This window comes from Lontra canadensis, unplaced genomic scaffold, assembly GCF_010015895.1.
Source record: "Lontra canadensis isolate GAN:19392208 unplaced genomic scaffold, GSC_riverotter_1.0 scaffold31, whole genome shotgun sequence".
Classification (NCBI taxonomy): Eukaryota; Metazoa; Chordata; class Mammalia; order Carnivora; family Mustelidae; genus Lontra; species Lontra canadensis.
In genome coordinates, this window is record NW_022631025.1 from 8,210,009 (window position 1) to 8,282,097 (window position 72,089).

Below are 72,089 nucleotides of genomic sequence, written 5' to 3' on the forward strand. Positions count from 1 at the left end.
CCTTCACCTCTTGTCAAGAGTTCCTTACAAGTTTTTTACACATGAAACTTAACTCCAGCCTGTTTAGTTAATTATGAAAAATCAACATGGAAACCATTATTTCGGTGTGTAAATTTATTCACCAGGTGTTGTCCACCCACTGCCCTCCTGTTCTCAAGCTGACAGGAGTAGCCTGAGGCGCCCAATGAGGGGGATCCACGGGGAGCTGTCACATTATCCCACAAGATGCCAGGGGAGAAAGGACGGCTCCCCTTTCCCACCTTACTGGCTCTCATTTTAAGAAGATAACTGTGTGGTGAGGGCAGGGCTGTATCCCACGGAGTGACCTGGCTTAAAGCCTGACTACGGGTTCCACAGAGGAACCCTTGCCTCAGGGGCCAGGCTCCTGGGGGCCTGCATGGTACCACTTGAGCTCACTGGAAAGGGTCACCTGCCCCCTCCCCCACATTAAAAAAAAAAAAAATCTCTTCTATGGCCTGCCCTAGGTGGGGTTCCCTAAACACAGAAGGCAGAGAGGGAGTGTTAAGAATTCTCTGGAGTGGGTGCCTGGGTGGCTCAGTGGGTTAAGCCTCTGCCTTCAGCTCAGGTCATGATCTCGGGGTCCTGGGATCGAGTCCCGCATCGGGCTCTCTGCTCAGCAGAGAGCCTGCTTCCCCCTCTCTCTCTGCCTGCCTCTCTGACTACTTGTGATTTCTCTGTGTGTCAAATAAATAAACAAAATCTTTAAAAATATAAATAAATAAATAAATAAATAAGTCTCTGGAGTGATCTCTAAGGGAGGTGGAAAAGCAGGAAAGGACAGGGAAAGAAGTTCAACGAAGATGTGTTCTCGGCTGATGTCAGGTTTCTTTGTCATGCCACTGGCACCCCTGGAACATGAGTTGTGATTCAGAATGAACCCGGGCTGGACGCCACCAACCACTCCCACCATACACGCAGTCCCTCCTCATGGGCCAGCCCCGCAGGAGAGGAGAGAGGCATGAGCTCCCAACTCATGGGGCGATTCTCTGGACACGATGCCGCTGGGAGCCCTTCGCAGCCACCACCCGAGCGGCTGCAGACCAGTGCACCGCCCAGCAAAGAGGACGGGGCAGGGCGCCACCAGCTCCCCGTGGGGGCTGCCTCTGGCCCTGCTCGGAGCCCTGTGTTTGCCATAGGACCTGCATCCTTCCAGACACAGCTTCCCCAGGAGTCAGCATGTCCAGGGAAACTCCTAAGAGGCAGACTTGTGACAGGAATCCCAGTCTTGGCCGCTCGGTTCACGCTGAGCCTGAAATGATATTCCTCAATTCACCCCCCCGCTCCTGCCAGGGTTCTAGATCCCATCCCTGCAGCTGGCGCTTCTGCTGGTCTAGGGAATGCAACTGACGGACAGTTCGGACCTCACCCCTGAAGAATCTGCGCCCCCTGCTCATCATGTCTTTGTCAGATAAGAGCTGCTACCATTGCCCTTTCACAGCAGGAACCCGATGTGGAAGGGGCTGCCACGGCAAATCATCCGAATGCAAAATGTCCTCATCATCATCAGGGTCAATTACCCCTAATTTCTGCTCTTGCCTCTTCTCCTGGCGTAAGGAATCCCAGATGACTAGTCGCAGCTCTAGCTTTAAATGAAACATGGTTCCTGGGACCCTCGTAGAAGAATCCCCCTCTGGGAATCCTGCAGTTACACGGATTCTAAAATCGCAGAGACAGGAAACGTCAGTTCCCCCAAGTGGGTCACTGGAAGTGATGGGGACCAGGGCCATTCCTAGCGCCATCCTCAGGCAGCCAGACTTCTGCATTCTACTCAAAGGCCATGGCTCAAGATGCGGATCATCGAAGCCTGAAGGGTAGCACCGAGCCCCGCAGGTCACCACCTACAAGTTGCCGTTATGAGGTCATCATCTCTTCCTCACATCAGACCTGCAGTCTCTAGATGCTACGGCATCAGGTAGGACCAGTGGATTCCATGGCGCTGTGCTCGCTGGCATGGCTCCTTGGCCAAGCAGTGTGTCCTATAGGTCAAGGTGATGTTACGCAGGACTTCTTGCCAGTGTTTTGGAGACTCTGTGAGCCCTCCAAGAGCCGTGCCAATGAAGTCAGTGTGGAAAGGAAAGGAGAATCCAAACCCAGAATATGTGTTCATCTTGTGCAGGATGGTTTTTCTTCTTTCTCCAGATGGAAAAGACCCAGTGTCACCTACCTGCCAGTGGGCTGGCCAAGGACAGAAGTGGCTAACATCCTGTCCTCTTGGTTAATGAACCTTCTCGGTGCATAGTCGCTGTTGGGCATCACTACACAGCACAGAGTTCCTCATACTTTGTTCCTGCTCACAGAGGACTACCCACATGTTCTTCCCCAGACCTCTTCATCCCCAGTCTTTCATCCACGCTCCTCTAGGACCCTGACAACCCACTAAGCCATGTACCACTAAACAACAGTCTGCGTTTAAACTTAACCTTGAACCACTTCTCCCTCCACACAAAAGGAATGACTTGATTCTCTGCCTCACGTTCTGCCCTCCAGAGCTCTTCCCCTCAGCACTGTGCATTCCGGGTGTGGCTGTACCACAATGGCTATGTATCTTTGGTTGTACCGACCCATCTGTGAACCAAGCTCAGGGTCTTTCCTTTTCTATCCATTGGTCACAGGGAAGCCCCATGAAACCACAAGGGGACCTGAGGACAGGCATGGGTGCGACAGTGGAAAGGTAGGCTGGGATCTGGGTCATATGCTTGTTCAGCTATCTCTAAGCTCACTCAAGTCAACCCTAGATGGGACTCTTCCTTCTTACTGTGAGTCACTGCCCTACTGGGTCTGATAAGTGAAGCTCATAATGGACAGTTCTGACTACATAGTCACTTGCTGTTTCATAATTAGACTCTCAATTCTCTTGTGAGACCCCATCGCTTGTCAACAGCTGGTTTACAACTAATGAATAGTTCTGATGATACGGCCTCGCTCAAGAGTCCAGGTGCTGTGCTGTGACTCTCCACCTGGGGCTGGTCCACATCCTCCCAGAACTTCCCTACCTACCACGGATTGCTACTCTCAGGGGATCTGCCGGGCCACACGGCTAATACAGCAGCCTGGGCAGTGCAGAGCTCTCTTGCTTTCTCTGAGCTCCCCTAGCCCAACAGCCTTGTGTCCCCTTGATACAGTCAGATCGGAACTCCCAGGTGGGTCTTGTGTCCCCGTCTTCTCCTCCCACACTGTCTCTCCCATGCTTGTGAGGAGGTTAGAAGATGGAGCTGGCTCTTAAAAGCACTCAGGGCTCAACCCATGAGGGTGTCCCGCCTCCAGCTGGTGCCTTAATGCTCCAGTCCTACTCATTTCTCAGAGTAATCACGGACTTCCCCTTGAAGTTCACTATGGGCCTCACGGTCGACGTGGTCCAGAGGAAACATAGTCAACCCCAGGCCCAAAAGAGAACCCCAATTATACAGACCCCCCACCGGGGGCATTCAGAGGTACCCATAGGAGTAATTCCGATGGTGTCCTCACAGAGTGGCTTCACCCCATTCTGTGGCTCCGCATGCTTTCCTGGGGACATTCAGGGTCCTGCCTGATCTACCCCTGCCCACCCCTTCCAGCCTTACCCCCACGGCTCCACCTACTCTGACCATACCCCCTTGTTCGATAACGCAGTGCATTTGCATGGCAGTATCCACTCCCTAAAGTGGCCTCATCAACAGTGTCACCGGGAGGGCTGGTCCCCCGACCCACGCAAACACCCTCTTCCAAAGAGTAGGGCCCAGTGCTCCTGAGCTCTGCTCGCATCGCCCCTTCCTTACAGCCCTGATTGTATCTTATGGGGTCATTGTTTGGGAAGCCTGCCTTGGTCCTTCCCTAGGCTGTGTGCCACTTAAGGTCAGCCACTAAGACTGTTTCAGGTCAAGCGTTTTATCCCCATCATCTACTCCAGAGCCTGAGTATACAAAATTTATACTCAGTGGATATCAAATCAACAAATGAATGAATGCATGCAGGCAAAGGACGTGGGTCTCACATAAGAGAAAAATCCGTGCTGCAACAACGTAATTGATAAACATATATAACTAAAACCCTCTGTGTACTCCCACCGCCTCACCCTCCCATCTGAGAATCTAAGATATTCGCAGAAACGGAGGACTATGAGGCATCCCTGATTATTTTTCTATGTTGTCTGAGTCACGCCCCCAACCTTCCAGATTTCCTAACTGTGCTTATTTGATAATTTATTCCCACTTTATTTTCACTGATGACCATGGCCCATCTCACCCCACCAGCACCACCACAAAACCCACAAAATATTCTCCTTTGTTCTCAAAATCCCTTCTCCAGCTGGAAAAGAGGAATAGGCTGGTGATCTCTGGGTTCTCTGGGGCACTCCTGCTGCCTCACTGGCCACGTCAGCCCCTGAGCTGTTGATTCCAGGCCACAGAGTACAGCTTAAACCACTCCTGAGAGATGGGAAATTTCTCAGCCATGTTACTCCTGAGCCCTTCGCTAAGGGGGAGAGTCCCTGCTCAATCACTAGAGGCAGCCGTCCTAAGTTGTTTTAAGAAAAGGCTGTCGAAAACTTTGTGAACCACACAAAATCATATTCCTAACTGACCACTGAGGCAGGACGAAGGTTCTGTGTTCTCTCCTGGCCAGAGGAGTGAGTCTACCCGTTCTCAGGAAGCTTGCACGATGGAGAGCACGTGGGTGTCACTCCGGTCCGGGATGCTCAGCTCCACATCCTTCACGCGTCTCTCCGTAAAGTCACATAAACAATGGAAAGTCACGTACACAGACTGGACCTCACCAACAGCCTCGGGTCTCCCCTAAGGTAACTAGACACCTCGGTTACTTACGTGGACCAGGTTTGTTGTTGACCAAGGGCTTCGTGTTTTAAAATAGTAACAATCGTTCCTAATCCTATCAACACGGATTAGGTCTTCATCTGGTTTTGAGAAATCCCAATGGTTCTACTCACAAAGACTATTTCAGGGTAAAATATTTCCAATTGAAATTGATGTAATTAATTTTGATTTTAAAAAAGAACTCAGCTATGGATCACTTTTATGAGGCTGGATCCATCTGGAGACCCAGCCAATTGCCATCCCTCCAGCACACACTGGGCAGACCACACTGGGGTCTGGCTCTAGTCTGACTCACCACCTAGAAGGATAGAATGTACCAGGGAAGTCCAGTCACAAGGAACCAGTGTCACCATGAATTGGGTTTGAACCCAGGTTTCAAGGGAAAGGGAGACATCATGAACTCAGATAAATAAACAACAATATGGGTCATGCCCCTGACAGGCAGTAAATCCCTAGTCTAAAATCAGTCTCAGCTTCTGTACGGATTCCTTTCTGAGCTCTACATTTGCTGAAGAAAATCAGGATTCTCAACAGGGGACAATCTGACTGATTTGTTTCTCAAAGGTTTCAAAGGCTTACAAAGGAAATGTGATTTTAATTTACAGCTTTTAAAACTCTCTCTGCTTGAAGTGGTTTGCACATTAAGGTTGTGGCTACATGTCAACACAGCTTGCTGAAAAGATTAAAATATCAGACTTTAAACTTTGTTGTTGATGGCTGTTACTCTGTTGGTTGGTTATACATAAGTCAAATAACCAGTCCGACTAGTTTTCCCCGACTGATTTGACAGCTGGCCTTAGCATTTTTGTTGAAACCACCTGAGAGCTCCTTGGGCTTCCAACTCCCTAAAAGTTAAACACAGAGGGCAAAGATCATCACTGCCCAAGTCACCTTTAGGTTTATCCCTTGGACACATCAAGTTTTCCCAGCTCTCAGGACGGACTTATGAGAGGAGAACTATATGGTAACGTGCCTTTTCCTTGGTTGCCACTACTCAGCAGCAGACTTACCCTGTCTGTATCTCCCTTATCTGTGAGAGGAATTCATGAGATGGGACATGGAACGTGCTACCCATGGTCAAACTTTAGCCCAACATTGGACGTAATCTATTTGTAGTAGAACCACTTCAGTTCTTACCGCCCCCCAAGGTCGCTCCACCCGAGGTCAACCAAGTGTACTCTTCCACTGTCCACTTCCCAGGCTGTAGTCTCTCCTCGCTATATTGATTTTCATCTTGGCAAAGAACATGAATGTAGAAGTGAATAAGAGTTCCCATTCTGTCTTCTGTTGGCCTCTCCCTTGTTCTTCTCTCCACACGCAAAAGAAAGAACCTTCTCATGATGGACATCTGCCTCCCTGATACCTTGTTTCATCCTTTTCAAGGCCCATGTGCCATCAGTGCTGTGTCTAGGGTGGACGGACTGCCTTGTGGGAGAGGTGAGGTGTTCACACAGCTGTTGAATGACACGTAGCTGTGGTATGACAAAGTAGGGGGCTGTGTTACATGGATTGAAGGTCCTCTTTGACTGAAATTCTCCATCCATGTCTCCCCAGGCCCATGTAGGCCTCCTGGGATATCCGGAGCTGCATTAACATCAGTTAACCACCTCTGACTACTAGCCTCCTGCTGAATCTCTACTACACTAAACTTCTTGTACCATTAAACTTGCCAGTCACTGCCATAACCTCCACCAGGAGCTGCCTCTAATGCATGGAAGACTTCCAGTGACAACATAGCTCTGGATTCTCTGGGCTTCTCAATGTGTAGAAGTTGTCCTGTAGTCCAAGCAGAGGAGAAGAGAATGTCACCCTCCCAACTGGTCACGGCACTGTGCCTCTCGGGGACTACGGGAGACTGAATTATTGGCCTCACTTTCCCACTCTCCTGTGATGGTCGCATATATCCCACATCCTTACCAAAACCTCATGCAGGGCACAGTGTACTTCCCTGTCCTTTGACTTTTGCCCTGGCCCTTCAACTTGCTTTGACCAATGAGATGTAAGGAGGGAAGACACGAACAGATGTTTTAAGTATGCCGACACCTTTGGTCTGGATCCCGTGCTTCTGTCATCTCCTACTCTGGGCAGCCGGATCCCCAGCATGAATAAAAGAAGAAGAATCATCCTCAAAGACCTGCCAACCTATGGTCTAGAGCAGAGTCACCACCACACCCATGCAACCATGAGCAGGAGAGTAAACCATGGCTGAACTGGGCAGGGAGCTTTGGGGTGGCTGGTTATGCAGCGTTATGGTGACAGGAAGTAACTAGTACAGGAATTAATGTAACACTGTTTATAAAATTGTGCTGTCATAAAAGCTTCGATAGCCACATGACTGTTAGATTTTCTTTGCCTTTTTCCACTTCCATAAAACTCAGATAAAGGTGTATGGTAGACTTGGACAGTTCACAAATTGGCATATCAAATATGATGCTAGATCGAAAGTTCCTTTTCTGCTTGGATGACTGAGGCTTTGTTACTGAGAAGCACGTCTTAACAATGGATTCCTAACTGGATTCCTCAGACCTCTACAGATTCTACTAAGGAACCAGAAAGATGTTCACAGGAGATCCTTACTCCCATGTGCTAGAAATTCAGATCAGTGTATGGGATACCCTCTCCTTTCTTCCCAATACTCCAGACCAACCATAATGCCTTGGACATATGCCATATTTCTTCGTTTTACTCAGAACAGCTGACCTCACTTCCATCTCCAGCATTAAACACCTTACACCCCTCACCAGTTCCTTCAGGCCCTTCTTTGTTCAGCAAAGCTTTGAGCACCTACTACATGCCAAGCTATGAGCTGGGTACTGGCAACACAGGAGTGGTAAAAACCGAACCATCCCTGAACTCCCACATTCAATTACAGAGCCATGGCTATGGCTGCCCCAGACAGGGCTTTCCTTGGTGGTAGAAAAGTCTTTTATGCCTTCTTTAGCCTAGCTTGTGGATTCCTGATCAACAAAATCATCTTGCTGCCCTAATATGCAAGTAAGTCACCATTCCATATCCTAATGCCATCCTTTTCATTCTCCTATTTGGGCCCCCTCCCTAGACTCCCAACTCCCAGATGGCTAGAAAGAGTACCTACCTGCCATTTTCAGAGTGTTCTGTCCAGTCATACCTATGACACTCACAGCAGTACTTCCAAATACAGACCGCAAATTTCTCCACTGAATGCCTTCTCTAGGTTGCCAAAGGGCTTAAGTATTCACTGGGCTATATTCACACACTCCTTTCACTGGCAGCTCCCCTAGATTTTTTTTATTACTTCTTCTGTACTTCCATATTCCAATTTCTTTTACCCAAACCTTCTCATTCAAGAGCATCTCCTAACACCTCCAAGGCATAACACAGCTTCTGAACTACTGGCAATGGCACCACCTTGGTTTTGTTCCACCAAAAAGTAACTGTCTTCAAGGACATTAACAAAATTATTTCTGATTTCCAGAGTCTCAGGGATTTCCCTAGAAGGATTTCTTTCTCAATGTCTTCTGATTTGCAGGTGAGAGGTCATTGCCCTGATGCTATTTTAAAGAGATAGATCCCTAACTCTACTCACAGTTACAGCCCTATGAGGTTTCCAAATCCAGCCCACTGTAAACTTGGTTTCCTTAGTGCCAGAAAGTGGTTTCCTTGCCAAACAAAGATGACCTACTCTGCCTACCCATTTTTCTTATAGTGGGAGCGCAGATGTGGAAACCATAAGGACCTGTTACCAGGACCTCTCTGAGTCTGGTACTCCCAAGCATCTTTCCCAGACATGTAACAGCAGGTCTCACTGTCCCACTCTCGATGCTGTCCACATATATTCAAGTTCCTAATGCAAGGATGGCACTAAAAAACCATCTCAGTATCCAGTTTATTAGTACTGGTAATTTGTACTGTCTTGAAATTTTATCTGAGACCACATCCTCTGTCAGCAGGAAAGCAATCCACAACCAATGAATTATGTCTGCTGTGGAGCCAAGATAAATAATGGCACCATCCTGATATTGAACTTCATATGTGAATGATTGGGCTAGGGTTTCAGCTGCTGTTCCTTTCCGTGCTACATTTTCTTATGTAAGCCTCTAATTTTATTGAATATAAATATACCCTTTATATTCAAAGGGTACCAACATCTTTCATAAATTTATTATGCATCTATTTCTGGCAGGTCCACTCCACAGTCATTCAAAGATACAGGGACATGTCTAAACCCTGGCAGTGGATTCTTCTGGGGGCAACACCCCAACAATACATTTAAAATTTCCACAGAAGTCAATGCCAGGGTCTGTGCTCTGTTAATGCAGAGACAAAAAAGGAAGAAGCTCTAGCAAACCACGATGGGGGTAAATTAGATTATTATCCAGCTAATAACACCTCCATCCTCCACCTCTGTGGCCAGGATCTCCCAGATCCACTGACGTTGGGTTTGGTCTAGGACTTCCTCTGGATGACAGAGTGTGGGGGGAAATGAAGGTGTGCCAGGCCCGAGCCTAAGCCCCGAGAGCCATCATATGTCTTCATAGTTCCAGCTGGTGCTATCCCTGCAGGCTGACAGCCAGAAGAAACACATGGAGCAGAGCCATCCTAGGCACCCCTCAGAGAACTTTGCAAAAACAACTGCTTAGGGTTGCAGTAATGCTGCGTGTTAGGGGGGTTATTTGGGAAGCAGTGAACATTGACTGGCCAGGTCACAAGCCCAACAAAGGTGGGGCACAACTTGGCAAGCAGTTACCCAGAGGGTGGGTTGGTCCAGTCAGAGGTAGGAGCTCTCAAGGAAGAAATTTGCAGACAATAAGGTGGGGCTGGGCTTGGTGAAAAGGTCAGGAAGAATCCTATGAGGAAGGATGGGCAGTGGAGGGGGGTACAGCAGGCTTGCCAGTATCCAGAGACCACTCCCTGTGCTCTGCAGGAACATGCTGCTCCCCCCTTTTTAGGAAGGGCAGGATTTCTGCCCACGCATCACTGCTGCACACCATGCGTTGACAGGATCCTTGAATTGCCAGTGACCTGGTAGAATGCCCCAAAGACCTCGTCAGTATGAAACTCACACTTGCTCTTCTCTCCACCCCCCAAACCCCGCCATGCCCCACCACCTCCCTGCTTGGGGGAATCCCACACCTGCTGCCACAGTGAGAACTAGCAGCATTTACCTGAGCCCCACCCCACCCCACCCAGAATCCGAACAGTAAGACCTTCTCAGAGGAAAATATGAAGAGACAAGACTTCCTCATTTGGATCTTCTATTCCCAACTCTCTCAAAGCCAAAGCCAACCATACAATACAAAAGAGGATGTTTCTGAAAGAGATGGAGAGAAAAGAAAAAATGAGCAAAGTCACAGAAGCTTCTCCGTGCAGGTTCATGCCCTTGAAGTCCTCATAGGACCCACTGGAGCCTACGCGAGAGGAATCTCATAAGCAGCCAGGTCGGAAGGGCAGAGCTTCTCGTTAGATCTCGGGAAGACTCATCTGTCTCCGTCCAAGGAGAAGAGGATTTCTCCCACAGTGACAGGGGAAAGTCTTTATGATTTTAGAGAGTGAATCCCGAGGCCAGCCCAGGCCAGAGTGGGTGAGAAACTTCTCTAAGGGGACAGATGAGGGCTCGGCAGGTGAGAATCCAGCTCCTGTCTGGCTGTGGCAGGCACAGGTAAGAGTGGAAGGAGCTGATGTTTCTGTGGCCTGCCTATCCTCAAGACCCAGGGGCCCCTCTCATTGCCTTGTTCAACACCCTGCAGTAAGCTCCAGTACCGAATTACAAATGATCGGACTCGAAGATTACAGGAGCAGGTGTCTTCAGCACTTCTCCGTGAGGAATCCTGAGGGGAGGGGCGCAGGTATGGGGACGTAAGAGCTGCACCTTCGTAAGGATTACCTGGGAACTTGTTATAATGTACCTTCCTATGCCCTCTCCAGCAGAGTCTCCAGATAGGGGTGGGCAGGGGCTCCTGGCAGGTAGTTTCAATTTTTAATTTTTTAAGCTTTTATTTATACTTTTAATTCTCATTTTTTAAAAATTTATTTTAATTTTTAAATAAAAAATTTTAATTTTTAAAAGATTAGTTCATTTTATTTTTTTTAATTTTTTTTCTTTTCAGCATAACAGTATTCATTGTTTTTGCACCACACCCAGTGCTCCATGCAATCCGTGCCCTCTCCAATACCCACCACCTGGTTCCCCCAACCTCCCACCCCCCGCCCCTTCAAAACCCTCAGGTTGTTTTTCAGAGTCCATAGTCTCTCATGGTTCACCTCCCCTTCCAATTTCCCTCAACTCCCTTCTCCTCTCCATCTCCCCTTGTCCTCCATGTTATGTTATGCTCCACAAATAAGTGAAACCATATGATAATGGACTCTCTCTGCTTGACTTATTTCACTCAGCATAATCTCTTCCAGTCCCGTCCATGTTGCTACAAAAGTTGGGTATTCATCCTTTCTGATGGAGGCATCATACTCCATAGTGTATATGGACTACATCTTCCTTATCCATTCGTCCGTTGAAGGGCATCTTGGTTCTTTCCACAGTTTGGCGACCGTGGCCATTGCTGCTATAAACATTGGGGTACAGATGGCCCTTCTTTTCACTACATCTGTATCTTTGGGGTAAATACTCAGTAGTGCAATTGCAGGGTCATAGGGTAGCTCTATTTTTCATTTCTTGAGGAATCTCCACACTGTTTTCCAAAGTGGCTGCACCAACTTGCATTCCAACAGTGTAAGAGGGTTCCCCTTTCTCCACATCCTCTCCAACACATGTTGTTTCCTGTCTTGCTAATTTTGGCCATTCTTAATAAGCATCCAGTGATCGTGATTCAGGAGTGTCCTGCTCAGGCTTTAAGGGACCAAAGCATGTGTAACAAACAACTCAAAACTCAAAGCTGGAGATACAGCACCAGGCCTGTCATACACCGTACAGGGCCTCCAGCCCCTGATGTCTCCTAGCCTCAAGTTCCCAATCTGTAAAATGGGCAGAGTTGGGCTAGATGGGTATTTCCCTGCACATCCACACCCCACCCTGCTTTGAACAGGGCATCTGCACTTCATTGGTCTAAGTTTCTAAAAGGATGTCCAAGATTCTGTACTCAGGAGAAGAGGCTGCTCTCTGCGAAACAAACTTTAAAAACCACTGGATTAGATGATCCCTTACATCGCAAAACAATCCAGAAGCTGGAGGGATCTCATAAATCTTTTTCATTAATCCCAAGTCCCTGGCTTGCCAAGACTGTCCTAGTTTTAGCAGTGAAAGTCCCAGGCCCATGGAAAACCCTTCTGGGCCTAACAAGGCAGCTTCATGTCATGCAACCCCACTACGTTTGTTTTTCTAAGGAAAACATATCAACATTATCTGGCTTTCTCCTCTGCCTTCCTGTCTTCTCTCTGGTGGCTGTCAAGTGCTAGAGAGTCTCGTGAGGTTGTTTCTTCAGGTCTGTGCATCCTGAAGGGGAAAACAGGGCTACTAGTTTCCAACTCTAGTCTCCCCAGATCTTCCACTTATTTCCAAGTGCATTACCCCACAAGTTGTGCCAGCAGCACTGACTGTGATGAGCAGGGCAGGATAGGCTCAAGTTGTTGGAGAGCAAGGCATGCCCTCTCCCATATACTTTGGGGGGAAAGGGCTTCTTGACTTCCGCCTGATGTTACATGAGCAAGACATGGAATCCTGGAGCTCCTGCGTGTAGCAACAGAGCTGGCTCCAAACAACTATCCTGTACTCCTCTCCTCAGGATGAATATGGTTGAGAAGCCTTCACTAGTTAGAACAAAACCTTACTGTCCTATATACACTGGTGTGGAAATACAAATCTTTTGCTGTCGTGGCATTTTTCATCTTTCACTGGAGCTGGACCATTTGAGTCACAGAATCACTCGGGGGTTTTGCAAACATGGTGAGTCTCACCTGACCGTCACTCATTAGTGCTTAGCTAGCTATCAGTATTAATGAAGATGGTGGGCATGGACCCAAGTCATGATAATTAAACCCTTCTTTAAGAGACAGTATGATTTAGGCAGTTGGGACCCAAAAAAAGAAACAAACAAAAAGGGCTTAGATGACATAAACACTTTCTGAATTCAACTCAACTCAACTGTGACAAGAAGAAAAGTTAGTACAGACATCAGTACAAAATTAAATCATTGATAGAGGATAGTATTAAATGTTTTTTTTTACAAGTAATGGTCAAGGTTTATTTCTAGTATCCAAAAACTGAAAACTTACCAACAGTAGAATGTGCAAATTAATTGTGTTATATTCATACAGTGAAATAATACACAAGAAGGAAAAAAATAATCTAGTGATTTATGCAAAAACATGCGTGAATCTGAAACTTGTTACTGAATGAAATGCCAGACACAGAATATGATCCCATGCACATGAAGTTTAAGAAGAGGACAAATGAATTCAAGGTGCTACAGGAAAGTCCATCCTTTTTATATGCCCCGGATGGAGAGATTTGAGGAAGAGCGTGTCCCTCTATCCTATGAGGCAGAAGGGAGGGATGGCCTCACAGAGCCATAAGGATTCCATGACCCTAGAAGGTCATGGTGCCTCTTCCCAAATTTCTTCCTCTCATAATGGTGCTCTTGAACATCAATGTAGTTGGTCTCTATTCTCTTCTCCAATAAAGGGTTGCGGTTTCTTTTGAAGAACCCAGCCTGGATCACTCCAGCCCACAAAGATCAATGTTGTTGCACTCTTTAATAATGTAAGTGACAATAAGAGAATAATTCATACTGCAAGTCATGGGCCATTGTAGCAAAAGGTATCAGCAAACACACAGCTCAGAGGAGGTTCAAGCCCTATTGTAAGTACTCATGTTATCTTTTCAGTAACCTGGGAGGTAGATACTGTTATTATCCCCATTTTCCAGGAGGGGAACCTGACACTCGTAAGTAGCATAAATGAGGTTTGGAAGAGGGAGTCTGATGTCAGGGTCTATAATCTTAAGGAGTATTTATATCACACTGCCTTGAACTTGGTTGAGACTCCTTTACATTTTCCGCCAAGGTAATCATCTATTTTCTCAAATATAACAAATCAGATTGTTCCGTTGTGTTTTTTCATTAGACGAATTTTATCACTTTGTTCTGAATGCTATTAGGGTCATGACACACCTGGATTTCTGAAGGTCAGGATCTCTTTTCATTCCTCCCAGAACCTCTTTTTCCTTTTGCTCTTAGTGGGAGAAATGGAAAATAGCCTTTTACTTTCCATCCTCCCATACCACTTAGATGAAGGCCAAACTTCCCCAGTCAGCCAAGTCCGGCAGTTCCAGCAGTAATCTGACATACCATAAAAATGTTTCAGAAAGATATTCTTTTACTCCTTGGAGTGCTGATCAAATTCTCCCGAACAGAATCAGAACGCATTTTATACCAAACTGAAACCAAACAGAAAAGAATTGGAGGGTCTCTGGTTCAATGTAGAGTTATCTGAACCCTTTTTGTTTCCCCTTTGCAGTAAGGAAAAGAGTGCTTTAAATCACAAACATCATCGTCAATGAGTACTAGAAAACTTAATGCACCAGAGGGCAGGAAGATCAAAGCTTAGCACCTGGAGAGTTCCACATGGTATAGATTAATAAAACAATGCCCTCCATTACATAAATCTTGACCAAGGTTGCACACAGACACACACACCCCCAAAAAAAAATTACTGTAGGGGTCAGATAACTGATATACAATACACGTAGTCTCCCAATCAGGAAGCGTTCCCTCACCCTAGCTCAGCTGTTGACACAAAGCAGGGAGACTATTTTGTTTTAAGCTTCTTTTGTCTAAAATTGACATTGCAGATTTTGGACCTGGACACAGCACATCTGCAAACCAGCGGAAATACCAAGATCCTGCACACTCCTTTGATTGTTACATTTAAGATATCGTGTGTGCTACCAGCTCAGCTGCTGCAAAGCATTATAAGCCATTACTCCGGGCTTGTAAAGTACTTTGGAAATACTATAGACCAGGATTAGGGAAGATGAGTATTCCACATGGTTTCAGGAGGGAGGATGACCACGGGCAAGGCTGCACCGTTCAACTGATCTGTGATCCACACGTGGGAAGCAACAGCTTAAGAATCCCGCCAAAGGTGTGGATGGGAGTGTGCGTGTTAGTGGTTGTGAAATAAACATGTTGGGCACGCTTGGGAGAAAGAAAAAAGAGTGGTGAATGTGGGGGGACGCATGTGTTCAGCCTCTCTGTAGGTTGTGTGTGTGTGTGTGTGTGTGTGTGTGTGTGTGAGAGAGAGAGAGACAGTCTGAAAGCAAAACCAAAATTGAATCCAACCATCCACTGCTGAATGTCACTTAGGAATTTGGCTGACAAGGCCTGTGGCGTTTTCATAAGCGAGAGGCCGATCATATGGAAGCCGTGAGTCCAAGTGCAAGGTAGCCGAGGTTTTGGTATTATGTTCTTCGGAGGAAACTTTAGCATGTGTTGATAATGTCCTGGAAACTTTCCCGGTGATAAAAAATAAGATAACTTTCATTTGTGTGGGCTATTTAAGGCTGCTAGATCCCGACCAGTCATAAAAGTCCACGCAGGTGGATGGAAGAATTACTGACCATTGATTCACTATGCTCGTATGCCTTAAGCACGCGTGAGTTGTTTATCTGTGATGCTCACACGGTCGAGAGCCGCTGGCACAGAGCATACACACTATCTATGCAACCTAGTCATGTCTCACCTGGGGGGGCACGGTCTCCCGGAGTCTCCCCCATTTGAACCTCACAACCAGTCTGTGAGCTCAGAAAGAGATATTCATTACCGTACCCAACTTACAGGTGAGGAAACTGCATCCCAGAGAAATTCAGTGATTTATGTAAGCTTTGATGATGATTAAGGAACAACGTAACACAACCCGAGCTGTGCTTCTGAGGGTCCAGTGTAAATTACACACCACCGCTTTGGGGGCGGAGAAGGGAGATCTGTTCTACTCCAAGCCATTTCTCAGGGAACTCTGGGACTTACAGATAGAAGGAGAAATGGAAAAATGAGAGAGTCTCCCAGAATTATCTAACCATCCCTTCCTCTCTTGGAAAATATACATAGACATCATCCCTTCCGGAAGGAGTTTAGCCAGACTTGGAGGGTTGGCACATGCCCCGTAGTCTCAGTATCCACCTCCACATTATTTTTGTGGAGTCCCACAACAAATCCTTCAGCTTGTACAATGTGTTAATTTTGAGGTGTTTGGTGAGGAGGAAACAGCGAATTAAGAAGAGCCTATTCTGAATTTATATTTTCATTGTCCATTTTTATGGTGCCATATGAGTAAATAAAAAAATACATGGTCACTCCGTTACATTTGGAATATACAGAATACAACCGTACTATATTTGATTTCACATATAAGAACTTCATAATTATCAACTATAACCCAGTTGATTTAATCTCAAAACCATCGTTCCTATTCTCCCAGAATGAAAAAATCCAAAATGGCCCCATGGAAAAGGGTTGGATGTTGGGTAAGGAGCACGGAGGCAGCACCCAATTTCACAGGGCACGCTGCTGGTGGGCCAAAGGGCTACTCTACAAGGCACACCCAGAGCCTCTCTATCAGAGAGAAGGGGATGCAGTGGAAAAGGAAGAAGATTTAGGTTCTAGCAGATAACTTGGAAACTGGTTTAGAAAAATAGCAAAGCCGACTAACAGGCAACTCACACACAACAGTGTAACTTTCTTGAGACCTTTTATGTCTCAAGATCTGTATTAAATGCTCTGTTTTGTTGTTTTTTTAATAACCTTTGAGGTAGGACCTATTAGCATCTGCCTTTTACTGATGAGCTAAATGAGGAGCAGAGAGATCAAAGAGCCTTGCCAACACCATGCACGCTGACCACGGAATATACAGTAGAACGTGCAGCTAACTCTGAAGCCAGAGACAGACCTATTAAGAAAAACCAATGTATATGTAATTTAATGATTACTAAGGCACACTCATCACCCCTTCGCTTTTCCCTCCTAAGTCCTTTCTGTCACTTAATCCTCACCTGACTTCCTGAGGTAGCTATTATTAGCCTGACTTTAGCGAGAATATTTTTTTAAAGATTTTATTTTATTATTTATTTGACAGACAGAGATCACAAGTAGGCAGAGAGGTAGGCAGAGAGAGAGGGAGGAGGAAGCAGGCTTCCTGCGAAGCAGAGAGCCCGATGCGGGGCTCAACCCCAGGACCCTGGGATCATGAGCTGAGCTGAAGGTAGAGGCTTTAACCCACTGAGCCACCCAGGCACCCCTAGTGAGAATACTGAACCCCAAAGAGAGTAGGTGACTTATCTAAGCTCATCGTGCTGTGAATGGTGCACAGCTGGATTCACACACAGACCTGATAGGCCCCAAGGCTCATTTGCCTTCTTCACCATCACACCCATTCTCCAGCTCACTCTGTGAGCATAGAGGGGCCAAGACAACATCTTGTCCTAAGAAGCACCTTCTTTACACTATCCAGCCAAGAAATAGTCATTTTTATGTTGCTTCCCTCTCTTCCATCAATCCAAAATCTGTGATCACTACTCAATCCATTCAGACCTCATTCAAGTATAAATATGGAAGGAACCTAACAAAGTATTTTAGACCAAACCCAGCCATTCAGGCTGGCGCTGTAATTGTCCGGCAACCACCTTTTTGGAAAGGGCAGGCATAACTGCAGAAGGCCATAGAACTTTCCGCACAGCTGGCCTATCGAAGGCAGACTGAGATGCTTTAAGCTGATTGCTTTGATCACCATTTCTTCAGTGCCTGGCCTCCCTCCTGTGAGTAACCCTCTCATTGAAGTCTATAAGAGCCTGGAACCCCTGGGAAAATAGGTAACATAGAATCCAGCCCTTTGTTCTTGGGCTGGCCTGTCAAAATTCTTTAATTTAAAATAAATCCCTTTTCTTTCTTGCATTCAGTTATTCCTTTTTGGCTAAAATGTCTCTGTGAGCCTGTGTTATTTCCTGCTTAGTCTTTTAAGGTTTTTGTTTGGAAAAAAAAAAAATGGAGGGCGGTACTTCTATCTTGGAGAATAAGTGTGTCTTACACAGTTTGAAGCAGAAACCATACTGACAAAAAGCTTTTTATTTTTTCAAATACATTAGCTGCGGTTATAACTTCAAACCCTGGTAGGGTTTCAATCACATTGGGATACATGCAATTTATGGCAAAATAAAATAATACCAGGTCATTTGCAATATAAGAATATTCCTAATTTACCTTTTTTGCGATACTGTAAAAATATACCTTTGTGCATAAGTGAACATATCAAGTTTTAAAAGTTATTTTCTCCACAATCATAATAAGGGTTCAGGAGTTAGGGCTCAGAATGGCTTTTCCATGAGTTTTCAGGAAACTTGAGTTTCTGTCCAACAGTCGGCTGTAGAGAGATTTTGCTGAACATGCTATATTTTCATCTGCCTCCTACCTCTAAATTCTGAAGGACACAAATTACTAACCATAAATCTGCCTTCTCTACTAAGACCAAATCCATCAAGTGAAGTCGTATCATTTTGGTGATTTTTTTTTGTCGTCACTGGGTATGCAGTAGGCATTTCTTTCACTCGCCTATTTGAAAAAAATATTTCCTATTCCTCTAACGATTTCAGGGATGTATACATTGCTTTACAATGCCATGTGATCTTTCCCTCCTGATTTCACTTCGGTGCTCTTATAAAGAATGCCAACAACAAAGGGGTCTGTGTTGACCACACAGGTGGACGTGCAACACTCCATACTCTCCAAATGATGATGTCAGTTAATCAGGGTTATCATCTGATTTGGAATCTACAGATTTAGAGTTTACTATTGAGCAATAAATCCTACCAAGTGATTTTTAATCCAAACTCAGTCTTCTTCCTTTTTTTAAACAAGATTTTATTTATTTATTTATTTATTTATTTATTTGACAGAGAGAGAGAGCGATCACAAGCAAGCAGGCAGAGACAGAGAGGGGGAAGCAGGCTCCCCGCTGAGCAGAGAGCCCGATGTGGTGCTCGATCCCAGGTCCCTGAGATATGACCTGAGCCGAAGGCAGAGGCTTAACCCACTAAGCCACCCAGGTGCCTCAGTCTTCTTCTTTTTTAATATGGCCAAAGCACAGAGGAGAAAAAAGTTATGCAAGTGAATGTGTGTCTGTGTCTCTTTGTGTGTGTGTGAATGTATATAAGGATACACACACACACAGGTACATATTGTATAATTATATATATTATGATTACTAATATATATTATAGATATATTACATGCTTATACATACATAAAAGCTTATTTCAAATCCTCAGCCAAAACTGGCCTTACTCTTTACCCTTTTTAGAGCATGGACAGAGAGCTGCGTCCCACCATGGGGCTGTGTCCCCCTTGCCTCTGCCACCCGATCTCAGTCTCTGTTGAATCTATGGACCCACCAAGTTGTCAAAATCCACTCCCTTCTGCAGCCTGTGAGGCACATCAAGCCACAAGCTCCGGTGATGTCGTGAAAACAGAGAAGTAGTGAAAAAGGCAGAAGTCTTGGCAACCATTTGTAAGGTGTGTAAAAAGCCCCTAATAGAACCTCATCGAATATCAACTCTGGTGTTGGCGGGTGGGGAGGGGGGGCTTGAAACCTGCCCAACATCATAATTTATTTTGCCAGGAGGTAAGAAATTGACCAGGGTTCAGAATGTAATCCTTCTTCAAATATTATTTCTGAGAACACTTTTCTCACCAAGCATGACCCCGCAAATTGAATCTTGCCTTCCCATCTCAGATCTACATTCCCTAAGTTCTGCTCTAAAAGTAAATTATTTATATAGGCAAGAAGAAAGTTGGGTCTTATTATGCAGCAGAGAAAGGTTTAGGATTTTTCTATCTGATAGTTTTTCACTCATTTCCCCTCTGCACCACCCCCCACCCATCCCACAGATTACCAAAACAACTTTTGCAGCTCATGTTTCAAGTAGATCTTGTGAAAAGCTGTCACCATACCAAATTCAGAGCTCTTTTAAACTAATCATGAATATGAAGAGTCAGAAAAGAACGCAAAATCTCAAACCTTAGATAATACAAAGGCCTCATGTAAGTGAATAATTTCCTTTGCTTTCCTTCTTCAAATTTCCTGTCTTTTGACCAGCAGAGCATCTGTCCAAAAGTGAGTGTCAGCACAAGTATTTCAATCAAAATAATAAACAGCATCAACACTTACTGTTTCCTATTTGCCAAAGACCATGTGTTTTATCCATTAACTGTAAGAGCCACCTTATGAGAGACTCCGTTATCCCCATTCTACATGTAAGCAAACTGAGGCAGAGAGATGTAGCTAACTTGCTAAGTCACACAGCTGTACACAGAATCCTTTGATCTAGTAATCCTATTGCTGGGAAAAGAATAACTCAAAAGGAAGAAAAAACTAGACACACAAATACATGAATGGCTTTAAGGTATTAAATTACATGTCTCAGATCATAGAACTAGGTAGTAGAAGAACTGAGCTTTGAACCCAAGCAGGGTCCACTAGAACCATACACTGAATTGCAATGCTCTACTACCTGCTCCAAGCTACGGGGTCTATAAAACTTGGCATCCATGTTTTAGTACTTGTAGTACAGCACAAGGGATAATGTCAACACCAGGATGTAATCAGAAGACAAGTAAAGGATGCAACGCATGGCAGATGCTGTAGTGGGATTGGGTTGGACTATCCAGAGAAGTGTGAGGGCAATGGCAGACATGCAGGCAGGAAACTGATGAGTAACGACTGGGTAGTATTGCCTTTGGCTGGGCAGTGACTGTGTGCCAGGGCCATCTCCAGTTTCTCTCTCTTTCCCCAAACTAATTTAACCTAACAAGATACAGTCCATCTGCTCACAGATGTGCCACATCTAAGGATTCACGGCACTAGCTCAAAGAACCAGCTCCCAACTTGAAGATTAAACCAAAGAAAAAGACCATTACTAGAATCATACTGTATTTTTCTAGTGAAAAAAAGTGGTTTTTTTAGTAATCCCCCACTGAACACATAGGATTTTGGAGATGGCATGGCAGGGCTGAGGAGAAAAAAAAAAGGTATTCCCATTTTCTAGACTCAACCCAATCAGCCTTCCAAAGAAACCCATCTGTGATCTTCATTGCCCACTGATTTTATATGTACCTTTCTGGCTTCTCCTTTTTATAACCACATCTACCCATATAGTTGAATTCATGGTAGATTGTTGGTTTTATGAATTTTTTCACAATCAAGGGATATATAAATAGTTTTGACATTAAGAAAGGTCCTGGGGCACCTGGGTGGCTCAGTGGGTTAAAGCCTCTGCATTCAGCTAGGGTCATGATCTCAGGGTCCTGGGATCGAGCCCCTCATCAGGCTCTCTGCTCAGCGGGGAGCCTGCCTCTCTGTCTACTTGTGATCTCTGTCAAATAAATAAAATCTTTAAAAAAAAAAAAAAAGAAAAAGAAAGGTCCTCACTGGCCTGGTATGCTTCATAGATACTTAAAAAGTAAATGCATTTTATCTGTGTAAACATGAGTGTTCAATATAGTCCTATTATTTCATTTTATTAAAATATTCTCTAAACATATTTGTTGCTATTTTATCTGTCAGATAAAGTTCTGTTAAAAGACCAATGATGACCCTACCAGTTTCTCCTCATGGTTCCAATTTTTCTATTCAACTAATTTTAGCCTACATTATTCCATACACAAAGATTCATAATTTCTATACTTGCATTGTAACTTCTACATTTATAAGTATAAAAACAATACTCTGCCAAGTTTGACTATGACTCGGACGTTCAAAATTTGCATTTGACAGCAAACCCAAGTAAGAATGTTGCTGACTATAGTGATACAGAGGGCAGAAGACTGACATCAGCCATTGCAATGGAAAACGTAAGTCCCTGTATTGACCTAGAGCCCACTGACGGGAGGAGAGATGAGGCGTTGTTGAGGAAGGATCTTGCAAGGTGGCTATAAGCATAATGGTCCACACTCCTCTGATAGTTCTCCGAGGAGCCTGTAATTATTTTCCATGGTAATCATGTACTGGGGAAAGGGATAACTTGGGCTTTTTGAAGACCAAAAGATACAGAGCCTGAACTAACATTAACAGCAAAGACTCAAATGTCAATGTGGTGCTGTAGTTAAGAGTAGGGAATCTGAAAGTCAGGTGAGAAATGCCAACACATCCTAATTTTATCTCATGGTTAGTAGTATGGCTTATTTTCTGCCAAAGTCCTCAGTGTATAATTGGAGTATAAATAATCGGCAACTGTCATAATAGTCAGATTTGTTTCCTAACATGTGGAGTAAGAGCCATCAGGAGAGGAAAAGTCAAGTGGAAGTACCTGAAGCTACTACCCTCCCCCAACCTACCCAACCGAGATAATGAAAAGCGATACTTGACTACTACAAAACCTTGAAGGATACAGTATGGAAATCTCCATCATATCCCTATTCAACTCAACTGATTCTTGAACAAACGACATTATTTGTGGCAGGTTATGATAAATAACCATGAATTTACCAAGGTAGCTGTCCCCATCACAGATGCTCTGGTGAATGTGCTATTTTCACTAGTGAGATCAACGTAACTTCTGCACTTGGTATGCAACCATCAATGTGACAAAGGTATTCTACTCAATTCACAACAGAAGGAAGAATCAAAGGCAGCTGAACTTCACATGACAGGAACAGCAATACACATTCACTGTCTTGCCCCAGAGGCTATGTAAACTCTCCTGCTCTCCATCACATAGTCTGTAGGAACTCTGATCTTCTTGAGATTCCACAAAACTTTATGCTCGTCTGCTCTTAATGACAATATGCTAGGCAAACAAGTAAGCAAGATGCTCCAGTAGTCAGCTGTATGCCTGAGGCAGGGTGTCTTGGAGAGCTGCCCCATCAGTGAAGTTGTTTGTTTTTTTGTTTTTTTTTTTTTTTTTTACAAATACAAATGTCTGGGGATAGTCCAGGATATCTCTTGTACAGTTAAGAGCTAGTTGCCATGAGGTAGTCATTTCAGTTTGCAACTTACACCGGCAAGAAAAGGGCACAGTGCTTTCTGGATCTCTTTGGGTTGTGGAAGATTTACTGTATGTGGGAAAACTGCTTTTGTCCATTTATCAGATGTCAAAGGCTGAGTTCCCCAGCAACACACTCTAAAAGGAGGATGCGAGTACAAGTGAGCATAAGGAGCTTATTTGAAAAGGGATCCCCGAGAATTGAGATAAGAAAACCAAGGACAACACTAAAGGATGTGTTATCAAGAGCATTACCATCTTCCTGGGCGCCTGAGGCTCAACCATGCTAGGGAATTCTAGAAGGCCATATATGACACACCTGGGGATGGGAAGCTATCTGCTGTAGCCTGAGTGCTGCTTTCAGAGGCATTCATTCTCTGGCACTTGGGTTTCTGCTGTGCATGGACTATGAACACTCCCAAAGGTGTTAAAAGGCCTCATTCAGAGAGTCACGGGTATTTCACAGTAATCCATTTTTGGTGTAGAGAAGTGACTATCAGGGATATTTGGGCCATGTGCTTATGACCTATAATGCTGCCAGATTCAAATGTGGTAGAACCCAGGGGAGGTCCAGACTGTGGTAGAAACTGCCCCACCACACACACAGTCTGTTGACCCAGCAAACACAATGTTGACGAAGGTATCCACAGTGGATAAGGATGCTCCACGGAATCTCTGGTAAGCCTCAAGAGCAAAGTTGTGGTCTGCACCCCCAAGGCCCCAGAGCAAAGCCTTCTTGAGCAGAGAACAGTTCTCCATTTGGAGAACAGTTACTGTGCAGGATATCAACTGACTGCACTTGGAGCTACCCATCATTCACTGGGTACACTCAGATCCACCCCTCATCAGACTGAGCAGGCAAAGCACAAAGTTATGGTACAAGAGGCATTACATATTTGGAATTGGGATCAAGAAAATCCATAAACTTCCAGAAGAGGGAACCAAGACTCTCATGCCTGTATTGCTCTAATGCCCATGCATTGGCTTCTCTTCTTTGGATTCAGTTTGTCCGATCAAGCTTGGGAACTTCAACAGCTCTTAATTTTAGTGTAGACTTTCATTTTGACTCAGAGTGGTGGCTTCCTACGGAGGCTGGGCAGCTCTTCAGAGAACAAGAGAAAGGCTTGGCTACTTCAGACCATCTTCCAGCAGCTCATCAGGCTTCAGGAAGATAACAAATTTCAGTTCCAGCCTCCCTTCTCCATGAAAAAGCATGTATGGGAAAAGCTGTCAGCAAATCCAAAGCACGCCTTCTGGGAAATGCCCTTAACGAGAGTAAGAATGATCTAAAAGAACTAGTGTGGAAAAGGTCTCGGAAAGGTTCCCAAATACCTCATTATTTTCCTGTCTTAGGGTTGAGAAGGAATTTGTACTTAAGAGAATGGCTCTACTTATACCAACCTCTATGAGGCATTATGTGTTTTATTTATTAAATCTTAGTAACAGTCCTACTAAGGACTGTTATTAGAGGTAATATTAGGCCTATTTTCCAAGAAAGAAATGTCAAAATCACAGGGAAGGCAAAGGTGTCAGAATGCCAGCTCTGAGACTGACAGCCCATGCTCAGTCACTACCCTGGACGCTGTGTCAGACGCTCAGATTTCTGCCTGTTAAAAAAATCACCTATGAGGTGCCACCCTCAAGGAAATCCCATGCTAAGTAGATTCTATAGTTACTGACAAGCATAAAATGACTTTTTTTCCTTTTCACAAAACCAAGTGAAACCAAAGGCTGTGATTTTTATTCTGAACTTCGCAAGTACTTTATGCATAAAGCCCAGCAAAAAACTGAGCAGGGTATCAGCAGTGTCCCCCACCTCATCCAACCATCAAATCCACATTCTGGACAGCAAAGAGGAGAAAGAGATGTCTTCATTCTCTTTAAGAGCATTTCACAGAAGGAGCATCTGCTGTTTCTATACACATTCCTTTTTATCAGAAGTTCATCCCATCGCTACGAAGAGCTACAAGGGAAATTGCACGACACAGTCTTTGTTACAGATGGCTATATACTCAGCCATAAATGGGTGGTTCAATTATTTAAAATTTTGGGAGACAATGGGTCTGTACCCCAAGTTGCCGATTTGATCTTCACTGCCCCTCCCCAATGGCAAGGGATTTGTACTCACCTGTGGACTTCCAGTTTTCTGGGCCTCCTTCCCACTGACCTGGCAATGGCTCTGGGACCCTCCAGCTTGATATATGACCACTTTTATGCTCACCTATTGGGGGCCTTTTTATACCCTCAACTTACAGTCCTGACATATCTGTGCCCATGAGCCATCTACGCCCTCAGTCTCCCACCTAGCACCCCATCTCTCAATTATGGTTTCTGTGTCACTAAGACATTTCTCTTCCTCATATGAATGATATAAAAATTTAACAACACTTTTAGGGGACAATGGCTCCTCACACTTACTTTAATTTAACTTCACCCTTACTTGCTAACCATTACCACAATTTAATAGGAATTGTAAATCCACATTCGGAATAACAGGAGGGTGGTTTTCTTTTTTTTTTTTCTTTAAGCTTTTATTTATTTATTCATGAGAAGCAGGAGTAGAGGGAGAAGCAGGCTCCCATGGAGCAGGGAGCCTGATGTGGGACTCAATCCCAGGGTGACCTGAGCCAAAGCCAGATGCTTAACTGACTGAGCCACCCAGGCACCCCAAGGATGGTCAGCAACTGTAAGGTTACTCTGTGCATGGAGAGTACTTTTCCCCCTTAATTCTAAGATTAAGAACTGATTTCCAGGCAGAATATTCCACTAAAAATGAGGCAAAGGTGGACATGCTGCATCACATTTTTTAATTATAAACCAAATTACACAAAGATATGAAACCTTAATGAGAAATGAGCTAAGGATATAAACAAAAGTAGAAACACAAATGGGCAATAAATCTATGAAGAAATATTCACTTCATTAGTCACCTAAGAATACAAATTATGATAATAATGAGACATCTTTATCTTCCATCTGACTGATAAAGATTAAAGAGAATTATATAGAAAGATGAAATGAGGCAATGTCCATGTTAACTGGCTGAAGTTGAAATTAGTACAACGTTTTTCAGGAGAGCCAACTTGGAAAAATTGTCAAAAATCTTTTTAAAAACACCTTGACCCTAGGAATCTTCCCTGCTGGGAAATGGACACATATGAAAAAAGTTTGTATGAGATTGTTCTTCTCAGATTGTTTATAATAAAATAAAACCCAAATGCTAAAGGAATGCTGAAGGAATGGTTAGATAGATACATAATGGAATACTATGTGAGTCATTTGAAATTCTGAAGATCTATAGTCACTGATACAGAAAAAAGGTTACATTTCAATTTAGGAAAAATGGGCAGTTTCCAGAATACATGTGCTGTAGCCAATGTCATTTTTGTAAAAATGTGTGACATCAAACATTTATTTTTCTATATTCACAGTGTAAATAGTCTGAGAGGACATATACCAAAAATGTTACCTATTATATTTTCTAAGGAACAGAGTTTCTGAATATTTTATTGCTTTTTTTTCTTTCCTCAAAGATTTCACATTTCTTGATAAGTTGTTTTTAAGTCATAAAAAAAAAATCTCAGAGAATACAGGACTGCACCAATTCCTTGCAGAAAAAATAACTTTCTAAGAAATAGAAATCACAGAAGAAAATGACTGACTGGTTATTATTTACCAAAAATACAGTTTGGGTATGTCAAATAAATAAAATGAAAAGCAAGGTGTCTCAGCAATTCACAGCAATACCTAACATAAAATTTCATACAGTACCATCAGAAAAACACTATTTTAAAAGTTAAATAGGAGGGGAGCTTCAGTGGCTCAGTCAGTTAAGCATCTAACTCTTGTTTTCACCTCAGGTAGTGATCTTAGGGTCATGAGATCAAGCCCCATGTGTGGCTCTGTGCTCAGTGTGGAGTCTGCTGGACATTCAATCTCCCTCTCCCTCTCCTCTACTCCTTCCACCCCTGCTCACTCACTCTCAAATAAATGAATCTTTAAAAACATTAGGAAAAGGGAGAGAGAGACAAGATGGTAGAGGAGTACCAGACTGAAATGACATCAGATCCCAGGAGTTCAGCTAGATAGGAATCAAACCATTCCAAACACCTACAAACTCAACAGATGATAGAAGAGAAGAAGAGCAGCAATTCTAGAAACAGAAAATTGACCACTTTCTGAAAGGTAGGACGTGCGGAGGAGTGAATCTGAAGTGACGGGAAGATAGACCGTGAGGGGAGGGGCCAGTTCCCAGCAAGTAGTGGTACAGTGGAGCACAAAATCAGAACTTTAAGAAGTCTGCTCCATTGAGGGATGTCGCTCCAGAAGCTAAGAGGGGGTGGAGCCCCCATGGGGAGAGTGTGGTCTCAGGTCCCATGGGGTCACAGAAAGATCAGGGGTGTGTGAGTGTGGCAGAGCTGTCAGGTATCAGAGTGGGGAAGCCGGCTACAGAGACAGAGCTGAGCAGTGGGCTCTCAGCTTGGGATTACCTAAACCGTGATCCATGGCAGAGTCAAGGCACAGCACTTCAAGTGGGGACCCCACGAGTGGCAGATCCAGGGAGACACACTCTTTCCTTCTCCAGGAGGAGTGGTATGGGAGTGTGTAACAGAAATCTTTTGGGTTTGGAAACTCCAAATGGGGCCATCGCCATAGATAAAACACTTGGTCACAGGCCGGGTGAGCTCAGAGTATGGCTGGAGACGAGGGAGACAGGAGTGATTGTTTTTCTCTGAGGGCACACTGAGGACAGGCCCCCCTGCCCGAGCTCTCAGCTCCTCTGGGCTGGAGACTGGGAGGTCACCATTTTCATTCACATCCTCCAAAGCAGTATGGAAAGTGTTCAGGGAACAAAAGCTCCCGAGAGTGAACCCAAGCAGATTACTTAGCCTGGCCCCAGGCAAAGGCAGTGCAAAGTGTCGGGCAAAGACATTTTAGAATCACTGCAACAGGCCCCTCCCCTAGAAGATCAGCAAGAACATCCCACCAAGATCAAGTTCACCTATCAATGAGAACTGCAGAACTCCAGAGCTAGTGGAAAGTAACACATAGAATTCGTGGCTTTTCCCCCAAAATCTTTTAGTCTTGTGAAGTTAATTTCTTTTTAATTTTATTTTTTTTCTTATTCTGTTTTTTTAACTTTTCCTCTTCCCTCTTTTAACATTTTCTAACTAGTTTAACAATACCTTTCTGAAAAAAAAAAATTAAACCTTCATTGTTATAGTCATATTTTATCCCTTCATTGATTTAACCTTGTTTTTTGTATACATATGGGTTTCTTTGTGCTAAAAAATTTTGGGATACAATTTATCTAATAGATCATAATATATCCTAATCTAGCACATGGCTTTGTTATCGTCTCCAGCCTGAGCAAATTCCCTCCTTTTTTTTTTTCTTTTTCCAACCAACTTATCAATTCCTTTTATAGAACTTTTTTAAAAATTTTCATCTTTACAGTCATATTCCATCCCTTCATTTTTACCCTTATTTTTGTATATATATAAGTTTTTCTTTCTTTAAAATTTTGGGAGGTAGTTTCTTCTAAGAGACCGAAATATACCCAAAATCAAGTGGGTGGCTCTGTTCTATTCACCAGTCTAATATATATTTATTTTTTTTATTTTTTTATTTTTATTTCTTTTTTCTCCCATTCTTCTCCCCCTTGTTTTGAATCTCTTCTGATTTGGTTAGCATACATTTTTCTGGGGTCTTTGCCACTCTTTTAGTATTTTATTCTCTCATTCATATATTCTTATCTGGATAAAATGACAAGGCGGAAAACCTCACCACAAAAAAAAAGAACAAGAGGCAGTATGGGTAGCTAGGGACCTAATCAACATGAACATTGGTAATATGTAGAACTAGAGTTCAGAACGATTATTTTCAAGGTGCTAGCTGGGCTCAAAAAAGGCATGGAATCTATTAGAGAAACCCTTTCTGGAGAAATAAAAGAATGAAAATCTAAACAAGTTGAAATAAAAAAAGCTATTAATTAGGTGCAATAAAAAATGGAGGCTCTTACTGGTAGAATAAATGAGGCAGAAGAGAGAATTAGTGATATAGAAGACCAAATGATGGAGAATAAAGAAGCTGAGCAAAAGAGAGAACAACTACTGGACCATGAGGGGAGAATCTGAGAGATAAGTGACACCATAAGATGAAACAATATTAGAATAATTGGGATTCCAGAAGAAGAAGAAAGAGAAAGGGGGGCAGAGGTATATTGCAGCAAATTATAAGAGAGAATTTCCCTAATATGGCAAAGGGAACAAGCATGAAAATCCAGGAGGCACAAAGAACCCCCCACAAAATCAATAAAAAGAGGTCCACAGCCCATCATCTAATAGTAAAACTTACAAGTCTTAGCAACAAAGAGAAAATCCTGAAAGCAGCCTGGGACAAGAAGTCTATAACATACAATGTTAGAAATATTAGACTGGCAGCAGACTTATCCACAGAGATCTGGCAGGCCAGAAAGGACTGGCATGATACATTCAGAGCACTAAATGAGAAAAACATGCAGCCAAGAACATTATATCCAACTAGGCTGTCATTGAAAATAGAAGGAGATAAAAAGCTCCCAGGACAAACAAAAATGAAAAAAAAAAAAAAAAAATTTGCAAACACCAAACCAGCCCTATAGGAAATATTGAAAGGGGTCATCTAAGCAAAGAAAGAGCCTAAAAGTAGTAAATCAGAAAGGATCAGAGACAATATACAGTAACAGTCACCTTACAGGCAATATGATGGCACTAAATTCATATATTTCAATAGTTACTCTGAATGTAAATGGGCTAAATGCTCCAATCAAAAGACACAGGGTGTCATAATGGATAAAAAACCAAAACCCATCAATATGCTAACTACAAGAAACTCATTTTAGACCCAAAGACACCTCCAGATTTAAAGTGAGGGGGTGCAAAACCATTTACCATGCTAATGGACATCAAAAGAAAGCTGGGGTGGCAATCCTTATATCAGATAAATTAGATTTTAAGCCAAAGACTATAATAAGAGATGAGGAAGGACACCATATCATAATTAAAGGGTCTGTTCAACAAGAAGATCTAACAATTTTAAAAATCTATGCCCCTAACAAAATCAAGGAAACACATCAACAATAATACAATAATACTAGGGGACATTAACACCCCACTCATTGAAATGGACAGATCATCCAAGCAAAAGATCAATAAGGAAATAAAGGCCTTGCATGACACACCGGACTAGATGGACATCACAGATGTACTTAGAACACCCCATCCCAAAGCAACATAATAAACATTCTTCTCTAGTGTACATGGAACATTTTCTAGAATAGATCACATCCTGGGTCATAAATCAGGTCTCAACCAGTACCAAAATGTTGGGATCATTTCCTGAGTATTTTCGGACCACAACGCTCTGAGACCACAATGCTCTGAAGCTAGAACTCAATCGCAAAAGGAAAGTTGGAAAAAACCCAAATACATGGAGGCTAAAGAGAATCCTACTAAAGAAAGAATGGGTCAAAAAGGAAATTAAAAAAGAATTGAAAAAAATCATGGAAACAAATGATAATGAAAACACAACTGTTCAAAATCTGTGAGACGAGCAAAGGCGGGCCTGAAAAGAAAGTGTATAGTGATTCAAGCCTTTTTCAAGAAACAAGAAAGGTCTCAAGTATACAACCTAACCCTAGACCTAAAGGAGCTGGAGAAAGAACAGCAAAGAAAGCCTAAACCCAGCAGAAGAAGAGAAATAATAAAGATCAGAGCAGAAATCAATGAAATAGAAGCCAAAAGAACAATAAAACAAATCAATGAAACTGAGAGCTGGTTCTTTGAAAGAATTAAGACTGATAAACCCTTGGCCAGACTTATCAAAAAGAAAAGATAAAGAACCCAAATAAATAAAAGCATGAATGAAAGAAGAGAAATCACAACCAACACCAAAGAAATACAAAAAATTATAAGAACATATTATGATTATGGACATTGGGGAAGGTATGTGCTATGGTGAGTGCTGTGAAGTGTAAACCTGGCAATTTACAGACCTGTACCCCTGGGGCTAATAATACATTATATGCTAATTTAAAAAATAAAAAGAACATATTATGAGCAGCAATATGCCAGAAAATCTGACAATCTGGAAGAAATGGATGTATTCCTAGGGATGTATAAACTACCTAAACTGAACCAGGAAGAAATAGAAAACCTGAACAGACCCATAACCAGTAAGGAGATTGAAGCAGTCATCAAAAATCTCCCAACAAACAAGAGCCTGGGGCCAGATGGCTTCCCAGGGGAATTCTACCAAACACTTAAAGAAGAATTAATACTTATTCTCCCAAAACTGTTGTAAAAAACAGAAATGGAAGGAAAACTTCCAAATTCATTTGATGAGGCCAGCATTACCTTGATCCCAAACCAGGCAAAGACACCATCCAAAAGGACAATTACAGACCAATATCCTTGATGAATACAGATGTGAAAATTCTTACCAAAATACTAGCCAATAGGATCCAATAGTACACTAAAAGGATTATTCACCACGAACAAGTAGGATTTATTCCTGGGATGCATGTAGGTTCAACATCCACAAACCAATCAATGTGATACAATACATTAATAAAAGAAAGAACAAGAACCATATGATACTCTCAATAGATGCTGAAAAAGCATTTGACAAAGCATAGCATCCTTTCTTGATCAAAACTCTTCACAGTGTAGGGATAGAGGGCACATACCTCAATATCATCAAAGCCATCTATGAAAAACCCACGGTGAATATCATTCTCAATGGGGAAAAACTGAGAGCTTTTCCCCTAAGGTCAGGAACATGGCAGGGATGTCCACTATCATCACTGCTATTCAACAGAGTACTAGAAGTTCTAGCCTCAGCAATCAGACAACAAAAAGAAATAAAAGGCATCCGAATTGGCAAAGAAGAAGTCAAACTCTCACTCTTTGCAGATGATATGACACTTTATGTGGAAAACCCAAAAGATTCCACTCCAAACCTGCTAGAACTCATACAGGAATTCAGTAAAGTGTCAGGATATAATATCAATGCACAGAAATCAGTTGCATTTCTATACACCAACAACAAGATAGAAAAAAGAGAAATTAAGGAGTCAATCCCATTTGCTACTGCACCCAAAACCATAAGATACCTAGGAATAAACCTAACCAAAGAGACAAGGAATCTGTACTCAGAAAACTATAAAGTACTCATGAAAGAAACTGAGGAAGACACAAAAAAAATGGAAAAATGTTCCATGCTCATGGATTGGAAGAACAAATATTGTGAAAATGTCTATGCTACCTAAAGCAATCTACACATTGAATGTAATCCCTATCAAAATACCATCAATTTTTTCAAATAAATGGAACAAATAATCCTAAAATTTATATGGAACCAGAAAAGACCTCGAATAGCCAGAGGAATGTTGAAAAAGAAAACCAAAGTTGGTGGCATCACAACTCCGGACTTCAAGCTCTATTACAAAGCTGTCATCATCAACACAGTATGGTACTGGCACCAAAACAGACACATAGATCAATGGAACAGAATAGAGAGCCCAGAAATGGACCCTCAACTCTATGGTCAACTAATCTTCAACAAAACAGGAAAGAATGTCTAATGGAAAAAAGTCTCTTCAAGAAATGGTGTTGGGAAAATTGGACAGCCACATGCAGAAGAATGAAACTGGACCATTTCCTGACACCACACACAAAATAGAACCAAAATGGATGAAAGACCTCAATGTGAGACAGGAATCCATCAAACTCCTTGAGGAGAACACAGGCAGCAACCTCTTTGACCTCAGCCACAGCAACTTCTTCCTAGAAACGTCGCCAAAGGCAAGGGAAGCAAGGGCAAAAATGAACTATTGGGACTTCATCAAAATCAAAAGCTTTTGCACAGCAAAGGACATAGTCAACAAAACCAAAAGACAACTGACAGAATGGGAGAAGATACTCACAAATGACATATCAGGTAAAGGGCTAGTATCCAAAATCTAGAAATAACTTATCAAACTCAACACCCAAAGAACAAATAATCCAATCAAGAAATGGGCAGAAGACAGAAACAGACATTTCTGCAATGACGACATCCAGATGGCCAACAGACACATGAAAAAATGCTCCACATCACTCAGCATCAGGAAAATCCAAATCAAAACCACAGTGAGATACCACCTCACACCAATCAGAATGGCTAAAATTAACAAGTCAGGAAACGACAGATGTTGGAGAGGATGTGGAGAAAGGGGAACCCTCCTACACTGTTGGCGGGGATGCAAGCTGATGCAGCCACTCTGGAAAACAGTTTGTAGGTTCCTCAAAAAGTTGAAAATAGAGCTATCCTATGACCCAGCAATCGCACTACTGGGTGTTTACCCTAAAGATACAAATGTAGTGATCTAAAGGGGCATGTGCACCCAAATGTTTATAGCAGCAATGTCCACAATAGCCAAACTATGGAAAGAACCTAGATGTCCATCAACAGACGAATGGATAAAGAAGATGTGAGGGATATATATATGTGTGTGTGAATATATATTATTATGCAGCCATAAAAAGAAATTAAATCTTGCCATTTGCAATGATGTGGATGAACTAGAGGGTATCATGCTAAGTGAAACAAGTCAATCAGAGAAAGACAATTATATGCTCTCCCTGATATGAGGAATTTGAGAGGCAGTGTCAGGGAGTTTGGGGGGTAGGAAGGAAAAAAATGAAACAAGATGGGATCAGGAGGGAGACAAATCATAAAAGACTCTTAATCTCACAAAACACACTGAGGGTTGCTGGGGGAGGAGGGGTGTGGAGAGGGTGGTTGGGTTACAGACATTGGGGAGGGTATGTGCTATGGTGAATGCTGTGACGTCTATAAGCCTGACAATTCACAGACCTGTACCCCTGGGGCAAATAATACATTATATGTTAGTAAAAATAATTAATAAAAAATATGAAAAGAACATGAACTATTTAACAGACAATTCACAAAATGGAAAAACTGGTAAGAAACACATTAAGAAATCAATGCCAGGGGCGCCTGGGTGGCTCAGTGGGTTAAGTGTCTGCCTTTGGCTCAGGTCATGATCTCAGGGTGCTGTGGTCTAGCCCCAGGTCAGGTTCTCTGCTCAGCCAGGACTCTGCCTCTCCCTCTCCCACTCTCCCTTCCCTTCTTTCTCCCCCTGCTCATGCTCATTCTCTCATGCTCACTCTCTCTCATATAAATAAAATCTTTTAAAAAATCCATTAATTTCATAAACAAAAATTAAAACACAGCTATAACATTAAGAATAATTATTATTATTAAAATTAATTTTTATAAAATTAATATTATTAAAATATAATTTTAAAAAATTAAGAATAATAATTCTTAATAACATTAAGAATTTTATGAAAGTGGTTCTAGGGTCCAGTGTTTCCAGCTATAGAAATTAATGCAGTACTTTTGGAAGGCCATTTGCCAACAATCCTCGGGAGCTGGAAAACTGGTTATCCTTTGATTCAGTAATGTCCTAAAGGAACAATCCCATTAAAAAAAAAGCTACATACACGAAGATGTTTATGATAGCTTTTTTATAATAGCAAATTCGTGGAAATAACCTAAATGTCAACAAAGAATGCTTCAATGTATTACTGGTAAAACTTCTAAATGGCATATAATGCATCTATTAAAATTATGTGTATGTATGATGCAAAATTCTTATGTTAGGTGACAAAAACAGGATACTGAGTTACTTGGTATTTTTAGAATCTGGATACTAATGTGGATACACAAAATATGCAAATATTCAAGGAAATTAAAAATTTATTAAAACTGCCAGTGTCAGTACTTTCCTTAAAGAATATGTATTTTTTTTTAAACTGAGGGGTTTGGAGGGGAAGGGGTTGGGAGGTTGGATGAGCCTGGTGGTGGGTATTAAGGAGGGCACATATTGCATGGAGCACTGGGTGTGGTGCATAAACAGTGAATCTTGGAACACTGAAAAAAATAAAATAAAATAAGATTATAAATAACTGTTAAAAAAAGAATGTGTATTTTTAAATTATCTAGGTGATGGCCGTGAAGACTAGATAGCAACATGGATGGTTATATACAGTATTAGCTGAAGCATGTGTATTCAGTTGCATATACATATGGACCACAACGTAAGAAGGAAAACTGTCTGCTGTGATAATGAATTTATGGGTCAATTTTTATCTCACCTAGTTAAAACTGTAGTTCTAAAAAAATAAAATATTTCTCATGACAAAAAACAAAAAGACAAAAGAAAACTGTATAGTTCTGTAAAAATTCCTTATCTGGAAATAAAAATAGATATGGTATAGCTTGATGTCCATTGATATAATTTTTGAGCCAAAAAAGAGTATGTGACATAAAAAAAGAAACTTAGATCTCAATTTACTCTCTTTCTTTCTTTCTCATGTTCAAAATCTACATGTCATTAGCAAGCATTTACTTTGCTCTAGTAGAAAATCGCTGGGCCCGGATCTTGACAGGAACAGTAGAAAGCGAGCTGAAGAGACAAACGTTAGTGTTCTGCAAACCTCTGAGTGGCATGAAGCAGCCTGAGCTCCTGAGGTGAGGAAATGAACACAGACATGGTGCCGCTTCCTTGTTCCTGAGGATTTCCAGCTTTCTGTGATCAGTCTTCCACAAGCCTGGCCTGGGTCCCAGAAAAGAAAATACACAAACTTTCGACTTCCTCATTGGTCCGCAATCCAACTCATGAAAAATTTTTAAATGATCTGAGTCTGCTGTCTTCCCTTGGCGTGTATGTCCAACATGCCAACTGTTCACATGTGGCTTCCACACTTTGCCCGCCCATACGTGGTATCTGACAGGGTTTGCAAACTCGCAGTAATTCAGGGAAATGGAAGTCTTGCCATCCTTCTCGAAGAGTGAGGAAGCATTTGTCAGGACAGCCTTGCCTGCAGGCGTCCAGGTGGTAGCCGTTCCTCCCGCGCCTCAGAGAGGAAGGATTCCAACACTGACTTCAAGCAACCACCTACGTACGTTACTCCCTGCTCAGCGCCACACTTTTCAGGATATGCTAGAGACAAAGAAAACAAGCAGAAAAGGCTGGCTACCTTGGAGTTCAGTTAACAGCCATGACTTCCACAACTGAGCTGCACAAGGACAGTAGGCTTTCCCAGTGGGCCTTCAGTAGGTTTTCAGCTGCTTCATAAGAGTTCGTCCCACTTGCCAACACCACCACTGGGGGGTATATTTAAGTGCTCAGGTATTTTCCAAATTGACTGGTGGCTTTCCTCCACAGGACTCCAGCCCAGTGGTTCTCAACACTTTCTGAACAGTGACGCAGAAGACCATTGATTTCTGCTCATGGGAAAAGTTCTGGCGGAAGAACCTCCCTGCCCGCAGAGGACCTGGCTGAGAAGTCCCAGAGTCGTTTCCAATCCTAAGTCTTCACAGTACCTCTAAGTGAAATACCAGCACCCTTCCATGTCCTGTTCAAGAAGGCACACAGAACATTGGCTGATCTGCGCAGCAGGCCCGCCCCACGGGGGTACTCCCCACAGTATTTGGCATGGAAGCCGAGAAGGCATGTCATCTGCAGGAAGGCACGTTCCCAAGAGAGGAGGATAAAGCCGAGATGAACAAGAGCAGTTCTTCTTCCAAAATTTAGAAATGGGATGAGTCCATTTACCTCCCCTAGGGTAGAGCAAGTAAAAGGGCTGATAGGTTTTCTCTCCGCAAGATGTCAAACATGACCTCAGTGAGAGAAATCTCCCACAAGTACAGCCCATTTTAATGATGAAGCTTTAGCACATACTGAAGAGCCTGATTTGTAGAAAGTTCATGGGGCAGGGATAGGCAATGTGGGAACCAAGGAAGAAATCCCCTGTGTCCTAGTTAATTTTTCAATAAATATGGAGCGAATAAAGAAATACAGCCATTCCCATTTCCAAGCATCACCTTGGAGGTGAAGAACAATGAGGCCAGGTCCTTTCCTCACAAGAGTTAGAACCAATCAGTCTGTATACACAACGAAAGTAAACATCTCTATCTAATTCATCTACTGTGTCAGAGTTGGTTTCTCACCTTTCTTGACTATGGTCCACAGTAAGAAATGTGTTTTACAAGATGGTCTTGCATGAGCCACACACATAAATGTACGTGTGTGTGTGCTAATCTTGACCTATCTGCAGTATATCAGTTAGAAAGGGAACAACGTGGAAGCATGAAAGTACAACGAAGGCGGTAGGTGGCCCACCTGGCCGGTCCCTTTACAGGCCCATGCACCCATCAACCACACCGGTGAGTGGTGGCCGCACCCTTTTCCGGGTAATTGCCCTTGGCCAACTAAAGCCACCTTGACAAGAAACGCTCCAGGGGTTATACCCCACCCCAGACACAGCCGGCACCCAAGGAATGACTGATACCGGGTCAAAATCCCTACCCAACTGCCTCAGATGGGACAGCATCTCTCCTCCACTTGTTCTAGAAGTCAGGCTGAAGCCAGAGTGAAGTTAGCTTCTCCCTTGCCCTATCCTGCCTCCCTTGCTTCCTTAGTGAGTTGTCCTGAAACCCTCAATAAATCACCTCCACGAGATCCGCCATCTCAGTCTCTGCCTCCAGAGGCCAAACCTAAGAGAGGCAGCTAGACATCAGAAAGGGAAAAACACGTTTAACATATTGCCCTGCCTCCTTGCAGCTCTTATATTTTGGTCACCATATCTACAGAAAAACTCTTAGCATATTAAAAACACTTCATATATCATGTATAATCACAGTCGGAAGAAGCAATGATTCCAATAGATGTACTGTCTTAGTCAAAGTCCTTCCTTGTTGATGAAGGAGCCATTGTACCTTTATTCACACATCCTGAAGTTAAGGGGGTATGCTGCTGTGTCTTCACCTCCACATTACGCTCTCATTTGGTTAGCTTCTCCCTTATTAGTGGCCTCCCAGTCTTGTGCAGAAAAGACAAATGACCAACCAAGGGAGACTACGGAAGAGGTCAGGAAAGTAGAAATTACGGCCATATTTCATGGAACAATGTATGGACTGCAATTCTGATACATCATCCCCTCTGTGAGAAGGCTAGCAGCAGCACATACATTCTTTCACATTCCAGTAACACCCGGCTCTTTTACAGAGTAAACAAATGGAAACTCGGGACACCTGACCAGCCATGGCAACGGCTTCCCGAAGCCGTCCTTTACAGCTGAAACCCTGGGTCTCCTGGGAAATTGCTAATGGGTGGTGGCACTGGTCCATGGTGAATGGTTCCTAATACTTTTAAATTATATTATCCCAAGGGATCAGGCCACCAACTGGTGAGGTAGGATTTCACTCTCAAAATTCATCAGAATGCATTAAGGTGACAATTACTTTCTCCTTCATTCCAAGAGTAGGAAGCTTGTAGTTGAGCCTGTGGATTCAGGAGAGAATGAGTCCTGGGTTCAAATTCCAGGTTTGCCACTTACTGGTTGAGTAAACACAAGTAAATTATTTCACCTCACAGAGCTTTGCCTCCCCCACGCATTGAAAAGAGGATGAGAGACAGACTATATGGATGTAGTGAAGACTGATTCTTATATAGATAAGCCGAGTACAAGAGGTGACGCAAGGTGTTCAATAAATAGTGTCTGTTACGGTTCCTTCTCAAGCCATGTGTTTAGAACTAAATTTGGTAATATGTAATCCCATTTTATAAATTTTTTAAAAAATGTTACACATGATATTGGCGACTCCAAGTTCCCAAAGAGCACCCAGTCCCAGGGCACCACACCAGCCAGGGCTCTCCACCCGTGTGCGACGTGACGGCATCCTGCAGCTACCATGAACTTGCCCTGGGCCCCTCACTAGACCCTGAGCGTGGCAAGTCTTACCTGAGTCAGGCCTGCTCACGGCTTCTCCTGCTACATTTCCTTCAGAAAGACGAACCAGAGTCAGAACACCATCCGTGTCAGAACCCGTCTCTACTATGACAGATGGCTCCATAGGACTCGGGCAAAAATCAAAAGCAAATGGATTAACATGATAAGATAATTAAACCAAGGACTTGGCCAAAAATGAGTATCTGAAGGCACCAATTTTTCAGAATTTTAGATGTCTTGAACTATTCTTTTTTTTTTTTAACTGCTAATTCATGTTGAGCCAGTTACTTCTACTCTATGCAGTTTGCAGCAGCAGGAAAAAAAAGGTGGGGGGGAGTGGGTCATGACCTAATCATGCAACAATGAGAAAGGACTCTGACTACTTGCCCGCATCATGGTGTGATGCTTATTATCACTGCTACTGTCTTATGCTGACATCCTTACTAGGTCCCGTTTCTCCTTGCTCTATGTCCCTGGAGGCAAGCAGATCAGTATTAGACTTCAGTGTTGGGCTCCCTGTCCTCTAGGCTTTGCTTAAGTTTGTGGCGGGGGGGTGGGGGGGGGAGCAAGCTCTAACAAGCAATCAGAAAGGAAGGGGGAGAGTGAGGTGGAGGTGTTGTATTTACTTCCCACCCCCTCCCCAGCAATCACAGTAAGTGCACTGCATCCCTCTACAGAAGACCCCAACTCCTATCCTAAAAAGTGCCCCCCTCATCGGGCTGTCTCTGTTCCTCCTCCTCCTCCCTTCCTTTTGTTCCCTCTACCCCTCTGGGTTCCAGGAGCCAACAGCCCCTTTTCTGCACTTGGGCACAAGGATGGGAATGACTTCCCACTGTGACTTGCCTCAAGGTATCACAGCAGCCTTTCTGACTTGCCCTTTTTCCTGTCCTTTCATAAAGAGGCCCTTTTTATTGGTCTCTCCCCAAGTTCTGCAATCTGACTGTTCCACCTGTTTCTTACTGAGACTCTCACCAAAGACATTTAAAGAAAGTCAGTAGAATACAGCCTGAGGATCTGATGTTTAACATGGTGACTGCACCGGATAAAATTGTATTATAGAATTTAAATCTGCTGAGAGTAGAGCTCAAGTGATCTCACACACACACACCATATATATAAATATATATGTATATATGTGTGTGTATATATATATATATGTATATATGTATGTATGTATTTATTTATTTATGTTTGCTTAAAGCATATGTGTGTTTTAAAAAACAAAGCCCATACAAGGTATAGTTAATTTTCATGTAAGGAATTAATCTTAGTTGTACCTCTAAATGCCCTGAATCATTATTCTCTTCCAATGCAGGCAAATCTTTTCTCGCCATTGCTCCCAACAGGTACAGTAACCCTGACTCAGGAACGGAATCGCATGGAGATCCAGACTTCCAAACAGCTTTATTGTTGTCGCTGTGGTGGTGCTAAACTGATCAGCTGAAGCCACTGCAGTGGGTACTAATCCTGACCCACAATACTGAACCTAAAAGAGACAGCACATCTTTCTTTTCTAGAAGTCACATCTGAAGCTGGGCCCTCACCAAGCTGGTAGGAAACTGCCACAGGGGTTGTGTGACCACCCTCTTTGCCATGCAGAATCTCAAGTCCTACGGCAGAGAATGGGGAGAGCTTACTGGTAATCAGTCGTTTGTCCCCTTAATTTTCTGAAGAATGGCCACAGTCTTGTCCCTATGGCTCCCTGGGGTCCAGTTTCTCTCTGCTGCTGCCATGGTCCAATTACCCAAGTTTCTATGAGAATGTCTCTGGTTCATCTACCTAGATACACTTCTGACATCTTGCTCCCTCTGCAGGAATCAGCCAGGATCCCCATTTCTCGAGGCCTCCAGAGAAATATTCTAGTCTGCAGCAAGCCCTTCTGTGAACTCCGCCTTCTGCCAGGTCACTCTGCTTCTTCTCTGAGAACCACTCTCTCCTTTTCTGGTCTTTCTTGGATATGTCAGGCCCTCCTATGGGCTTTGCCCTTTAAAACAAAAACCAGGAAGAACTGACAACTTCCTTTGTCATTTTCAGCCCTGTTGTTGATGTCCTTGAGGAAAGGAGGTGACTGCATATACATAGGAGAGAAAGGGAAAATTAACCCAAATTATTATCCCGAACTGCGTCCAGCTACACAGTCAAAATCAGTTAATTAGACAGTAAAAAGCCATCATGCGGTCTGTGACTTTGCCCCCCGTGCCTGTATTTGAGGTCACGTGCACAGCATAGCTCTTACTCTGTCACAGGGGACGGCCTCAAGGAGACAGTGTGGCCCTGAACCCTGGGGTCCAATCATAAAAGCTTAGAAAGAGCTACAGACACCCGGATTGAACAATACTGTTCTACTCAATCCCATTCTCTACTAAAAAATCTAATTTTTTATTCCATTAGTTTAAAATAATAATCTACCATCACTTAATTTCTTTCTAATTGTCATCTACAAAACCATTTTAAAACCAGGAAACCTGAGCTTCCTATCTCCAAAAGCTTGAGTCTGCCTCTCTTTGATGTCAAAACAGCCCTTTTCAACCTAAAGAAAGTTGCTTCCCCTTGTCAAAAAGGCAGGATTTCATTGTGAAGCTGATTACCAGAATCATTAACTGATTATTGAATAATTAATTGTTGCTCTAGCAGATTTCAAGTTCCATTCCATAATGAACTTCAAGTGTTAAGAAAATCATGTCATTTTTTTTCCAGATCAGATTGCAACATTTTTAAATAGCAAGAATGGCTAATTACAGATTTTCTAGTACAGTTTCACAGAAGATATTATACACGCACACACACAAACACACACAGTTTTGTTTTTGTTTTTGTTTTACTTTCCTGTAATTGTCCACTCTAAGTCCTCACTAGGCAGCAAACGTGGAGTCCTGTTCTGTGCAACAGTGAAGTGAGACACCGCAGACTGTGAAAGCAGCATGGAAGGTCTGGTAAGGATTCTAATATTCAAGCAGAACAGGAGAAAGGTACAGCCTGTGTCCCCCCACAAGGTGTGATGGGATTCCTTGCATTTCCTGATGAAAAACGCAACCTCCTCCAACCTCAAATATCCTGTGATCCTTCGAGTACTAAAAAATCCTCTGCTCTGGCCTTTTAATACAGCTGACTCCATTCACCACAAAGCCTTCCCGAACCCCATCCAACTTCTCCAGCTCTGACTGGGGAGAGCGGAATCTGAGCTACAGTTAGTTGGGTTAAGCTCAGAGCCAGATCCCAAAGTTCACTAAGAACCAAGCTGAAATGACCAATCACAATACAGTCCCATAGATCAAAAACCTTGAGATGTAGATAAGACCTTACAGAAAAAGCACCCCGAACCCCACCTTCTCCCATGGACTGAGTCCAGGCTGTTCATCCTGTTTGCAGTCCCAACAGGCAGAGTGCCGATACTATGTAGTATGCTGGATGGTCAATGAACAACGTAGGAAGGAGGCTGCCTACGAAGTGCATTTAAGGCTACAAATAAAACTGAATTCTTACTAGAGTATTTAAAGTTCCATAGACAATCTGTCCGGCAGGATCTTTCCTTATTCAGGACATGTCTGTTTCATGATCTATGGAGCTAGTTTATAGCCTATGGAACTAGAGGCTGTTATCCAACGACACTTATTAACCAGAGACTTTTTAGTGAATTTCCCTGTAACTAACGCCCTTTTGTTAGTTGTTCGCTTGCCTGGAAGACAGGATAATTTGGAGTCTCTGAAGTCTTAGAAACGGGCATTTACCAAATTCTTTCCACTTGTTTGAGCTTACTTACTGTTTTAAAAAAAAAAATCTTCTAAGTGTAACATTCCACAAACCCCACCACCGACACTGTTCTCTAAACACCTGGCTTAGTTGTCGAAAGGAAGAGAGTGGCTTGGGGCAGGAAGATTGAACTGAGTGAGCCCCGGCCTGTTTTCATTTATGAAATCCCCTCCACCGGTGAGCTGATGGGGAGGCAAGGCTACAGAGACTCCTCGAGGCATCAATCTGCTTGAATTAATGTGTTACTACCCAGAATCCGAATGTGGAGCTTACGAACCTGCGTTTGGGGAGAAAATGCCATGTGTGTCTGGGTATGCGGTGTAGATTGACAGGGAAACCAAGGCAGGCATGTGGTTGACTTTACAGAGCATATCTGGGTGCCATAAATCACCAGGTTTGCACATGTTTCTTGGAGAGTTTGCACACTCCAAGGGAATGCAAGCGTTATTACAATATTAGAACCGTCTCCCCTTCCGAGGTATTTTACACGTAGGTCATTGATTCAATTATACAGAAATCACTTTCATATCTCTGAGTTGTTTGACTTATCACGTTCAAAAATTACTTGACTCGCACACATCAATGTACTCTTAGAAAGCCTGACAATTTTCTTAGAGTTAATAAATTTAAGGGTCTAACACAAAACATATATGCAAGGTTTCACAGCTTTCCTATCTACCAAGAAAAAACAAGGAAAAATAAAAAGAAATCAAAGACTATATATATTAGCAATGATACGCACTTCGGATAACTTTAGTGATAGATGTGAATATCTTTATGAAGAAAACTGCCAAACTTTATTGAGGTACATTAAAAATATTTAACTAGATAAAGATATATGTACCACATATATCTGGATGGGAAGAACAAGTATTTCAACAAGGTCACTTGTTACCAAATCAACGTGAAGATTTGACGCATTCTAACCAAAATGTCAATTTACTTTTTGTAAATTGATGAAGTGATCTTGAAGTTCATCTGCAAGGAAAAAATAAGCAAGAATAACTAAGAACTGACAAAGAAGTTTAATAATATACACCAGTAGGAATTCACCAGTAGGAATTAAAATGTAACACGACGATGAACCTTGGAATACTGAAAAAATAAAATTAAATTAAAAAATAAATAAATAAAAAGAAACAAGAAAGAAAAAAAAAAAGGCAACGTGTCAAAAAAAAATAATTACGGCATTAACACCAGAATGTAAAAATAATCAGAATTGAATACATACCCAAAACAGATACTCCTAGCTACACAAGTTTTTTAAATGCAAATTTAATATATGCAGAATATATAAAATGAGGAAATATATGTAAATTTAATAATACAAACATACCAGTCAATGATAAAAGGTGTTGGGACAACTGAAGTCACTTTTAGTTTGTCACTTGTGGTCACTCAACCTTGTGCACATTCTCCATATATATATATAAATTTTCTATATTGTGAGGACTGCCTTCTCAAAACAATTAACATAAAATTTCTTTCCTAATCAGACGCAGACACCTAACATTTTTCCTCAAAAGTGAAGCAGGCAAACCAGCTCTAACCATGGCTTGGCCTCAATTTTGTTGGGAGGGGTGTCCAAACAGTCAGCTGGCCAACCGACCCCTCACCTGGCCTGTTCTGGGGCGCGGCTCCAGGTGTTACTGCTGGAAGTTACCCCCTATACCCAGAGATTTTGTGAGCCACCTAGAATTCTCAGAACATTATGTGTCTGCTTAAGCTAGCCCAGAGGGGATTCTGTCATTTATAACTCAGGTGCTAAAAAAAAATGGTTACTAATTCCAAGAAAAAGCTATGTAAATCCTCAACCTCTATCACACATAAACAAACTTCATGCAGATCAAGGAATAAATTTGTTTTAAATCAAACCATTTTTTAAATCTCGGGGAAAAAAATACAAAGATGAACTCTGAATGGAAAAAGACTGTAAGAAGACAGAAAGCAAAAAAGAGAACCAGGAAAAGAAATGTATTTTAGCACTTAAAATGCTTTATTCCTATGCTGCCAGGGGTGGGAGGTACAAAAGCCTGATATATGTGTGTCTGTTTGCTTGTGTGTGCATTTTTTAAATGCTCATTAATAATTTTTTAAAAATACAGTGAAGTAAGATATTTTTACCTATTAAGTTTTTATTTTATTATTAATTAGAGATTTTATTAGTAATAATATTGCATTCCAATAAAAATTTATTCATTTACTCAACTGGCAGGAAGGTGAATTGGCACAAACTTTCTGGAACACAATTTCACACTATGTATATTAAGGGTCTAAAGTTTTTATGCTCTGTGTGAAACTAGCACTTTCACTTCTAGGAATCTGTCTGAATTATTTATATTTTCTTTTTTTTACTTTTTTAAAGATTTTATTTTTTTTTATTTGACAGAGAGATAGAGAGAGAGAGAGAGCACAAGTAGGCAGAGGGGCAGGCAGGGGGAGAGGGAGAAGCAGGCTCTCTGCTGAGCAAGGAGTCCGATGTGGGGCTCGATCCCAGGACACTGGGATCATGACCTGAGCCAAAGACAGCTGCCCAACTGACTGAGCCACCCAGGTGCCCCTAAATTATTTATATTTTCTACATTACTTTTATCAGCAGAGAAACAAAGGTACTACAAGGATACTAATATTAGAAAAGGGATACAAGTGACCATTCCAGCAAGACTGCTTCAACCTCTAATACTGCTTCCCCCAAACATTGAGAATTACATACAAATCGATGAAAGATAGGCCCACTTCATCTCCGGATCAGAAGCTTATACAAGCAAGGAAACTGTCCCTCAGGCACATCAGGAGAAACTCAGTAGAGTGAATCACAGTCTCTCTGAGAAGCAGGAGGAAAGGAACACCCAGCCAGGGGCTGACGTGCCCCCTGTATCCCAGGCACATTCAGGGAAAACACAGGGAACATTTTCAAGGACTCTGAGGACCTCCTCCCACCCTGGACTCTGATGGGTATTTAGTCCACACTGCCCAGAAACACCACAGGGAAACTGATTTACTGAGACATTTTATCTTTTCTAGACTAATAGCTGTAATAACCCTGAAGTCATTTCTTCTCCTCCAAAACCAAGACAACAACCCCTCCCTGGAAACTAACGGCCAAGAAGACCAGGAAGCCAACTGGAACTCAAGGGTCAGAGGGACCCCAGGAGTGTCAGCATGGAGCCGGTGCCCCATGAGGCCAGACACCTCAGCAGGCATGGCGGGAGCCAAGACCCCAGCTCGGCCAGCGGATGAGGAAGATCAGAGAAGTGGAGACTATATATTCAATTAAAATTGAGGACATATCATCTAACCTTTCCCACTGTACTTACAGAGACTGCAAGGCTGAGCATTTAACCCTGGAACTCTTCTAGGACACCCAGTCACGCGGTCATTGTGTGACTCTGATGGCTTCTCGGTATATACACGATAGCACGCAAAGTGGGCCTGTCCCAGGCCATGCCAGGATGTTTTATACGACTCAGACCCCCAGAGTACAGACTCTGTCTTAGTTTAGTCACAGATTAAAATTAGCCACAGAGTAAGATCCAAAATTTAGTGTCAGCGGAAGTTTGGGAAGCAAAAATAAGACAATTCTGGATACAGTGAATCCAAAATATAGAGTGAATAATGGCCTGTCATATGAGTTTTCATTAATAGCGGTGACACAACCACTTAAATCTGGAAGTTACATATTTCAGAAACTAGATACTTGAGTATTGGCTCATTCTCCAAAGACCTTCAGTAAATTATTAATTCTATTCCCCACACGTAACTCTCTCGTATATATTTTTAACCATCGCCCCATTTCTACAAGACTGAAACATCTGGGTCAGTCATTTTCAAGATACCACAAAACATCGGCATGAGGCAGAGAAGGGTAGGACCGAATAGTTCCAACATGCAAATAACAAGAGTGGGACGTGGGTGAGACTGGGAGGTGGGGACACACAGCGGCAGACCCCATACCCCCATATGGAATTATCAGTAACCTCTTTAACATTCTCTGAAGACATAACGACAAACTTGGGAGAGACGTCTCTTCTCTTTACTCATTCTGGCAATTCAAAGTTTTCCAACTCTAAATCTACCTAAAGCTACAAACATAACTGATATGCAACTATTAACTTTCAGTGGAACTCACATGACCACTGTAAGGAGCCCAAGTGATGAGAAATCAGAGTGGGAACCTGAGAGATAACTGCCTTGTCCGAGATAGCAGTAGCACGCCAATGACTTTCTCTGGACAGTAACATACAATTCTGTCAAGACAGAGACCAAGGATGATTCAAAATGCCCCAAGGTGGCCTATGGCATAACTGGGAATCACCACTTTCTTTGTGACCCTCCAAGAAAGAGACCATAGGGTTTAACTGAAGATATATTCCATTTATCTTTCCATTTTATTTCCATTTTACCCAATAATTTCCATTTTATTACATTTTATTAATTTTATTACTAAAATTCCATTTTAGTATTATTTTTGAAGCTATGAAATAAAAATCTATCCCAGGTACCCATAATGGAGTCAACTAATTATTTCATCAGCTAATACAGAAATAGGCTCAGGTCAGGCCTTGAATCTAACATGAAGGAGAAAGTCTCCTCCTCAAAGTACAATCTTCAGTCAAGGAAGACTTAAGAGGTGTGTTGTGAGAAAATGCAGGCCTGAACACCAGACTATCAAGAACTCTGTCCCCAAAATGAACACTTCTCCTTCCTATCATATCAAACTTCTCTGCAAATTCTCCCCCATTCCTGCTCCCCTCACAGGCCCCAGTTTGATGAAAAGGAGTCTGGTCCTTATAGCACAACCAAAACAAAATAACATCTCTGGTGGGAAGGAGCCTTGCCTTCAAGGCCTTTCTTGACACAGATGCTGCCTTCCCCCGTTTCCTATCCCATATGGCCCTTCCAGCTCCTCAAAACTAATTCTCTAGGCTCTTGGCCACTCTCAGCCTTTCCCCCAAGGCTTCTGAATGTCTGGTGTTGCACGAGTTCTCTGAGCACTCAAACCACTGCCAATCAAGGCTTCCCCCTACACCCTACAGGAGCTCCAACAACCAGAATTCTGGGAGCTCCGGGGCCCTGCTCTACCCTGGAGCCCACAAGGATGGAGACTAGGACATCTGCAGCATTGCCTCCACCCCCATCGGACAAAATAAGAACTATGTAAATTGTATACTACAGGTACCCACAAAGGCTCTTTCTGAACCATAAGCTCCCCCATGTGTCCACATACTGGAGCTCTGCACAGGGGAGTGCGAATGCCTCAGTTTCCCTGTTTAGCACTGTCACTGCCCATCGGTTCTAGAACCATGCCCATGATAGCCTGGCCTGAGAGCTTCTCATTGTGCATCTTACCAAGTCCAGCACAGACAGACAAACTCACTGCCACTGAACAACAGTCATCCATCTAAGTTTGGATATATGCTGGGGAGTATCTGTCTGTTTTCCTCAGCCCTGTCCCCACTTCTGTGCGTTACTCTGTGCCCCAGGGGCCTGACCTTCCCGATCGATCTACTGACTGTCTTCAGATGGGCCTGACCAATAAAACGCAACAGGAGGACCTGGGAGGGAAGGACAAAAAGTCAGAGTACTTCATCTCCACTCTCTCTACTGTGGTCTGAATATCTGTGTTCCCCCAAAGTTCATATGTCAAATGTGATGGTATTGCAAGGTGAGGCTTTAGGTCATGAGCCTGGAGCCCTCATGCATGGGATTGATGCTCTTATCAAAGACCCCTACGAGGTAGTCCCTTAGCCCTTCCACCACATGCAGACACGAGGAGAAGTCTGCAGCCCTGAAGGTGCCCTACCCTGACCATGCTGGCACCCCAAACTTGGACTTCTAGCCACCCCAACCTTGAGAAATTTCTGTTGTAAGTCACTCAATCTGTGGCATTTTGTCACAGCAACTTGAACAGACTAAGACGCAATCCTGGGTGGGGCCCTGTGATCCTAACACTGGCCAGGAAGCCCCTCCCCTATGGCTTCCACTCTCACTGGGCTGCAGAAACATATCCCCCCATGTGGCCCTTCAGACAGAGTGGAAGCAGCTCCCAGCTGTGGCTAGCCTGAGTACCTCATCCTTTGTTGGCTCCCTCCCCATCGTCCACACCTAAGTTTTCCCTTCATCATCATCTCTTGAACTACAGCAGCTGGATTCTCTTTATGGCGAAGTCCCTAATTCGTACCTACCATCATGTCATTTCCTGTCACCCCATCGTCCACCTGCCATCTTCCCCATTCACTTCCTTAGACAACTCTGCCCTGCAGACAGGGGATTACTGGCTTCTTTATCCCCAAGTGTCCCAGCCATGCTATACACCTTAAGCATCAGGCTCTGCTCTGTTCATAAGCAAGATACCCGTGTGTCTTCACCATCCACCGGACCGTCCACCCGGACCGTTGCTGATCTGTGTCCCAACACACACTGTTCTCACACATCCCGGTTCTGACCCACCCCCACTCTCCATCAGTACAGTGGACATGCCTCTCTCTGGGTTCTTCCCCTCGCTGTGAAACCCAGCTCTAACCTGACTACTGGCTTCCAGTTGCTACTCAGAACGGGCTGCCCCAAATGCGACCCTCCGTCCTACAGCTCTGCCCCAGCTGGAGCTCCTCCTTGTAATCCACAGCAGTCAACACTCTGCCAGGGGCGACTCTTTCCGTCTTTCCGTCACTCCGTCCCTCCTCCCCCTTCTCCCACTTGACCTCTTCTTCCTCTTCCCGCTGTTATTGAAGCTGTAAAGCCCTTCCATTAAATAACAGTCCTGCCATCAGAAGACCCTGGAATTCTGGCAGATTCCATCTCCAGAAAACTGACCTATAATTGGGGATGTGTAGAAGCATCATGGTCCTGGGTGACTTCAAAACGGCCAGGAATAGTTACTCTGAGAATGCTATGTTTTTTGAACTTCAAACTTTTCCTCTTCGAGCTACAGAGGTCTTCGTGACTAAGTGCTAACTGCAGCCGGCGTCCAGTGCCTGACCTCTGGGAGGACCCACTCTGGGAGGCCCCCTCTGCTCTGGCAGTGTCTGTCCCAGCAAAAGACCACTTCTCCTGCTCCCTGAGAGCCTGCCTCTTAGCTCACCAAAACGTCACTCCCTTTCTTCTGAGCCTCCCAGCCCTCCCTCTCCAGAACATCAGTCCTCACGCTTAATAAATAATTCTTACATCTTCCTCCAAAACTCTTCCTCCTTTTCCCTTGCTGCTTTCATTTACATGCTGATGTCAAAAGGAGGCGGAGGCGAGGGAGGGCTAGAGCCGGGAGGGAGGAAGATACATTACCTTCCTGGCATTTTACTAATAGGGTCTTTTTTTTTTCCTCCTCTTTCAAAATTTGAAGGGAGCTCCACAAGCTGGAACAAATTTCTTTCAAGCCTGTTTAGGCTTTCTTGTGCTTTTTCCATTATCATTTTTATAGCAGAGATTTCAGTGAGGATTCACAGTGAGTCATTTTATGAGGCATCTGCATCTGTACCATCTGCAGGCATGACTTTCCCATCACTCGAGACATTACGTATCTCCTTATGGCAGCCCGGACAGGGGGTGGCGATTGCCAAGCCAGGTCACATGCCAGGAGCCCATCACTCATCTGAAGGGGATGGGCAGGGTCTGCTTACAATTAGATTCAACTCCTGGTTCTGGATAGTATGTCCCTCTGGCTTCAAATTCTTTCTTGCCAGCTCCCTGCTGGGCCCAGGAGGAGTTGGGGTCCTGCCTTCTTGGTTTCTTTCTCTCTCCACCTCTGATCCCCATCTCTCTCTCCTCCTTTCTCATTCTCCACTGTCCCCAACTGTTGTATTCTCTTCCCATCAGTCACCTCTGTCTTATATAACTCTGTTTCTTTCTCCTCCACCTTTCTCTTTCCATCCCTCGACCACCTCTCTCCCACTTGGCCTTGTCCTTCATCTTCCTGCTGTAGTCTTTCTCTCCTTTCTGTCCTTCCCACCATCTCTGGTCCTTTACAAAGAAAATTTTCATGTCACACCAACAGGGAGTATACAGTGGCTTCTCACAACATAACCAGAATGCCAGGATGCAGAACAAAAATAATAATAAGAATAATAAGAATAATAATAAAGTTCATCTCCCCAGGGAGAGACTCTCACATTTAAAACTCATCAAAGCTTGTGTATAATGCTAATGTAGAGGAAACAGATCTCTGCCTTTAGGAATAGGGTGGAAAAACCATTGTATATTGAGGGTTGAACGGAGCAGTCGGCACTGAATGAGGAAGTTGGATTTCCCAAAACAATCGTTTCAAAGCTACTCATCACTAATGCAGACCAAAATTTAATTCAGAATAAATTTCCTTAGTTTCCATCATCTCTCCCATATTCTCGTCCATTCGTCATAAAGCATCACAACCAGGAATGAGGGGCTTAAGTAGAAATACCCCTAGAACTTACATTCATTTGCATTTACTTCACATCTTACTTGTAAAATCTACATAAATACATAAACAAACACTTCTAAATCTTCAAAACTGTCAATTCAATTTAAAGGATGTCTAATGCTGGCAAAAAAAAAATCCATCTTTTAATAACTAGTCCAACTATCACTCCATTAAACAGAAGAATCTACTTCATGATTTTTCTGATCTATATCATGGTAAATCTTGTAAACATCAAGGGAAGTTAGGGTGGCTTTTTTATTTGTTTATTAACCTCCCAGAGATACTCATGCAAGTTCCATTAGAGATCAAACTCAAAATCAGCATCAAAATCTATCAAATTCAAATCAACATACATTCACATCCATTCTTTGCTCACTTATGTATTACATGACATCACTTTACCTCTGAAAGTCTCAGTTTCCTCTTCTGTCAAATCTGCACAATAATACCCAGCTGGGGGCAGAGGGGGGTTGGGAGAGGGGGGAGGGGTTATGGACATTGGGTAGGGTATGTGCTATGGTGAGTGCTGTGAAGTTTGTAAACGTGGAGATTCACAGACCTGTACCCCTGGGGGAAAAAACATATATATATATATATATATATATATATATATATATATATATATATAAAAAAAATAAAATTATAAAAAAAAATAAAATAAAATAATACCCAGCTGGTGGGGACCTTAGGAAAATCTAAACACTCTGCCTACTTTAGTAAACTCACTAGTTAATGCCTGATAGCTCTTCCCTTTATCAATAAACTACCGGGTTCTCTGGATCAGGTCTCAAATTAACAAAATTACTCAATGATGTAGATGCATGAATAACAGTGTTTTAAAATTATTTGACAGCTTTTCACAAAATTTTTTCACCATATCACCCTTAGAACTTCAGTAACATTAATAGCAAGAGCTAGTATCTATTGGGCCAAGTGCTATGCTGGATGTTGTATGTGCAGTATTTCATTTTGTTTCATGCCAATATCCTCAAGTAGAAACTGAAACCACTCAAAAGCATAAAGTCGAACAAAAATCAAAATGGCTGTGCTAATGCTTCAGCAAAGCTCAATTGTGAAAAGATCTTTTTTCTCTCTTCTGCAAACCTCCCCTCCCCCCTTCTCTGTAAGGCAAGAAAGCTATAGTTCCTTTTTACCCAAACTCTGCCTTGGTGGGATATTTTGGCTCCAAAGCCCGGAGGAGGTTTTCAACAACAGTAACTTCCTCTTTTTTCACCAAACTGAGGCTCGCACTTGCCTGATTTAACACAACATGTGGCAGAGCGGGTGATTTTAAATCATACTCTCATCTCTAGGCAACCACAGAACAAGGCATTAGGGGGAAGAGTTGGGCTAACAATTCGGGCCACCAGAATAATCCTATTCCTCCTCATTACATGGTGACTACCGAACGCTGTCATCCCAGTTGCCTTGGCTGAAAGACACCTGAGATTTTTTTTAAATCTACGAACAATCTAGAAAGCTAACAGCAGTGTCTACACTGATCTAATGCAATGGAGCTGCCTGAGCAATCCCCCACCAAGAGATCAAACATCAACTCAGACAAGGTAAGAAAGCCATTGTTTTTTCTGTGTTCCAAGAGCCATTTTAAATGAAACGTGGAAAACAACCAAGACCCTAAAGACTCTGGAAGAAATTCTGAACTGCCTAAAAGAATTTAGATAGAGGACCTGCCCCAGGAAAAGAGCCATCACCATAGAGAACTGCATTATAACATAAACTAGGTGTGGAAACATGTAGGCGTTTGGCCCAAGTCTGCTAAAATTCCTCTCTGTGCCTCATTGTTTCCAAGTGGCAGAGCAAACAAACACTTGTTTACCAAACATTTGCTCTTTTTCACCATCCCATTAAAGGTACTCCTTCCTGGTGAAGTCCCAAGCCTCTACCCGCTCCCCTCATTCAGGACGACATGTCTACTGCCTGTTTGCGTGACTGCCTCTTGCATCTCAGGCCTGCGAAGTTTCCCTGTCTGGAATTGCATACCTGCTTGCCGTGGAGCCTGAGTCCTGGGCTCGATCCCAGCTTGGCCTGCGAGGGCTGTGCCTGTGGTGACATCTGAGCACTTCTCCAATCCCGGCTTTCCTCAACCTTCCAATGTTAAAATAGGACCTAAAAAGGTGAAAATTGAGTTCAACAGTGTCTGTAGAACTACCTTTTACATAAATGCAGAAATATTTTTATTTACCAACACAGCTTTGCCAGACAATTAACAGCCAAGCTACCCTGAGATGAAGTGTGGGGCTGAAAGATATCTGGTCTGCAGGCCACTTGGCCAAGGCAAGAGCGTCACCTCTGCCATTATCTGCCTTAGAAGGTCCCACCAAGGGAGGGGGGATGGTAGAATTTTTGACGACACACCAGTAAGAAATAGTACGTACACATCAATTCATGACCGAGAAGGAAATCTAATACATGGAAGGGGTGGGGGGATACTTGTATTTTTTTTCTATACATTAACTTTTATACATTTTTACATATACACTAACATCACATTGTCATTTACGGAGCCTAACTTGCAATTTATTCCAAGGCTTAGAAAAAGAAATGGCATCTAAGACTGGCGCGGTTTCATTCTCTTTGCCCGAAGATGGCTCATGTCCATCCGCAGACTTGATGTCACTAATCCCAAGCGTCTGTTGATTCACCTGCCAGCTCTTGGGGTTGGGGGAGGAAAATAAGTCACTTTTCGGTAACCCTTTTCTCTTTTCTCTTGGGAACCCCTAAAGAAAATATTTGGGGTTCAGTGAATGCTTTCTTGGGCTCTAGGTAGTGCATTTCCGTGTTGTCTTCACCCACTCAGGGTTCAGCATTGGTGGGAAGCTATGAAGGAAACCAGCACACGCTCAGGGCTCAGAAAGCACAGCACTTCCTGTTCTTTCCGTTGGATCCGAGTGGAAAGATCTGCTCCCTAAATCACTTCTCAACACACAGTAGCTAAATTGGGAAAACGACGAAGAAAAAGAGAGTGCTGAAAACCGACTGAACAGGAAACGATTCTTAGCCAGCCATCGTCCAGGAGTGGAAGGACCAGCACCCTGGAATTTCAGAATCTGATCTGCACCTCTCTCTGTCTCTCCTTGAAAAAAAGTCCCTGAATTCTTCTGATTTCGGTGGTCTCGTCTGTAAAATTACAGGAGTCGACAAAATAGTTTCTTTCTAAGTCCAAGACTATCTAGTCATTTTGGGGTCAACTGCATTAAGCAAAACTAAAACATCTTGATTCTTGATGAGACCCATTTTAGTATTTACTCCCAGAAAAAGAGAAGACTCCTCATTTAAAAAAAAAAAAAAGAAAGAAAGAAAGAAGAAAGAAAGAAAGAAAGAAAGAAAGAAAGAAAGAAAGAAAGAAAGAAAGGAAGGAAGGAAGGAAGGTTTATTTAAAAAAAATATACTGTCAGCTCTGGAGAGGTAATGCAAATCTGCTTCATTGTACATCGTCGACAATGGACTTCAGACTCAGAAGGCTGAGTGTGATGTTAAGCCTCCAATCAACCACACATTGCAAGCACCTGACACATGGGCCAACCCAAGCAAATGTCATTTCCCCTTACCCAGGCTTTCCCAGGGTCTTCAGTGTATTCCTGAAACCGAAAAAGTTAAGGCTGCCTAAATATCTGCTTCCAGAAACACATCTCATACAGTAACAGGCAGTGCCAGCAGTAACAAAAGAAATCCCAATTTTAACGCAGATGGTGCAGACACTCTGCTGCCTTGCCCCTGGCACAGCGACTGTGATCTGATACTTAGGGCATCATTTTTCCTTTGCAAAAGATGAGCACTGGGGTCTTTGCTGAGAAACAGCTAAATTGATTGTCTCCAGGATAGCACGCATGATTAAAAGAAAAGCAGTTTAAGGAAGGGGAGTTTCTTTTTTGCCTTGTGCCGGGGGTGGGGGGGGTACTCTTAGAACACGTCTGTTCAAGTTTAATCTCCCTAGTAGGAAGGGTAGTAGTGTGAAAAGTAAAAAGACTACTCCAAATTAGGGTGACTTTGGAGACCAGATATAGTAAAACCTGAAGCCTTTCTGCCCTGCTTTAAGAGAGAAGAACATAGCAGAAATCAGGACAGAGTCTTCTGATAGCTTCTACACTGCCATAATGAGACTGTTCAGTAACAGAATCTCTACAGAAAGAAATAAAAACCACTGAACCAACTGGTTTACTACTAGAACAAATGACAAAGCTCCAAAGCCCAATTCCAACAGGTTTCTCTCATTCATTGACTCTGATTCAGAAGCAGATTCATGATGCTGACGAAACCAGTATCCGGATAATATAATTTTACTAAGAAATGCAAAAGACCCAAAGAAAAGAAAATAGCCTTCTGGTACACCGACCTGTGGCCCAGGCCGGACAACACCACTTATAACAATGCTAATAAAGTAGTCCAATCTCAGCGGATGAAAGCGGTCAGTGAACCAAAGCGTCCTTTCCTTGGCACAGATGAGAACAGTCGAGGAGCTGCCTGTCCCCTCCCTGCAGCCTAGGCTTACTTTTCCCAGGACCATTCAGTTGCAAGAGGCTGCACGCTGGACACCAGGGGACAACAGAACTGGTTCTGCGTGACACACCATGAAGGTCACATGAGACCAAAGGGCTCACGAGGAGGCATAGTAGTCCATGGACTGGAGAAGACGAGGGAATCCTTCACTAAGGGAGCACCCCTGCTTTCTTCAACACCATCTATGTTTACTACAGAAAATTGAGATAGGCCATTGTCTTAAAAAGCAGAGCCACCTATATCCTTACAATCTAGAGATAAGCATTTTTGCATATTCTATATGCCCTTCTAGAATCCATTCTAGAATGGTGTGTGTGTGTGTGTGTGTGTGTGTGTACAGGCATTTTTATAAAAATAGAAATATATGCTGTCCTGCAACTCATTTTTTGAACTTAGTAATACATGATATTCTACAGTACTTTTAAAAACATCAAATCCCCTATCTTGGCACACTCGGTGTTCCCAACTTCCCTCTGTTACAGTGGGTGGACTCAAACATTTGCATTAATTTTGGAAGGGTATAGATAAAAAAAAAAATCACACCATGATAAAGATCTTTGAACATGCATTTATTCGATGAACAACCTTTTTCTAACTTTTCTTCTTTAAAACGTTCCAAGAGGTAGAATTAGAGAGGCCAAGTCGGTGCCCGTTTTTTGAAAGCTGCTGAGACGGATGCCCAGACCGCAGTGCATTCTCCTTTCAGGGGCCGCGGTGCTTCGCCCAGGGGCACGCAGGATGCCCAGGACTGGCTGTTAAGGGGCACACAAATCCCAGCCGCCAAGAAGCCAAGGGGAAACAAATCGGAACACTTTCTAAAGCATTAAAGTGATTATTGCTTAGTACCCAGAGATCTTTCAGCAATTTCATATAAAATACTCTTTCATGTCAGCCCCATAACCACCTTTGCAAAATCGTGCCTTGGAGAGTCGTGGAGAGCTCGGTGCGCAGGGCATAAATCTCTCAGATCCCTGCGCAGCCTGCAGAGCCGCCCTCCCACAGGAGAGGCGCTGCTCCTGCTCCGGCTGAAAAGCCTGGCGGCTGAAAAGCATCTGTGCAGCTCCTCCCCTCTCACCTCCTCCCCTGCTCCCTCCCCCGGCTTCCTTCCGCCTTTGGGCCTGCGTATTTCTCTTTGATGAATGCTTTCAGGAGAAAATATTTTACAAGATGCTTACCTATGCAAATCTGCATTTCCAGACCATACCCAAAATCCAGCATCAACTCACCGAGTCGACGCTTACCGGATGCCAAATGGGGAGCATCAGGACCACAAAAGCTGTGGAGATCCTGGGGGGCTGCTGACTAGAGCCCAGCGCCTTTGTGACCTGAGTCATGTGAGCAGCGGAGGGGAACCGCGGCTGTTTTGCCCTTCAGTTAACGAGCTGCACACAAAAACGGACACCAGGTAGCAAGTGAATCAGACAAGGGTCATTTCCCTATGAAGCGAGCACAGAAGTTGACATGTGCGAAGACCTTCTTCTCGGTTCTGGCGTGTTCCATCATCAGATCTGACACCTCCTACCTTACTAGGAAAAGAATGATCTAAGGACAAACAGCTTCCCAAGCCCTGAGCTAAGGAGTCTAGCTCCTCCAAAAGCTGCCACTAGTCCTGGTTTCCCAGAGTTCTCTGCATCTTGACAGGCTTGGCTGCTCTCACTTCTGTCCCCACACGCAGCCTGGCCCAGCCCTGGCTTGTGGAGGACACAGCCACACGTGAAACAGGGGGCTGTTATGTCCACTGCGGTCTTGTGGCCAAGGCCAAGTGACCTACAAGCACCTAAAAAGCATCCTGAGACCAGACGCAGGAGGGCTATCTCAAGTCCATGTCTGTCCAGGACCTGGAGTATCTGAGGAAGGTCCCTAAATGCCATGTGCTCTGGCCAGTGCTTGTGGTCCCTCTGAGTTTATTGTCACCCTCAGATGTCAGAGCCCAGAAGCAGGTGCTGGGGGAGGAGGGGCTGGTAGGGCAGCGGCAGGGACTGGAGCTGTGCTAAGTGGAAAGGTAAGCAGGTCTATGGGCTTTGGAGGCTGCTTAAAGAAATACTTTAGATCCCTCCAAGTGGGTGTCTTTCTCCAACCAGACTCTCACAAAGAGGAGAAGCCTCCCAGCCCAGCAGCTCCAGGGTGATGAGAAGTCATCAGGGAGTACCCCCATACTCCAGTCAGTCTCGGGAGTCCCTAAGCACCATTTCCTGAGAGTCCTGAACCCACCAGTGGTGCTCCACGGGGCACGACAACGATCATCACAACAGCAACAGTGACCACACCTGTGATACCTGGAGCCTTACACACCACTCTACACATCTTTGTAAATGCAACTGCGCCCAATTTTGGCTTGGTATCTTCCCAATGCCTTCACGAAGCCCACACGGCCATTCCTTCTTTTACAGATGACTGTCCTAAGGCTCAGAGATGCTGCAGTGACTGCCCAGGTGACACAGCTGGGTTTTGATCCAGATCTGACTCTGAAGCACCTCGACTTAACCTGGGTAGCCCGCACACACCTGCCTGTTCATTTAGACCTAAGCAGCACGGTTCCGGTGGCACATCGTAGTAAGGGAAGAGCACGATATTCCCAGTTATTCTCAGGTCAACAGTCTGTCCCTCAACAGTTCACCCACGCCCTATCCCCAGTGGTTGACTGGACCGTATCATTTGAATGCTCCCCCAAACCCACCCCACCACCCAGTCTGCCCCAAACAAAATCACTCTCCTTCATCCAGACCCTAACTTTCTTTGGCTTTGACCATGGAATCTCTGTTATCCAATCAACCGGGTGTGAAACTACAAAATCATGTTTAACAAAGCTTCCTTCCTCACTTCCATGCAGTCAAATAAATCCTGCCTTTTCTCTTTAAAATGGTTCCTCAAGGCGGGCAGTCGTCACTTCCGTATTTACAGCCTTGGACCTATGCTCCCGGCCTCCAGGATCTAGCCCCTCCATCCTGAATACCATCTCCAGAATCGGCTTCTTTCCGCAGCACTTCTGCCATGTCCTACCTTCTTGAAGATCCACAATTTCAAGACAAAATTCCTTTGTCTGGATATCAACACCACCTCTAACTGGCCTCACCAACATTCCACTATCCCTCACTCACCCTGTGCCTCTACCATGCCCCTCTACCATGCTGGAGGCAGTAGGCATTGCCTCCTGTGCTCTCACTCACACCAACCCCCCCACAAACACACAACAGCAATATCCACCCCTCCAGTCTGTACCAGTCCAATCCAAACCACTGTTCAAACACCAGCGTGGGTCTCATTTCCTTCATGAGACCTTCTTTTGTTTTTCCCACCATTGTTGCCCCTTCTCTGATCGAGACTTCTGATACGCTCACTACAATACATCATTTAAATATTTTCTCACATCCTTCATTAACTGCTTCCTAATTACTTGGCCTTTTCTTCCCAGCTGGATAGTTCTTGAAAAGCAAAACTACATCTTTCTCAGTATATACTTACTAATGAAGTGATCTTGTAATTACACACATTTCACAGTACTCCATCTCACAGAGAACCCCATACACTGCGCTCAGTCAAAACACTCATTTCTAAATTAGCTATGATAAAGTCAAGATAGTTTTCCCAAATCAAGAGGCTTGGCTTGACTCTGTGTGGAACAGATCTTGGCCTTTGGTTGACCATGAACTTGAGTGAATCGGTCAAAGGACAGAGCCACTGCAACAGCCAATCCAAGGTAATCTGGGCCTATGTCATCAGAAGCGTGGTGCCCAGATCATCCTAAAACATTGTCTGCACTAACCAAGTCACAACCCGAGTGATGTGTGCAACTCAAATTCTGTATACACGTGGTCAAGCTACTGGTCATCCACTATGGTGAGATAAAACCAAGGAAAGGAGGTGGAAATGCTTACTAATGGAAAACTACTGAAGGAACCAGTATGTTCAGAAGACTAGCTAACTGAATGGACATTATAGCAAAGATAATTATTTGTTCTATGTTCCTCCATGGGGCAGAACCACTAGGCAGAATTTTTAGGTAAAGGGAGAAAATGGTCCCAGTTTTACATGTACTAAGTGTATATACAAAAAGTTATTTCCCAGTGATTGAAAGCACTGGAGCAGACATGAAATGTCTATATCCAGAATGCTTTTAAAAGGATTTATATGTTAAGGGGAAAGTTATGATAAGGTGGTCAAGTAAAGAGCCTAATATCTTCTTTCTACCTCATTTTCTGAAATTGAGGAGGTCCCAGATTTCTCTTGCCTCCTACGAATATGACAGTCACTCAGTCCCAAACATAAGCCCCATTCCTTCTTTTCTGAGCCAGCCATAGTGAGCTGGAACAACAGAAAATTCAAATGCCTATGAGCAGGCAACTAATTGTTTCCATCAGATTGAGAAGAAAATAATGAAAGAGAGTCTCCACTGTAGAACCAGTACATCTATACACTGCTCAAAAGTATTCAAATTCTAGTTATTTTAAAACACTGTGGCAGGCAAAATGAAACAACCAGTTTACAACCCTGAAATAATCACAGGACAGAAAAAAATAAGGAAGGATTTTTAATTGTTTTATTCTGTCCAATTTTTGCTGTGGCCATAGATTTTAGTGATTATTAGCATAGATTTTAGGAGCCAGAACAACTGGGATCAGATAACAACTCAGTCATTTCTAGATACTTCATTTCCCTGAAACTTAATTTCCTTATCTTTAAAACAAGGGTAAGAAGTATACATACCTAACTGGTTTGCTTTGAGAAAACAATGAAATAATGTGTATTATATACTTAGAGCACTGCCTGGCACTTAATGAGTGCTCAAAAATGAAGCTGTAATTGGGAGGATATTCTAAGTACAACCGTTTTAGGACTCTCTAAGTGGTACAGCTTACCTGAGAGTACATTTCCTAAACCATAAGCCTTAAAAGACTTCATAAGTGTTCTTAACAAAGAGGGTTCCATGATTAAAGCATTTTGAGAAATGGCAATATATTAATTATATATGTTATACATATTAACTTTGTTTAACCTGTTTGACCACAAAACCTTAATCCTTTGACACACACATCTATTATCCAAAGATCTAGTCAATTTTATGACTACATCTTAGAAATGCCTTAATCTGAGTTTCCAATTTTCTTTCTTAAAGTATACTCTTTCACCATTTACACCCACTCCTAGTTCCAAAAATGATTTGAATCAAATTCTAATGGAGTCAAAGAAACTCCTTTGTCTAGAGACCTCAATCTTTCTCCATCTTCTTTCTCCACTAGACTTCTTTCCTTCCCCCAAATCCACTGCAAAACTTCAAAGCCACCGTTGGTATCCATTTCCTTTTCCCCCCCAGTCTCACTGAGAGTCAACTGATGTACAATACTGGGTTATGTTTAAGGTTTACAAAGTGTTGATTGGGTAGACTTGAAATTGTAGAATGATTACTACCGTAGCTTTAGTGAACACCTCCGTCCTGTCACATAATCACCTTTGTTTGTGAGGCAAACACTGAAGATCTCTTGACAATTTTCAAGATACATAATACATAATACAGAATTGTTAACTCTAACCACCATGTTGTACATTAGATCCCCAGAACTTAACCATCTTATAATGGGACGTTAGACCCTTTTGGTCATCTTCTCCCACCATGCCCCCCAACAGCCTCTGGCAATGACCATACTACTGTTTCTATGAGTTTGGCTTTTTTAATATTCTACATACAAATAGGATTGAATGGTATTTGTCTTTCTCCACCTGACTTATTTCACTTAGCACAATGCCCTCAAGGCCCATATTCTTGCAAAGGGCAGGATTTCATTTTTCTTATGGTTGACTAATATTCCATTGTTTATATATATGCCACCTGTTCTTTATCCATTCATTCACTGACAGAAACTTAGGTGTCTTGGCTACTGAGAATAACACTGCAGTGAATATGGCATTGCAAAACCTCTTTGACATCTCGCTTTCATTTCTCTTGGATATATACACAGAAGTGAGACTGCTGGATCATCTGACAATTCTATTTTTTAAATTTCTGAGGAACCTCTATAATTTTTCTATAACAGTTGCACCAATTCACATACCCACCAAGAGCGCATAACGGTTCCCTTTTTCTCCACATCCTACCAAAGCTTTCTCCGTGTTTTTGAGGATAGCTATTCTAACAGGTGTGAGGTGATAGTTCATTGAGGTTTTGATTTGCACCTGAGGATCAGTGAGGTTGAACATCTTTTCATTTTTGTCTTCTTTCGGTATGTATTTCTTGATTCCGGCTCAACAGTCTTGAAGTCTACATAGTCTCTGCCTAAAGGATCCCCTTTTCTGCAGTACTGAGTATCTAGGGAAAAGTCCTCCCCTTCTCTAATTTCCTACACCATTTTCATACCTCTCCAGGGCCTAATTATTCCAACCACTGTCCTACAAGGTATATAAGACACAAAAATAGTGTAAGACACGTGGTTCCTGACCTCATGGAGTTTACTTCAGACTGGAGCATCCAGATCTCATTTTATGTGAGAATCAGAGAGGCTCAAAATTAACAACCCACTTCTGTGACAAGTGATCTAAGAGGTCTCCCTTCATCTTGAGATGGACTTCCTGCATTTCCTTGTCAATAGGAAGATTTGAGAAAAGATTAATACCATTAATAAGGGAACAATGACCTCTGTCAGGGATGACTCAAGGGCACATGAGACCTCTGAACATCAGTGATATGGTTGAACCTGTACCGCCTGAGGCTTAACGAGAAACACGGCAGGTCTTGCATTCCTGTGGGCCTCTATAAATAACAGCTTCCTCACATTCACCCAAAACTTGCTGTGCTTCCAAAGGTTGAGGAGAAAACAGTTTGTTGACATGGTCTAGAAACCAGCTGTGGAATTAACTGGAAATTTTTAGTTTGGGGCAGTTTGAAGACAGTTTGGGGCACTTGTTATTTAGGTCAACCTACGAGACTTCCAGTGGTACGTGTGTGACTTTGGGGGCTGGGATTATACAGGCGTGGGAAGGTTCATGCATGAGTTACAGAGCAGTTGTGACCCCCGAAAGTGAGCACACTCCAGAACGGACCTTCAGGGTGTCACGATGCAACGACCGGTCCTGTAGTCCCCATCCCTGGGAAAGCTGGGCCGAGCCCAGGCAGGCCCAGAATGAGAACACTCAGGACTCGGCCACTTCATGTGGGACAATTATTACATCAATATTTACAAAGGTGCCACACGGATTATGAACCAGTATCACACACACGATTTAACTGCCCAGTTTCCTGTGAGTTGCGATCCCTGTCTCCATTCTATGGACGCAGAAACCACAGCTCGGAGGCGGAGGCAGAGTGATTTTCCCAAGATCCTATAGTTCATAAACGGCAGAACAGGGACCCCAACACACATCCTCCTTGATTGAAATTCCATGTTCTTCTCTTCCTCCTAACACTCAATCCCCCTGGCTCCCATAGGTGGTAGTAAAGAAGTTCCAGTCAAAAATTAAAGGTGGAAAACACAGTGAAGGTTTTCCAGGTCGGCTAAACCACTACAGCAAGTGACATTATGGTGTCGGCAACCCAGCAGGCTGTCCTCCAAGTCCGCCCTGTTGGGTGTGACATCCCTTGTCCCGGAGGGGTAAACCCAGCATCACAAACTCCTATCAGAAGAGCACATCCGGACACTGGAACGGGATTCAGCGCCAAAGAGAAATGAGCTATTAGGCCATGAAAAGACACAGAGGAATCCCAAATGCATATTATTACTTGAGAGAAGCCCATGTGAAAAGGTGACAGACTCTAGGATTCCAACCACGTGACATTTGGAAGAGGCAAAACAATGGAAGCAATGAAAAGACCATTGGTTGCTAGGGGTTGCGGGGATGGATAAGAAGGCAGAGCACAGAGGGGCTCCTGGTTGGCTCAGTGGGTTAAAGCCTCTGCCTTCAGCTCAGGTCATGATCCAGGGTCCTGGGATCAAGTCCCGCATGGGGCTCTCTGCTCTGCCTGCCTCTCTGCCTACTTGTGATCTCTGTCTGTCAAATAAATAAAATCTTAAAAAAAAAAAAAAAAAAGAAGAAGAAGAAGGCAGAGCACAGAGGATTTGTAGGGCAGTGGAAGTATTCTCTGTGCTATGATAAAGGTGGATATGTATCATTATATCTTTGGTCAAGAACACAGAATGAACCACACCATTCACGTAAACCACAGACGGAGGGTGATAATGCTGGTGTCCACATGGGTTCATCAACCAAAACAGATCTATCACTTTGGTTGCGGGGAGGGGGTTCTGACCATGGGGGAGGGAGCCTGGGGGCAGGCAGGCGACGTAAGGAAAATCTTGGTACCTTCTTGTTATGTTTTATCTAAGAAAATAAAGCCTATTTTTAAAAAAATAGATTCATATACCTTCATTATTCCAAACATACTTAAAAAATTCTCCAATGACTGACTTGTATAGCAGTTTTTAAATTCATAACCTTTTAAATTCAAAACAAAATCATATAGGAGTCACCACAGAACCGCATCCTCACTTTTTTTTCTAACTGGAAACCTTCTATAGTCCCATCATCTCAGGAGCAAGAGGCCATTTTGAGAATCTGTTCCCTGGATTTGGAAAGTCTTTCCCCAGTCCAGAAGTTGTACATGAACCTCCTAGCCGAAGTGAGTAGCTGCTGTTGGAACATCACCCCAGTAGGAAACCATTCAGAGGTCCAAGCTCCGGCTTCACAACCCCATGCCCCAAGATTAGCAGGAGAGTCTTCGGAACCGTCTCTTGGAAGTGGAAGCACATTGCCAGTTGCGTGAGTCATCCTGGCCCAGCAGGCATCTGCTTCTCCCACCAGAATATGGATTCTTCTTCTCCTCCCTCCCCATCCGCTCCTGAAAAACACCTCCTAATGACTGTGGATGGTGCCCAAGAGAGGAGGAGGAGGGAGTCACCTTCCTGACCCGACAAGCAATCTGTTCACACCTGGCAGCGAGAGCCTTGATTATCCTCGAGTCAGGTTGTAGAACTACACATGTCTCTAATTTTCACAAAGCAAAGGAGCTCTTGTCTGGAATAAATGAGATAGATAAATTAGAGGGGGGAGGGAAAGAGTCAAAGGTGTCTCCCCCTACTTTTCATCTGTGGCGATCTGGCGCTCTAATCTATTGTACAAATGTCTGCACACAGCATGCCGACGCTTGCTTGTAAACTCACAGGAGGACTATCACCTGGAGACAATGAATAATGTCTGTTTCATGCCTTTCGCCCCTAATATACTTTTTGTTTTGAAGGCATCATATGGATTAAGTTAGTAACACCCATCCTCACGTGTTCAAGACACTATCTCCCCCTAAATCATCTCTTTTTGGAACTTGACAGGTTATCACACCTTGTCTCATTTCATGCTGCAGCTTCCCACGAGAAGATTAGTCTTGCTTCACAAATCACAGGCTCCTTTCCTGAGTGAAACACCTTCAAAATTAGAGCAACTGTCCCCAGGGGGTATCAGAGTTCCTTTTGCCCCACTCTGGGGTGCTCCGCCACGGGCCCTCACCATTCCAAAGCACCACGCCTTGGATCGCCTCCTTGATGGAGGCTCTGGAAGAACAGCCAGAGGAGGATTCACCCAGTGCGTGATAACTTCATCTCCCCTTCTCACAGGGTGTGCTTGGGGCAGCGCTCCAGGCTGCCTCGGCGTCCTGAGCCTGAGAGATAAAAAACAGATCATCGGCATCTTCCCAGTGGCTCTGTGGTTCAAGGTTTTCACGCGCAATTGCTTGCACCTTGCCCACTCGTTCCAAGCCACGGTTAGACCAAACAAAACCCGATGCAGAAACACCGGTGTGGGGTGCCTGGGTGGCTCAGTGGGTTAAAGCCTCTGCCTTCGGCCCAGGTCATGATCCCAGGGTCCTGGGATGGAGCCCCACATCGGACTGTCTGCTCCACAGGGAGCCTGTTTCCTCTTCTCTCTCTCTCTCTGCCTGCCTCTCTGCCTACTTGTGCTCTCTGTCAAATAAATAAATAAAATCTTAAAAAAAAGAAACACCCGTGTAAACACACACCACGGAAGAGTCACAGAATTTGACTGCTTCTCCCCACTGTTCCAAGGACATACTTTGTACTGGTAGCCGCTATCACTTTTGCCTGCTCAATATCCATCCCTTTCTCTTGTGGAATCACCACCTCGGTTTCTCCTGGGAAATCTCATCCTAATTGATACAATTTGCTTGGAGCCCACCCACCTCATGATCCTCGCATTGACGGTGAGCGTTTGAGCAGACCCAGCCAGTAAGAGGACTCCATCATCCTGGCCATAATCCTATGTGAGAACGGTGCCCTTGACACAAGTGAGGGACATACAGGATGGCACTGACACCTGGATCCAGCCTTGCTTGAAGTCAGTGCCACATCTGCATCACAGGAACTAGTAAACTTCCTTTCTTTCTAAGACAGTTTTAGCTGTGTTTCTCTCTGGACCCACAAGAGTTCTGATAAACTCACTACCCAGTAACTTGAAGGAGATAAAAGATATCAGTTGTCCTAAATAATTCACGGATCACTTATTCAAAAGCATATACTGAACACCTGTGTCAAGTTCTATGTTTGATGTTAGGGACCCAGAGACATGATACAAACAAACCTCGCCTTAAAGACTTTAAAATCTAGTACCCGATTTGGCAACAAAATCCAGTCTCAAGACCTCAAGTGACAGTGGGTACTCTTGAGTTTATTTTTATTAAGAAATTCAATGGCATAGATTGGCATAAGAATCTGCCAAATTTATGGAACCCAGCTGGGTGTGCTAGGACACAACCTGCATTTATTACATGCTATTGTGATAAGAGATAAATGCCTATCTAATAAATTCTGGAAAGATGACTCTGGTGACCACAGGTTGCTTATGTGTACACAGGGTCCCTTCCTTCTGATAATGACTTTGCAGAACCATGTCCACCATTGCTTGCAGTCTTGGTGTGACTGTCAACTTGTTAAGACTGCTCCCACTCCCAGACCATGACAGGGCCATGAGATACAAGCTGGTCCAATCAATTAGATTATTCCTTCTCAGTCCCCTTTCCAAGTCCTCCCCTCTCCCTCTATGCCTTAAACTTCCCTTTTAATTCTACTCACTCCCAACTCACGGCCTTAAATTTCATATACTGTCATCTCCCAAATTATTATCTCCAGCATAGCTCTCTCCCCTGAAGCCAATGTCCCATTGCATGTCCAACTGCCTACTCCTGATACTGTCACCCAAGCTCACCCTTGACACACCAACACCAAGCCTCAGATCCCTGGAGACATTTTCTTTCCTGCAGTCTTCCCCATCTTAGTAACTGCTCAGTCAAAAGAATTCCAGGTGTCACTGTTGATTCTTCTCTTTCACACTCCATATCCTGACCTCCTTCAAATCCTGAGAGCTCTCCCTTCAAAAAAAGATCTAGAACCTGATCACTTCTCACCATCCCCTCCACTGACATCACTCTGGCCCAGGCCCAATCATCTCCCACCTGGATGACTACAGAAGTTTTCTCACTGGTGACCTTGATTCAGCTTTGGTTCCCCTTCAGTGTATTCTCAATAGAGCAACTAGCACGATCCTTTCAAGAATGAGTCAACACAGTCATCTCTTCCAGAAAACTTAGAGTTGGTACAGATTTATTCTAGGACAAGTGCCCAGAAGAGACAGCCCTAATATTAGCACCTGCCACCTAGATACTCTGAGCTGTCCTTCTACCTTCATTGATGCTCAATTCTGCATATCCTTCAGTTCCATGAAGGATTGGAATTGAATCCAATTCACTGCACTACAACCGCTAAGTTTTCTATTTGATGCAAGCCAGGGTTGGTTTCTGTTGCCTACAGCCAAAGACTCCTGGTTGGTTCGAGAAGCCAAACATCTAGACTCTTACACAATACCATTTACTGTCGTAAATGCATAGAGGTATGGTGGTCTGGTGACTTGGGTGTTCTTTTCCACAATAGATAAGGATATACTTGCAAAACTCATTGCTTATAACTTAAAATCACACAAAAATAGTAAAAACAAATGACTTCTGTCTGGGTCTTTCCTGAAATGAACATGGTGTTGTTTATTTTAAACCAATCAGAACTTTGTTAATTTATAAAATGCTTTTCCTCATATAACAAAGATGTGTGCACGAATATTCTAAAACTATTTCATAACATAATTATGAACAGATTCATGAAGAGAGCAGAGTACCTTTAGCTCCACAGTAGCAATGAGAACTCGAACATCATTAAGTCTGACGGGACAAAACATGAAGGGCATGAAAAACAGCATTCGTGTCATTAAGCAGACTGATTCCAATTTTATGAAAAGAGAAAGAAGAAGGATATATACCAGAACATTAGCGATGGTTCTCTCCAGGTAGAGGAATGGAGATCATTTCTATTTTCTTATTTATGCCTTCCTGAATTTTTACAAGTTCTATAGTTAACAGCATTATCTTTAATAAAGGAATCAACAGTACTCATCTAGAATGTGAAAACACAAAAAATTTTTAAAAGATAGGGGAAAAAATCTGGGAAATGGTGTGTGCAATGGTGAAACCTCCCAACTACTAACACAAAGTCATCAAAATTAAATGAGATCCTCACCTTCTGAAACACCTTCCCTTCTGGAAAGCACCAGAACACTGGCACAGGGAAGGAGAGGAAATAAGAAAGGAGAACAGACGACAAGTCAGCACTTTTCAAATGACTGTCTGCAACAGAATCACCAGGGCACTTGCTGAGAGTGAAGATTCGTGACAGCCACCCCAGACCTGTTGGACCGGGTCTCTTGAGGGTCAAACCCAGGAGTATGCACTGCACAAATGCCCCCCACCCCAGTAAATCTGATGCCTGCTAACACCCAAGAACCACTGGAAAGACGAAGGAGGCTCCTTCAGGCTCCGTAAGGATTCACCAAGCCTCTGCTTTAATGATTTCAAAACTGAAATATAAAGCTTAACTCAGTAGAAGGAGAAAAATTCAATCAATCAGAACCATCACCAGGTTCCCACTTTGCTTTCTATTGTGTCGACATAATCTACACCATATGCCAGAGACGTAACATTTGCTATCCCAACCCCCATAAATCCATCAGCCCGTCATTGGATGATAGAGTGGAATCCTCCTTATGAAAGCGTATTTGACAAGTTCTAATAATTGATGGTGAACATGTTTCCTGGAACAAGACTATCATCACTGAGTGTTCGATCCAACCCAATTAGTTCTGAACATATTTGTTAGTCCTCTTTCCAGCATTTTCAAAGGATAGCACTTTAACGTTTAATCATTTCAATACTTTGCCTATTCTTCCTCATCTTTTCAGTGGACATTTTTCCGCCAAAATAAATGACTCTCCACACTGGTCCGTGCCTTGCTCCCTAGACTTGGTACATACAGTCCTATCTCGGTGCTTCCCATGGATGGCCCCCGCGCTCCTCCGTTCTTCTGGATTCGCTCTTTCAAGGCTCTGTCCATTCAGATTTGGCCACCTGGAGCAGAAACCCAATGGCAGTGGCTTAACCCAAGAGGCGATGTCTTTTCTCACGCAGCGAGAAGTCCAGAAGTACACCTCTCGGGGCTGGTCCAGATACTCAAGGATGTCACTTAGGATGCAGACCACATCCCTCCTCCTGCTGCAGCCTGCCCGGCGTGTGGCTTCCGTCCTCTTAGCTGTAAGGCAGCTAGGCCACCTCTGAGCACACCATGTGCATTTCAGACAAAAAGACGGAGGCAGGGAAACGTCTTTTATGCTAGCTAAACCCGGATCTTTTTTTTTTTTTTACATAGGTTATATTTATCTTTAATTTTTTTTATTTCTTTTCAGCATAACAGTATTCATTGTTTTTGCACCACACCCAGTGCTCCATGCAATCCGTGCCCTCTCTAATACCCACCACCTGGTTCCCCCAACCTCTCACCCCTCACCCCTTCAAAACCCTCAGATTGTTTTTCAGAGTCCACAGTCTCTCATGGTTCATCTCCCCCTCCAATTTCTCTCATATTTTTTTAGATTGTTAATATTTTCTTTTGTTTTTAGATTTTACTTATACTCATGTTAGTTAAAATACGGTGTTATTATTAGTTTATTATTATTATTAGTTATTATTAGTTATTATTAGTTTCAGGGGTAGAATTTAGGGATTCATCAGTTGCATGTAACTCTGGAAAACAATACGAAGGTTTCTTTTTATCTCTGTAAAAGGAAACAAAAAAGTTCTGATCCAGCAACTTCGCTTCTGAGGCTACATCCAAAGGAAACACAGTCACTATGTCTGCACCCCTGGGTTCACTGCAGCATTAATTACAATAGCCAAGACATGCGCACAACCTAAGTGCCCATCAACAAACGAACAGATAAAGAAAGTGTGGTGTATATACATGATGGATTATTATTCAGCGGTAAGAAGGGGAAATCCTGCCACCTACTCCAACATGGATGGACCCTGTGGGCGTTACGTTAAGTGAAGTAAGTCAGCCAGAGCAAGGCAAATAGTGGACAATTTCACTGACGTGCGAATTCTAAGCAAACTCACAGAAAGAAGCTAGATTTGTGGTTGCCAGCAGCGGGAGTCAGAGGTCAGGAATCTGGGTGAAGGTGCTCAAAAGTTATAAGAAAAGTAAGTCCTCGGGATGTAATGTACAACATGATAACTAGAATTAACCCCGCCGCATGGTACGTTGAATAGATCCTAAAAGTTTTCATCACAAGGGCGGAAACACATCTGCAACTCTAAGAGGTAATGGATGTTAAGTAAACCTGTGGTGGTTATCGTTTTGCTAGGTATACATACGTCAAGTCATTATATTACACACCTTAAACTCATACAGTGCTATACCTCAGATAGATCTCAATAAAAACTAGGGGAGAAACCTCTCTCTGGGAGACCTTTGTTTTCCATCTAATGGCCAGGAATATACAACCTTCCCATCCAAGCTGCAAGGGGACTAATTTGTTAGCTGGAGTTGACTAATAACAAAACCAGGGAGGAAGGATAGAGAGGTGGCAACCAGCAGTTTCTGCCACAATATCATAATCAAATCTGCAATGACATCTTTTTGGACTCCTTTTCCACAAAGATCTGCCCCACTGCAAAAATTCCTCAGCATTCACTCTCTTTTCCTCTCCCATTTGTTGCCCATCCATGATAATGAATCCAATACAGAAATTTATCTACGTCCACAAATAGTAGGCCTGAACGTCAACCTAAAAACCTGATATATAAAATAATCTTCTTCCATTTTCTTTAACTCTGATTCAGTCTGACTCTTGACTTCATCCCCATGGGTATCAGTCATGATGGGAAGCAAAGGCTATTCCTAGGCCACACTCGAAGACACAAGACTTGCATGTTCTCATGAGTCATTCAGCACATCACAGTCCCTGCCAACAGCCCTATCGTCCAAGCCCAGTCTACTCCACTGGGTTCGGGAGCTCTGGATGCTAGTCACACATGGCTTCTGGAATTCTCACAAAAGTAAGAGCACAGAGCCAGCCTCACTAAGGGTGCTAAGCAGTTACTTCCTCTGACATTGTGCACCGCCACAGAACAGGAGATAAACCCCACAGTCTTTTACCCACCGCTCATTTTTTGGTGGGAGTGGGGAGGGAGGAGAACCAAGAGTCTCACAAAAATCCTTTTCTGTTTTCTTCAAAGTAATACAGCAGCAAGTTCTTTCCCAGCCACTCTGCTCTCCCTGAGCCTACCATGCAGGAAAAGTAAAGGAAGAAATAGATGTGTCTTCAAGTTAGCTTCTGCATTAAGACCTGTAGGGGGCTGAGAGGGGCTTAACTACCTTTGCAGATTAGGTGAAGGAAAAATACAGGAGGGGGATGAAAATATATCTCTTACTATAGTTTTCTGAGACATTGGTATGACTTACATCCACAACGAAGGAGAAGTTCCCAACCCCCTGACAAGACACACTTTGGTCTTTCACACCCAGCATGATGTCATGAGCACAGTAACTTGGTCCATCCATGTTTAGCCTGTAATAACTAGCCACTCTAAGTTCTGCTCAGTCACTTGAGCGAGAAATGAGGAGTAAATTTTATAGGGTCTGAAGATGGTGTAGATGTCTACTAATCTAACACGGTTAGGCCTCAGATGCACATTTTCTCAGATTCAGTTGAGAGTATCAAGCAATGTCATAAAGAGAGGCTAGAAGTCTTAAACTCAGTGAGCAATGATTAAGAGGACCATGAATGGGGAGAAGGTCATGAAAACGAAAACAAAGATGTGAAAACAAACAGAGGCCCGTCCAATTGTATAATGCAGAGAAAAGCATGTGGGTTTCAGACATCAGAAAGACCTGGCTTTAAATTTCAGCCCATGAATGAATTACTAAACTTCTCTGATCCTGTTTTCTCATCTGCGAAGTCAGGACAAAACTTTGAGCACTTCCAACCAGCATGTGTTACCTATCGCAAAGGAGGATGAATGTCATGAAGACTAAAATAAGAAAGCGTGTAATAACGCATGGCCCATTGCCCAGGAGTTGGTAGACTCTATAGGAAATATTTGTTTCCCCTTCTGCTTTTCCTCCTCCTGTGATCTACTCTGAGTTTGGGCTCCTAAGCAGGACGTGACACTGTCAAAATGACTGCCTTTCGATTCATTATCCTGTCTGATTAATATTATAAGCATCAAAACTAGCATTCCCACGGAGAGGAACTCCAGGATCATCGATGGTGTAATTTCTCCTCTCTCCGGGCACTTCCCCTTGCGTGTTCCAGAACCTTCCCCAAAACCACCTCTGAAATTAAGCTTAGCCAACATCTTCATCCAAACCCTCTCCTTGGATTCCCCCTATTTCTCTTGGTCTTAAAAACAGAGTCACCTGGGCTTTTGCCCAGCC